The sequence below is a fragment of the Hevea brasiliensis genome, chromosome 17 (assembly GCF_030052815.1).
Source record: "Hevea brasiliensis isolate MT/VB/25A 57/8 chromosome 17, ASM3005281v1, whole genome shotgun sequence".
Classification (NCBI taxonomy): domain Eukaryota; kingdom Viridiplantae; phylum Streptophyta; class Magnoliopsida; order Malpighiales; family Euphorbiaceae; genus Hevea; species Hevea brasiliensis.
Window position 1 is genome coordinate 47,302,044 of NC_079509.1, and position 72,089 is coordinate 47,374,132.

Sequence of the window (72,089 nt, forward strand, 5' to 3'; positions counted from 1 at the left end):
TTGACTCGACTCTTCGGGTTCTGTCCCGGTATTCTTTTCCACTGAAACACGAAATTTTCCAATGTTTCAGTACTAAAACTTAAAATAATTCCAAAATAAACTTAACTTCACATTTACCTAGCTCTAATGTGTTAAATTTGACGTTCTCGAAATTTTGTATTTCGAGTTACTATTCACTGCACTATTCAAGTCAAATTATTGACTTTCTAAGGCTTAATAGTTATGGGAACTCCAACTTCACCCACATACCACATTTTGGTCACCAAACTTGTTGGTTTTGGTCATTTGTTTAAAACTTAGGTCATTTTGGCAAAATTGCCAATTTTCGATTTTGGTTCTCTGAAGTTGCACTATTCCATTGGTCGATCTACTGTTGGAATTTGACAAAACTTCCTTCATAGAAATTGTTCCTTATTGTCTTAAGTGTATTCTCATTTTTGGATCACCTCAATCGGAGTTTTGTAGCTCAAGTTATGGCCAAAATAAAATTACTGTTCACGCAATCGCTCATGCTGCAATTTTGATGCTGGCAGATTTTTTATCCAACTTTGCTCAGTAATTTGATCAAGTTAAGTCCATAATTTGGTCTAACTTTCTTCATATAAAATGTTCTACTATGTCTTATGTTTCCATCGGTTCAAGAATCGCCTAAATCCGAGTTTTCTAGAGGGAGTTATAGCCATCCAAACATTGCTGCTCAATGAAAATTCTGCAGAGTTGCAGGTTTGGTAACCTAACTTTGCTCAATAATCTGAATGGGTTAATGGCATAATTTGGGGTGATGTTCTTCATGAAAGTTTTAGATCTATATGCCCTCTAACCTCTAGCCAAATTTCAGGTCAATTTGACCTGTCTAACTCGAGTTATGACCAAATGAACATTTACTGTTCATTTGGTCAGTTTAGTGCAGTGGCAGCCTGCTATCATTTCACTTTAGTCAATTGTTTCACCAAGTTTTGGTCAGTTTTTGGCCATGGTTCCTTAATGAAAATTGTGTTCTTTTATGTCTATTTTCATCTCCAATTAGTGGCATATCCATTAGGCTTGTAAAATTTGAGTTTTGGTCCTTCAAAGTAGGTTTGGTCATGCTGCCAGCAGCATGACCATTGACCTACGAATTTGGTTTAATTTCCTACCATTCCCACACAATCCATTTGGTCATAATTGACCATTATTTCACTTCACAATAGGTCAAACATGCCATTTATGCATTTCTCCAAATTTTGGTTCATAAACCCTAGCATTGAAACCCTAACTCACTCATTCAATCACAATTGGTGCATTTCCATCTTAACACCATACTAATGTAAGTTTATTAACATCTTTAATTCCCTTTAAACACATCAAACCATACCAATCATACTCCCATCAACCAGGCCAAAATTTCAGTTCAGTCCTTCTCCCATGATTTTATTTCATTTCATAATTTCTAAGCTCATTTCAATTATCACACATGCATTTAAATGAAAGAATAAGGAGTTTAACATACTAACCTCAACTTAAAGCTTCAAACCTCTCTCTTAGCCCTTCTTTCTTCTTGTAGTCTTCTTCCCAAGTTACAATATCAAGCTCTAATGAAATTTTTATGAGGTTTATTAAGGTTGGGTAAGGAGAAATTAAGCTTAGTGTAAGCTTAAGGGAAAAACTTTCATGGAGAATTTATGGAGGAAGGTGGGGTGGCACTTGATGGAAGAAGAAGAAGACAATTCTAATTTTTTTCCTTTTGTTTTCCTTTACACGTTTTTTTTGCTTATGGAAGACCCCTAAATCCAAATTAATTAATTCAATTTATTTATTTAGTTATGACATCATGCATGATGTCATAACTTTTGACTTTTTTTCATTTTCATCTCTTTTTTTTTTCTATTAGTTCTTTAATTTAATTCTCGATTCCGAAATTTTCTTTTCTCTGATTTTATTTGACAGTTAGGTCAGGAGTCAGCTCTCGGGGTCAATTGACCAAATTGCCCCTGCCGGTTCATCCCGGTTTGTAAATAATCCAATATTTCTTCTGGCTCCCTGACCTAATTATTTGACTGGCTTAACAGTTCTTTTTCATGATTTTCTCTTTTCCACTGTGTCCATAAGGGTCCTAAGGACCGCAGCGTCACTTTTTACGGTTCGAAATTTGAGTTTAAAACGACTTTGCAGTCGTTCCCGAGGAGGTCACTCATCGCTGTGACTCTCGGCTCGTTTAACCTCTTTTGTTCTGTTTTTCTTATTTATAGTTAGCTAATTAAACATTACTAATTATTTGTTTTTATGGCTTCTCAAGTTGTCTTAGGTGTGGCCCTAATCCCAATAATTGTCCGGACCGACACCGGTCACTGGAACAGTGAAATCTACCAGGCTATGCAACGGGGGTGTTACATGGTACCCATGGTGAGTGATGGTTTTTGATGACTATGATGTATATAAAGTGATTTAATGATGTTGGTTAATGCATTTATAAGTATTAGAAGTTGATTTACATTGAGATTTTATGAGGTTAAAATTATGAGTTAGTGTTTGGCCTAACTTTGGTATTTTTGTATTATACCATGCAATTGGGATAGTTGAGATGTGTTGATGATATTTAGAAGTGCCTTGAATGTCAAATTGAAGTAAGGAAGTTGGAAGAGAAATGAATTATTGGAAGTGCTATTTTCTGCAGGTTGTGTTTGTTGAGGGCAGTATACATTTTATGCCATAAATGAAATTGTGTGAACCCAATTGGTATGAGGCCAATTGGAGGTCAAACTAGACCCAAAATAGCCCATATTCTATGAAGAAATCATGCTCAAATTCTGTCCAAAACTTGACCTAAATACTGCCTAAATTTGGATTACCCTGCAACCCAACCCAGAAAATGATCAAATGAAAAGTATATGTTCATTTGGTCATAACTCTCTCTGTACTGGTCCAAATGACCTAAAATTTCACCAATGGAAAGTTTAGACATAGGGCTACACTTTTCATAAAGACCACTTAACCCAGTTTTGCATTTAACCAATTCAAATTGTTATCACAAATTGGGTCACTGAAACTGCCAACCCAGAAAATGACCAAATGAACAGTACGTGTTCATTTGGTCATAATCCAAATGACCTAAAATTTCAACAATGGAAATTCTAGACATAGGGCTATACTTTTCATGATGACCACTTAACCCAGTTTTGCCTTTAACCAATTCAAATTGTTAGCACAAATTGGGTCACTGAAACTGCCAACCCAGAAAATGACCAAATGAACAGTAAGGTTCATTTGGTCATAACTCTCTCTATACTGGTCCAAATGATCTAAAATTTCACCAATGGAAAGTATAGACATAGGGATACACTTTTCATGAAGACCACTTAACCCAGTTTTTCCATTAACCAATTCAAATTGTTAGCACAAGTTGGGTCACTGAAACTACCAACCCAGAAAATGACCAAATGAACAGTACGTGTTCATTTCGTCATAACTCTCTCTATACTTGTCCAAATGACCTAAAATTTCACCAATGGAAATTTTAGACATAGGGATACACTTTTCATGAAGACCACTTAACCCAGTTTTGCCTTTAACCAATTCAAATTGTTAGCACAAATTGGGTCACTGAAACTGCCAACCCAGAAAATGACCAAATGAACAGTACGGTTCATTTGGTCATAACTCTCTCTATACTGGTCCAAATGATCTAAAATTTCACTAATGGAAAGTATAGACATAGGGCTACACTTTTCATGAAGACCACTTAACCCAGTTTTTCCATAACCAATTCAAATTGTTAGCACAAGTTGGGTCACTGAAACTGCCAACCCAGAAAATGACCAAATGAACAGTACGTGTTCATTTGGTCATAACTCTCTCTATACTTGTCCAAATGACTTAAAATTTCACCAATAGAAATTTTAGACATAGGGCTACACTTTTCATGAAGACCACTTAACCCAGTTTTGCCTTTAACCAGCTCAAATTGTTAGCACAAGTTGGGTCACTGAAACTGCCAACCCAGAAAATGACCAAATGAACAGCATTTGGTCATAACTCTCTCTATACTGGTCCAAATGACCTAAAATTTCACCAATGGAAAGTTTAGACATAGGGATACACTTTTCATGAAGACCACTTAACCCAGTTTTGCCTTTAACTAATTCAAATTATTAGCACAAGTTGGGTCACTGAAACTGCCAACCCAGAAAATGACCAAATGAACAGTACGTGTTCATTTAGTCATAACTCTCTCTATACTGGTCCAAATGACCTAAAATTTCACCAATGGAAATTTTAGACATAGGGATACACTTTTCATGAAGACCACTTAACCCAGTTTTTCCTCTAATCAATTCAAATTGTTAGCACAAGTTGAGTCACTGAAATTGCCAACCCAGAAAATGACCAACTGAATAGTACGTGTTCATTTGGTCATAACTCTCTCTATACTGGTCCAAATGATCTAAAATTTCACCAATGGAAAGTTTACACATAGGGCTACACTTTTCATGAAGATCACTTAACCCAGTTTTCCTTTTAACCAAATCATATTATTAGCACAAATTTAGTCACTAAAACTGCCAACCCAGAAATTGTCCCAAAATATTATTCCTTGGTATTTTGACCATAACTTGAGTTCTATAACCCCAAATTCAGTTATTCAAAAATTGAAATTCAAGTTTAAACATAGAAGAGTAATTGTTATGAAGGAAGTGTGACTAAATAAACATCCTAACCTAGTCAAATTCCTAGATAAAGATAACACGCTAACATGAACCTAAAGAAAGGTTCATGAGAAAAAATGCTATATAGGATAATTAAAATACTCATAAGGAAAATTTGATATTAAAAATGATATGAATATGTAAATTAGGACTAATGTCCTATTAATATGAAATTAATGGTACTAATGAACAGTACTAGAAAATAGTAACAGTGAATAGTGCTAAATTAATTAAAAATATTTAATTGCCCATAGTATACCTAGACTTATTTATTTAGTTGGATAAATTGATATACCAATTAGGGACTACAGATAGCAGTACTGCCTACCGAGAAAATCATGAACTGACAATATATGTCTGGTATGATTGATCTACAGGCTATATGCCTACTTAATGGCCATTGTGCCTACTTTATTTCTAGCTTTACAAGCCTGACAGCGGGTCTCGTGCCCGACAGCTGGCCTCGTGCCTGACAGACATACACTGGATAGACATATGGTTGTCTAACTAGTATACACCCGTACATCCAGCTTTTATAATTTGTTATAGGTTTCTTGGGCACTGATAAAAAAATTAATTAAGACTTAAAATACAATAAGTAACATAAAAGATCCCGATAATGTTAATTATTTTCAAAGAGCAATAAAAATGTAAAAGACCCAGAAATTATGAGTTGCATATATTGTTTCAAATTATTAAATTATTGTTATTATAAATTATGCACCACTAAGCGTTATGCTTAGCGCGTTGGTTTTCCATCGCGTAGGTACTGGAGATCAGCCGCAGCGGCACCGATGAGTGCAATCGACAGAGCTCTGATCAGATCTGCCATTGTCCAGAGTCACCTCACCGGTCTTTTGTATTTAGGTAGGGCCCATGTATAGACTAGTATTTTGGTTTATTATATTTAGTCATGATGTAGTTACTAGTTTATGATGTATTTCATTTTGGACTTGAAATGAGAACTTATAATTTATTATCTATGAATTTCCATATGAATACAATAGATGACACTTCATTTTGAGATCTCATAAATAGTTGTGAATGATATGATACATGAGAATATGATATGAAAATGTGTGAAATGAATATGGACATGTTAACAGGTGATTAGTGGAACTCGCCAGATGCTAATAAAATAAGGGAGGCTCTGTCCGGGTCTCCACCGAAATATGATAAATAAAAAAAAAAAATTCTTCACATAGAATACATGTTTTAAATGACATCAAAAGTTTACATTAGATATGATAAAACAAGATAGGGTGCTCCAGCACTGAATGTGGCACTTCTTGCTCGGCTATACGGTAGACGGGTAAGGGGCGTCACATAAGGAATTCCTAAAATTTGCCCAATGGTCAGATGTTTGAATTGTGTTGATGAACTCAACTTCATCATTGATACTTCCTTCCTCTTCATCTTCATCACTAAGAATTTCCTCTTCCATATCTGTTGGTATGTATCTCCTTATCAAATTATGTAATAAACAACATGCCATAATAATACATCCTTGAGTTTGTATTGGATAGAATGAAGGACTCCTAAGGATTGACCATCGTCCTTTAAGTAAACCAAAACATCTATCTATGACATTTTTAGCTTTGAAGTGTTTCATGTTGAAATACTCATCTGCTGTTTGTGGTTGCCTTTCAGCCTTTCACTCATTAAGATGATAATGTTGCCCTTTATAAGGGGTGAGAAATCCCTCATAATTAGTGTAGCCTGCATCAGCCAAGTAATAACAACCTTAAAATGTGTAAAATGATGTCAAATTATTTTTAAAGAAACTATGTATTTTATTATCAATTTTATTTACCTTGGCATATCTTTAAACCATTTGGCCTAGAAATAGCATCTTGAAGGACATGACCATCATGTGCTGAACCCTCCCGTCCAGGTAACACGTAAATAAATTGCATGTCAGGTGAACAAACTCCTAAAACATTCATTGTAAGGTTGCCCTTTCTTGTTCTATATTTTGGTCTTTCATCATATTTTATAGACACACTAATATATGTCCCATCTAATGCTCCTAAGCAATTCTACAAAAAAAAAAAAGATTAAATTGAAAAAAAAAATCATTAAGCTGATCAAGGACTTGTGATGATCATTCAATGACTTAAGACATATATATGTACCTTGAAACATCTCCACCTATCATCTGTGCAGTTATCCGTTATAGGTGTAGGCCTCTTCAACAACTTAGAATGCAATTTCAAAACAACTTGAAAATAGATTGAATTATCTACTCACAGTTTCTCTACTCCTAATAAAATAATTAGCATTTATTCTATTCTTTTTATGGTAAGCTAATTTGTATAAAAACATTGTAACTATCTCCTCCAGCTCCATGTTTCGAGTTCATTTCAATCCTCTAATATCTCTTAGCATCTCACAAAGAACATAAAAGGTATACCTATTCATGCAGATTTCATTCTTACATGCAACATCACTCTCTCTAATTATGGCATTTAAATTACCTAATCTATTCATTTTTTTTAATCATTTTTCTATTTTTCTAGTCGAGGTCTATGTACACACATAAAATACCACTCCACATAAGCAATAATAATAATGTAAATCATAATAATCATGAAATGGAGTTGTTGCAGTTGTCTCTTCCTTTGTAGTGACATACCAAAACGAGCCATTTCTGTGCATATTTCACAAAATAAGCAATCAACTTTAAGTAAAATTAAAAAGTCATCAAAAAACAAATAAATCTAACAACTAAGCAAGCTATATGGATTTATATAGTAATTAATATGGATTTATATAATAATTAATAATTCCATTTATATAACCCATGGCATTTAAACTTTGGCAAATGGGCCATTTCCTATTACTTAAGTCATTGCAATTATATAGAGTTAGTGGATTTATATAAAATTAACTTTAAAGAATATGTAATATACATTAATTTAATACAGGAATTAACTCTGAGAGTTTCAATATGCCCATGTTCTTCTCTTGAATGACATTAATTTAATCAAGGAATAGATCCAAAGTTTGAACGCCCCAAATGCCAATAAAAAAGGGAATACCAAAAAAAGGAAGATAAAGATAATGCCAAAAATTAGAAATGTGAAAGAAGGTAACAAAAGCAAATAACATACAATGAGGGTATTTGATTAAGGAACAAAAGATACATAATTTTACTTGGAAAAATTAATATTCTCATAAATTTAATATACTGTGGTGTTGTAAAAAAAATAAAGAAAGAAATAAATTGCTATCACTTTATGTTAAAAAGAACTTTTATTTTTCAATGCCTAATTAATTATTTAGCTACACAAAGTAATTTTATTTTTTTGAATAGTATACAGTGGGAGTATTTGGCCAAGCCAATATAAGCTCTAACCTTTCGAATGAACTAATGCAACTAAGGAACAAAATCTATAGCAACTTTTATACATGACTTGAGATTCCTAATCTACTTCTTAACATTTGATTAACAATAACAAAGAAGCACATGGTAGCAAAATAGCAAATTGAAATAATCAGTTCTAAATTTTTTTAATAAAAAGTGTAGATATGATTTAAAGATATAACTTTAAGACCTTAGCAACTCCTAATGCTATTTCCATTGCTAAGAACCAATCTAATGGCCTTTTCTTTGGGGGAAGTTCTACTAGATGGTATTCAAAAGATCCAAAAGCAATGGTTAAGCAATTAGAATAACAAGATTTGAAGATTATGATGGTGCAAGAGACTCAAACTCAAGCCTCTACCATAGATTCTCTGTTTCAGCAATATGCTCAAACTAAACTAGAAAAATGAATGCTATGGATGAAAAACAAGTTAGCATCAAGGTTGTACCCAGCAAAAAATAATATTGCAGTAGGAAAATCATATATTGGCAGCCAAATAGCAGTTCAATTTCTTCAGTTATTATCAAACTAATCAAATTAATAATTATCCAATATAAAAAATTCACCACCCAAAAAACCCACAAAATTTTTGGATCCAAAGACTTAATATGTCATACCTAGATCATGATTCTACTATGATTCTCCAAAACTAGAGGTACCCATATAGGCACAAGCCATAAACAAGTACTAGCATGCATCAATAAGGGAATTAGGGGGAAGGAGGCTTGAGTTTCATAGACAATGATATCTGGGTTAGAAAATAGAAGCAATAGAAGTAGATGAAGGGAGAAAGAAGTTACTAGAAAGTGATTGTGAATAGTGATGATGACCGAAAGTGATGAGAATGGTGGATTTAATCTGAGTAGAGAGGGGTGGCATTTATGGGAGCAAATGGGTTTCTCTCATTTCCAACTTTTGATTCCTTGGTTAAATTTGGGAATGTCGATTCCCTTATTTGTGGGAATGCATTCCCTAACCTATGAAAATAGGAATGAGAAAAAGGTCTTACTAAACACCAACAAAGGGAATTCTCATTCCCATTCCCATTCCTGGGTCAAAAATCTTCTAACCAAACAGGGCCTTAAGATAAATAAGCTATCATCAGTTACCAGCTATCAACTATCATCAGCTACTAGCTATCAGCTATCAACTAACAATTATCAGTTGCATCCAATAGTTAAACCAAACGGGCCCTTACTGAATTTAAGATAATTCTGATGGATTATAGTTTGCAAAAAAAGTAAAAAAAAAAAAAGGGAAAGAGGAAATGAAAATTTCAAACGGATGTAAAAGAGAAAATATATTATGAATCGATTATTGATATATTAATTATAGAGTAATAAATAAGTTGTTTTGGATTTCACTAAATTTAGTTTTGTTTGTATTAAAATAATTTTTAAAAATATAATTACCTTTTTATATTAATGGGGTTTTTTGTACACGGATAATAAGGGATAATTATTACACTTATAACTTTTAATATTTATTAATGTTGTTTGGATACTTAAAAAAGAATATGTTGACTTTTCACCTCACTAAAGTTAAATGTTAACCTTGGGGGGCTTAAGTTAATAATTACTCTCTTCAAATGTTAAAATTAAAAGAATAACATTTAATTCTTGATTTTTTTAACTTTCTACCAAATACACTCTTAATTGTGTTTTCATAATTAATTTGTCATTTTATATCAAATGTTGATGTACTATATAATTTCTCGATATAAAAAGAGACAGAAGAGATTTTTTTTTTATAATTTTTCACATTTTTAATTAGTCTATTTTAGTTACCCAATCAATATATATATATAATAAAAACCTTAAAATATTATTATTTGTAACGTGTTATGGTTTGTGAGCCACTTATTGCTTGGTAATGTAGACACCATATCTTGATCGATCCTCAAATGCGTAACTTGTGTAATTAATATACAATTTTCTCTTAAAGTTGTGATTTAATTTCAAATACTTTCCACCTTAATGTTTTATCTGATCTTAATTAATTACCTGACCACAGGTCATTTTTTTTTTCCTGAGCTGGTAATAATCTAAGTCATCTCCTAGATAAATAACAAATTCTAAGTTTATTCGACCTCATGTACGCTCAAGTCAAATGGCTTTCTGATCTCCCCGTCTCTACCCAACCTATTCAGATCGATGCCCGATCTTTGAACTATCCGATCTTACATTCGGTTGTCTTCTGATCTCGGTGTGTTCAAATAATTCAAAATTCCAAATTGCAGTTAGTTTTGCAATCAGGCATCTCTCAAAAATTGTTCAAGCATTTCTTAACCAACTTGATGTTTTATCCGATATCTAAATTGTTGTCCCGATCCTAATAAGTTATTTCCACTAGGACTCGATCTCAAGTTATTTTTTGCAAATCTTTACAATTTTACAATTCATTATTCAAATGTTTTAAAGTTTCAATTGATATTCGGTCACAAGGTCTTCCGATTTCATGTTCACGAGTAATGTTCTTCCGATCTCTTTAAGTGGCCTTATGATGATTAATAACCGATCTCAAGTTTTATGTTCGACTTTATTTAATCGATTAAGAGTTAATTCAGTACTCATGCCATCTTGATTTGATATTTTCTGATCTTATCAAAAATCAATCACAAAAAGCTTCATTCATTTTAGAAGATAAAATACAAGGTCATTCAGCAGGAGATCTTCCCTAACCTGTTCTTCAGGTACATTTTCAACATTCTCTCCCTCCTCTCTTTCCTGTTCCTCTTCACTCTCGGCCTCAGTGCCCGGGGTGAGCTTCTCCAACCGAGTGAAGTCTTCTTCAGGGTAGCGCTTCACCAGCTCAGCTAGGAGATCGTTGTGGGCATTCACATAAGCACCGGCTTCCTTCATTAGAGCTTCATCCTCCTTGGCCTTTATCTTTCTAGAGAATTGGCCCAGATTAGTAGCTCGACAGGCCCGAGACTCTTCAAGTTCCCTCTCTAGCTGAGCCGTTCTCTCCTCATAAGATCTCATCTAGCCCTCTAAGTCGATGATCCAATCATTAGCAGCCGAAAGTTAGGTCTTCGCAACTTTTGCATCCTGGACCGCCTTGAGGATCTCCCTCCTTAAGAGATGAGCTTTTTCCCTGATCATCTGTTGGTTCTCCACTGCCTCCAACCCTAAGCTCATCGTCTGGGTTAAAAGATCTTCGATACTCTCCTGGGCCATACAAGTTTGATCTTTGGGAAAACAGATCGAAGTGCCCAAGACTTTCGCCAAATCAGAATTTCCCCAAACCAAACGGTTCCTCTCCAATGATGGAAGTAGAACCTGAGCACCTCAGGAAAGCATTCGAGCGGCTAGGACGGCTGGCCTAGATGAGCTGCCCTCTACACCCAAAGAGACTGGAGGTGGAAGAGGTTTGGCAGGTTGAATGGGAGGCTCCGAGGTGATGACCTCTACTTTCGAGGCCAGTTGTTCTTGAGGTTGGAATAAAGAGCTCGACACTTCCATCAAAGCCCGCCTCTGTGCTTAGGCAGCGGCATCGGCTTCCTTCATTTTTAACACCTTTCGGGCGAGCTCCCTCTTTCGTTTGCGACTTTCCTTTGCGGTTTCGCCCCCCGTCATACCTGCACATAAAACAAGTTAGCGAGTTCGCTAAGACTAAAAGACCTAAGGTTCAAGTTTTACCGGTCCCAGGGCCAAGGTTAGAGAGTTGCAATTCATATTTTTCATGGGTGATCACTCTCATCATCCACCATTTCAGTTCAGCCATAATCACGTCCGAACACGAATATCTATGAGTAATCGCCTGGTTTTCAATTCCTTCACCATGGCATCCTCGACCGCATTCAGGGTGATCTTTTTCTCTGGTTTGGGGACCAAATAATTCCAACTATGTAGAACACTCGCGAAACCATTAGGATATTTAATCTTAATTATAAAAAACTAATCTTTCCAATTATTTAGCGAGGAAGGGAGATCGGTGAAGAGCCCACAATTTGACTTTGCTTGGAAAAACCAATATTTATCATCTTTTTGTCGAGCAAGCCATTGTAATTCGGTAAAAACCTTTATTGTGGGCTCAAGCCCCTTAGCTCAACAAAGACTTCTGAAGGCCACCAGAGTCCGCCAATAGTTCGGATGCACTTGAGCTATGCTGACTCGGTGATATTTTAGAACTTCTCTATAAAATTCATCCAAAGGGAACCATAGCTCGGCTTTCATATGTTCTTCATACACCATGATCAGGTCGGTTTCGTCAAAGAAGTGATTGGTTCAAAGATCTCCACAGCATCTAATAAGCTCGAAAGAGTCTATCGAGAGATTGTATTCTTGGCTAATGGATTGAAGATCGGCATCCTCGAGGATCGATGGTAGTTTGTCCACAAGTAAATTCTCTTTCCTTGTGGTTAGAGCTTGTACTTACCTTAATCTGGCTGGCTAACTAGAGATTGAAATGATAGTCATAGTAGGTTCAGTTCACCCACTTGGCCTAATTGCATCGCCTTCTTCTGAGGTCCATGAAAAGTGAACAGAAGGGGGGCTTGCAACTTTTTGACCTTCGGTACTGCTCATTTTCAAAAATAAAATTAAATTTGATTGAAAAAAGATTAAAACCCTTACCAGAGTGCAAATCGATGCCAAAAGATTTAGAAATCAAGAGAGAACATCAGGTTACTTAGAGAAATTGAGAATAGCATAAGTGTGCGAGTGGCTAACACCCCCCCCCCCCTTCCTATTTATACTCGTCCAAGCATTAAATGCTCAAGAGGCCCTACGTGACTCATCGGTTAGCAGGAAATCCAGTCATTTCAATTTTGCGTCATGAGAAAATTTTAGAAGCATGGGGAGGAGATCGGATAAGTGAGGTCAATTGCAAAAATTGACCATAGAGAGGATAGCAATGGCGTTCGTACAGAAGAAGATAGGTTGAATAAGGGTTCGATTGGGAATAAGATTGAACAAAGTCAAAAGAGATTAGAAAGACGATCAATGCAATGAGAACAACAAAAGTAAATTAAAATAAAAACAGAATAAGTAAATAAAGTCAACCTTAAATAAAAATCCATTTCATTTCCAATAGATCATATTATATCATTTGGGCGATCTCTCAAAATCAGTAATTACAAATATCCCTTACTCTACCCTACATTCTACCTATCTCGCTCCCATAGTTCGAACTCCTCCTGATCTCAAGATGCCGTTTAAGAGATACGTGGAGATTGGGAAGGTAGCTCTCTTCAACTATGGCAAAGACTACGCAAAGCTCGGTGTCATCATCGATGTCATCGACCAGAACTGAGCTACAATTAGGACCCCTGACATGGTTAGGAGCCAAATGAACTTCAAGAGGCGATCACCAACATCAAGATTGAAATTAGCAATCTAAGCCGATTAGAGATCGACATGGTAGTCATTTTAGACCCTAATCGGCCAATTAGTCTGGTTCCCTCGCCATCATCGAATGACGTTTTCATAATTCTCTGATCGATGGAATCATCTATTTTCAGGTGATTGGCAAAGAAATCTACCGAAAAAAGATCTAGATGGTTGTCATAATGAGAATCTATGCTAGAAAAATAAGGACTAGAAAGAGAGTACATCGAAAATTTATCAGAGGAGGACAGGCAGGAATGTGAGAATGACAGGATTCCCTCCTGCATATATATAGGCTTCAGCATTTAATGCTTGCAAAACTCGAAGTGGCTCATCGGTAATTGAAGAATTTAATGCTTCACCATTATTCGAGGTTCGCTGATACAGGCCAGACACGGAGAAGAGATAGGAAAGAGATCATGAAGCGAGAAGAGATCGGACACATAAAGGGTCGGATTAAGAGGTCTTAGATTTACCAACCATAATGAGAGATTGGGTGGACCAAGAAATGACCAATAGAGATCGGAAGGCTTGGGGAATCAAGTCACTTTTAATCATGACCCTTAATCCATAAGATTAATTCCCCCCCACTGTCAGATCTGAGTTGGTTAAAGCATTTGGGTACGATCTAATCCCCACCATCCATCCCATTTGTAAGGATGAACCCGAACCATCGAATCTTAAGCGATTAAAGCATCCTAGTATGCCTCAATTCACACCGTTGATTTCACTTGTAAGGATGAGTTTGGGACTGTCAGATTAAAAGTAAATAACTGATTCAACACTTTTCATTCCTAGCCTTTAGATCCGTTCTATAACGTAAAATTCCTACCCATTGGATTAAAGAAGAAAGGACAAAAATTTTGAATTAAATCCTAGCCCTCGATTTTGATTCTCTTTAATTCCAAGACGTCGGATTATGTCCTTTTTGATCCAGACGCTTCATTTTCTTTCAACTCAAATCCTGACCCTTCATTTTAAGCCCCTGATCCCTATAAATACCTGAATGCTTCACTATAGAAGGGGTCTTTTATCTGAGTTTTGAGATTTCGAGTATTAGTCCTTGGCTTTTGCTCTTTAAATCTTAGTCTTGTGGTTTCCTTGGCACTTTGATCTTCTATATCAAGTTTTAATCTCTGTTTTTCGTCCATCTCCTAGAATATAAAGTTATTGGTGTGAAAGGGGCTTTAGAAATATATTTTCTAAAGAACCTCCTCCAGAAGTCCCAATATTCCGGTCCCATTCTTTAGTAGATTTGCTCAGAAGCTCAGTGGTCTGGCTTTGGTTCGTCATTAAAAATCTTGTTCCCGTCACCTTCATAATCTCAAAAGGTGCTCATGGACAGCTCGGCCTTAGCAACCCATCTTGACGTGAAACATTAGTGTTGGCTCTCCCCTCACCTTGGTAACTCATTATAGGTAAACGTCTTAATAGTCCCTCTTTTGATTGAATGCAACTAGGCTGTTTTTGTTACGTAAGAACTTTTAGGACATCAAATTATACTGAACTTTTAGAATAGATTAGTGTTAGACTTGACTTATCTCACAAATGTTACCTTTTGCCTGCTATAGTAATGCGTATGTCATTTTAAAAGATTTTTATTTTTGTTAGTGTAAGAATAAAAGCTCAAATGATATAAATGTTACTGAGGCTCCAAAAGAGTAGTAAGGAGAACGAATGGGAGTAAGGTAAATACGAGGGTGAAGATATGGAGAGTTCGAACTCTAATAATGAGGGGGGGATAATAGGGAGAATTGCTGTCGCAATGGGATTTTGCGGTCGCCTGAACGATCACTCACCGAAGTGGGAAAGAGTGAGGAGTCGCCACCTTAGTTTTGAGGGAAACTAAAGAAAACCATTTGGGGAAATAAATTAAAAATGAAACCACTTCAAGACAGAGATTCTTGGTTCGGGGTCCGTAAACGGGTGGGGAAGGTGTTAGGCACCTCACCTCGTCCCTTAACAAGGGTAAGTAGATTTAACTTTACACTTTCAAATTTGATAGTTAGGAAGGCTCGAATGAATATGTTACCCTTCTGATATAGGGGAATATTTGCTTTCTCACCATTTGGATTACCCAGATACATAAGTAAATGAGACAACCTTAGTGAGTTGAAGTTGAGTAATGTCTTTTGTTTGCGAGATTATTCTGCATATTTATTAAAATTTGATTTGGAGATCGGATAAGAACTCTCCTCCGATCTCTTTTGAATATTTATTGGAGTTTTGAATTGGAGACCGGATAAGAACTCTCCTCCGATCCCTTTAAATATGTATTAAAATTTTGGATCGGAGATCGGATAAGAACTCTCCTCCGATCTCCTTTAATGGTTCATTAAAATTTTGGATTGGAAACCGGATAAGAACCCTCCTCCGATCTCCTTTAAGAGTATTGAGATTTTTGGATTGGAGACCGGATAAGAACTCTCCTCCGATCTTCTTTTATTGGGATTTCGGGTTGGAGACCAGATAAGAACTCTCCTCTGATCTCCTTTAACTGTTGATTTAAAACTCTTAGGCAAGGATAGGATAAGGACTCTTCCGACCTCTTCCATTTTGACGGGACTCGGACAAAGACTTTTCCGACCTTTAAAAATTTAACCACAGCTACGGGTCCTAAGAACCTAAAACTAAGAATTCTGGCATTCAAAAATGCTGGGGATAAGGTTTCTGTATACCCTGTGGCTGAACGGGGAACACTAGACTTGATTCACTGACCTTTTCATGTAGTCATTTTACCAATATCTATTAACATCCGATCTATTCTGTTTTGTTTACTTTGGTTCTATTTCGCTTTATGACATCTTGCCGAATTGCTGTTTACGTCAGCCTAATAGTTTGGCTATCTTCCTGACGTGTTATTCATGTTTTTTCTTTTAAAAGAGACCTCTAAGTTGCAGTTACCTACGTTTACCCAACCATTTACATACTACTAGGAGTTAGAAAACTTGCTTTCAGAAATGATAAAGATTAATAAAAATGAACTGATCACTAAAGAGATGATTTGGGAGTGTCATTCTTTAGGGATCGTTTGTACAAAAGTAATCTTGAAGAAAGTCACAGATGTAAGAAGAACAAAGGAAATGCGGAAAGTAAATATAGGCACTTAATAAAACTGAGCTCTTACTGTATGAGCCAATTTATTGAAATAACTATGGGGTGTCGAATGGTGATAAGGCAACGGATTGATTGGCCTGAGCGTGGTGTTCTTCGTGAACTGGAGGGTACTTAGCTAAAATGCGATCAGATCAAGATAGAAAGAACCGAGTGATATGAAGTTGAGCTTGGACAGTGAAACAGAGATGATAAAAGGCAGAAAGTGAGAGTATGACCAGATAATGAACAAACTGGAAATGTAGAGTTCCAGTATTCAGAATCTCTTCAAGAAAACACTTCAGAAAACTAGTTTCAAAAGTCTTTTTAATCGACACTTCTAAGTAGCAGAGTAACAAACTAAATGAACTTTCAGAGTTCCTCTGCTATAATAACAGCCTCTTGTCTATTTTTCCGTCCGTCCCTTGAACAGTTTTTATGCAGGTATTTATAGGAATCGGGTGCTCTTCGTGAAGGGTCAGGATTTATTTTGAGGGAGATGGAGGGTCAAGATTTCGAAGGACATGATCGGAGGTTCAGGAATTAAAGAGAATCAAAATGAATGGTTGAGATCACTCTTCATAATATTTGTCCTTTTCTTCTTTCCATCTGACGGTCCAAATTTCCTTGTCCGGAACGATCTGAGGGCTAAGAGCGAAAGACGCTGGTATTGTCGTCTTCTCTCTTGATCTAAGGGTTCCGGGTTTGTCCTTACAAGTGGGATCAACGGTGGAGATTGGAATGTACAGGACTGTCATGACATACCCTGGCACCTGTCAGCATTGCGGGCGATTCTTAGGCGTGCGGTGGAGATCTCGTTTGCAACGCCTTAACTACCTCGGCTCTGATTTTGACGTCGGTATTGGGATTTGTCTTATTCTTTTGCCTACCGATCCTCCTCTTCTCGATCTCTTTCACATGTTCTTTCCGACCTTTCATGCTGGTCTCCCACCTTCCGATCTACTATTCCGATCTTTTCCCTTCTTCAGGTCCGGTCTGGTCAAAGCATTAATTGTCCCTCGATTCCCGAAGCGTCCGCTTCGTTTTCTGCTTAGCAATAAATGCTCGTTTTCCCCCTATATATACCCCTGACAACAGAGACATTTCCTTCATCTGATTCTCCTCTCTTCCTTCTTACTTGTTTTAACTGTTCCGGCAGTAATTCCGGCTAAGACTGTGGCTTTTGATCCCTTTCCGATGGACCTTTTTACTCACCGACTGAAAATTTACGATCCCGGTGATCGAATAACCTTGTCTGATGACGGTGAGAGAACTGGATCAATTGACCGATCTGGATTGCGGAGCTTGATCGTGCCGGTCTCGAGTCGCTCATCTGAGTTTATTTGGCTTCTTATCACATTGGGTGTTCCGACAGCGTCTTTCCTCCACATTGGGTGTTCCGACAGTGGGTCGGTTTCGAGTGGTAACATCGGTGACGATGTCTCTCATCTTCATGGGAGTCATAGTCACCCCATCTGAGTTGTACATCTATCCGATGTCAATAGCCGGTCTCCTGATCAAACACCTCTTTTGATTCAGCCACGAGACTAGGCTTTGACATAGGTCCTTTAGATAGGATGTTCCACCGGTCTCTAGAGATCGCCCAAATGATGTAATCCTTCAATGTAATCAGATCTCTAGAGATCGCCCAAATGATGTAATTAGACCTTTATCATAATCCGATCCCTAGAGATCGCCCAAATGATGTAATCCGATCTTTTGAAAATAAAGACTTTATTTTGTCGGTTATCATCTTATTATTTTTGCATTGATTATTTTCCGATCTCTAATGTGATTATCCGATCTGGTTCTTTACCTGAATGACACTTAACTGATCCTTTATTCAAAATATTTAACTTATTATGCCGATCTCCAATTAACCGATCTCAAAACATTCGGATATTTGATAGAAGTGTCGAACAAATTGTCGAGTCCCACCAATCGATGCTTGCTTAGAACCTCGCGAGCATTAAATGCTCGGACTAGTATAAATAGGGGTGGGAGGGTTAGCCAGTTGTTCTCTCATTCCATTTTCAATCCCCTGCTCACAACTTCGAAGTTCTCTCGTTTTCTCAAGTTCTTCCGACGCCGATCAGACTCCGGTAAGGGCTTTGATCCTCTTTTTAGTTTAAATTCTTTGTTTCTTTTGAAAATGAGCTGCAGAAGGTCGAGAGCGAGCCCTCCTTCCATTCAGTTCTCGTGGTCATCGTCTGATGAAGAAGAGGCAGTCGGGCCAAGCGTTCAACAAGAACCTCCCAGGGCCTCCGCTCCAACTCGGGGGCGGGTCATACCATCAAGGCTCGCACCTTCTTCAGGGAGAGAGACTCTCCCTATAGACGAGCTACCGTCGGTTCTTCGAGAATACGATCTGCAATCGTTTAGCCAAGAATATAACATTCGGCCTGATTCGTACGAGCTAATCAAGTGCCACGGCGATCTTCGTGTCGATCACTCCTTTGAAGAGAATGACATGGTTATGGTGTACGAGGAACAGTTAAAGGCCGGTCTGAGGTTCCCTCTAGACGATTTCTATAAGGAGGTCCTAAAACTTCACCGAGCATGCATTGTTCAAATTCACCCCAACTCGTGGCGGATCTTGGTAGCCTTCCGAGGTCTATGCCGAGCTAAGGGAATCAGACCTACGGCTAAGGTGTTCGCCGAGCTGCACAGACTAACTCGCCGAAAGGATGACGAACACTGGTTCTTTCAGGCGAAGCCTCATTGCGGGCTCTTTTCCGACCGCCTCATCCCTTAAGTATGGGAAGAACCGTGTCTTCATTCTGAGGAGCAAAGATCCGAGCTGCTTTGAGGACTTCCAGTGTTTGGTGGTACCAGGGCCCTTGCTTCGAAGCACATTACCCCGAGTCGAGGAAAGTTTAATAGTGATGGATCTAAAGAGTCAGGCCGCCACTCAAAAGTATTCTTGTTTGGATGCGGTGACTGCCGAGCTGCACCATTGGACTATTCAATTGCTCACCGGCCAAGACCGCGAACTTCCGCTCTCTGACCTCGGCATTGGTATTTTCTATATCTCAGTTCTCACGACCTTAGCGATCTCACTAACCTTTTCTTTGTGCAGGTATGGCGGGTGGTGAGGGTTCTAGGAAGCGGAAGAAGGAAAGAGAGATCTCCCGGAAAGTAAAGGAGATGAAGCGTTCGGAAATGCTTCGAACACCCGGTCATGAGCCTGGGGAGATACAAAGAGACCCGCCTCAACCTTCGGGTCCGCCGACCTCAGAAGCTGTCCGATCTCCTCCTAGAACGGAAGAGCAGCCTCCACCTCTCCCAATTGTTCCAAGCACAGAAAGGGGGCCTACTCAAGCTTCTGGGAGGACCTCTTCTCGTGGCGCTCAAATACTGATCGACTCCTTGAAGAATAACCGGACTGTTAGAGAGAACCCCGATTTTGCCAAAGTCCTGGGGTCTACCATCTTCTTTCAGGAGGATCGGGACAGGCTATCCCGGAATGGTCTCGATGATATCTTGACTCGATCCATGAGCCTGAACGTGGAGTGTCCGTGAACTGGACCATGGTTGAGGAAAAGATTCGTGCCCGGTAAGGAGATCGGGAAGAAGAATGAGGAAGTGGCTTCCCTCTGATCCCAACTCTCATCCGCTCGGGATTATATATCTCAAGTCGAGGGACGGGCAAAGTTCCATGAAGACAGGCTGGCCGAACAGAATCATATTTTGGCTGAGAGGGACCGTGCTCTTGGGGAAGTCCAGGCGCTTCACGCCAACGAAGCCGCTCAGGTCGCTCAACTTATAGAGGAACTCAAGGCGAAGGATGAGGAGCTTAAGGAGAAAGACGAGGAGCTGAAGGAGAGAGACGAAGAGATGGTGGCGGGAATAGCCGGAGCCTATGTGAATGCTCACAAGGACCTCTTGGCTGAACTCCAGAAGCGCTACCCTGAAGAGGACTTCTCCTGGATGGCCGACCTGGCTCCTGAGGGCGACGATGAGGACAGTGAGGAGGAAGCCGAGGGTGAGAGAGAGAGTGAGCAAAATGTAAATCAGGCTGGGGGTGATCCCCCAGCCGAATAGCTTGTACAAAAAAAAATGAAATGAAATGGAATGTCTCTTTTGTTCAATGAATGGATGTGATCGGAAAATCTCTGAATTGCCTAAGTATCTAAATGCAATTATTAATCTAAGTATAAGAGATCGGAAAGCACAATAAGCATGAGATCGGTGGGGAAGAAATGCTGAACGGGACTTGATTAAAATTGAAAATTTAACTTGAAAACTTAAGATCGGAACCCTCGTTAAACCGAACCAAAACCTTAGCTCTTAATCTTCCGAAAAGGAGATCGGCAATAAAACTGGTAAGAAAAGATCTAATGCTAGTTCACTTCATTTATCAACAGAGATCAGGGATATACCCGACGGGTCCGGAAATTCGACAGCGGGTTTGAGAGATCGGTAAATGATTTGAGAGATCGGCAGGGCTTTAACGAATGTTAGGACTTAGCATTGATTCAATTCCTTTTAAGGAGAGTTCGGAAATATGGTCATCTGGTAAAGAAAAATAAAGAGAAATCGGAAATGTCATTGGCTGGCCCAGGGAGACCTAGTGCTGGGGATCGATTTCAAAGTCTTGTTGATTTTGGGGATCGGCCAAAATATGGTGTCAACAATTGCTATAGTTCAGGGAGATGTAGAAGGTTCGGATAATTAACAAGAGGGTCAAAAGTCAAGAATAAAAAAGAAGAGCTCGGACAATAAGATGCGAAATCAGAAGTCAAAAGAAAGAGCTCAGATAACAATAAGTTATGAGATCGGAAACCAAGAATAGCTCAGATAGTAATAAAGAGATTTGGGAATGATGCGTGTAATCACATTCTGTATGTTATTTGGTCTTCTGGAAGGAGATCAGGAAAGAGTTCTACTCAACATTCGCGATTTTTATACCTTTATTAAAACTCACTTTTCAAAATAGGGGAGATCGGGAGAGAATCATTTCCTTGAATTCCTATAATTTTACATTTTATAAAATATTCGATACTAAATTAGGGAGATCGGGAGAGAGTCCTTTCCTTGAATTCCTGTAGTTTCATAAAGTTATAATTAGGGGGATCAAGAGAGGTTCCTTCACTTGGATTCCCATAGCTATACATTTTATAAAGTTATTCGGTGTAAAATAGAGGGATCGAGAGAGAGTCCTTTCCTGGAATTCCCATAGTTTTATATTTTATAAAATTGTTTGATATTAAATTGGGAAAATCAGGAGAGAATCCTTTCCTTGAATTCCCAGAGTCTGGAATTTTATGAACCTGCTCGGCATAAAATTAGGAACATCGAGAGAGTCCATTCTTATATCACACATTTCAGTAATCGATTCGTGGGAGAGTCCTTCCAAGAACCCCAAATTTTATATTGGGACCCGATGGAGAGTCTTCCTCGAAGTCCTCATACTTATATTATTAAGGGAGAGTCCTTCCTTCAGCTCAGCTTAATCAAACAAATACTGTAGTTCCAAAACATTAAATCGTTTAAGATGAAATGATATGGGTAAAGGTTTTACCAGTAATTATGTCGATGATAAGACCTTCCTTCATTAACTGAGAGTCCTCATTAATGAAAGGAATTTTCTAGGTTTTAATTAACTCACCCCTTTTGAATTAGAGTTATAATTAAAAGGAATGAAAATTTGTACCCATATCGGTTCTTGTATATCCATTACGCACATCGCACCCTCAGTTATTTGAATGCCAATGATAAGGTACATGATGGGTGAGCCGAGAGTTCCTCACTCGTTATGAATTTTTAGGGACCGAATAACACCTCTTCGGAATTAGAGTCCTAATTCGAGGAGGGAGGAACTTAACAAATACATAACAAATTAAACAAACACAACATCAATTCACTGTAGGGTCATCCCATATACTCGCGTTCTTGGGTAACCCAAAATGGTGAAATATAAAATGTTCCTTTTATCAATGACAGGCACCAACGTCATAATTCTAATCCCAAAATTATCAATCTTAAATTATAAAGAGCCCATCATTAAATATGCTTGCCCTCATTAAGGAAAAAAGGTGGGGTGCCTAACACCTTCCTCAATGAAAGGAATTTTCTAGGTTTTAATTAACTCACCCCTTTTGAATTAGAGTTCTAATTAAAAGGAATGAAAATTTGTACCCATATCGGTTCTTGTATATCCATTACACACATCGCACCCTCAGTTATTTGAATGCCAATGATAAGGTACATGATGGGTGAGCCGAGAGTCCTCCTCACTCGTTATGAATTTTTAGGGACCGAATAACACCTCTTCAGAATTAGAGTCCTAATTCGAGGAGGGAGGAACTTAACAAATACATAACAAATTAAACAAACACAACATCAATTCACTGTAGGGTCATCCCATATACTCGTGTTCATGGGTAACCCAAAATGGTGAAATATAAAATGTTCCTTTTATCAATGACAGGCACCAACATAATAATTCTCATCCCAAAATTATCAATCTTAAATTATAAAGAGCCCATCTTTAAATCTACTTGCCCTCATTAAAGGAAAGAGGTGGGGTGCCTAACACCTTCCTCACGCGTACACAGACCCTGAGCCTAGAATTTCTATTTTAGAAGTGGTTTCATAAATTTTTATTTTTATAAATGGTTTCCTTTAATTTCCCTTAAAATTAAAGTGGCGACTCCTCACTTTTTTCTCTTTGGTGAGAATCGTCCGACGACTACAAAAACCCTTGTGACAGCTTGGCAACTCCACTGAGGATGTAATGTCCCAGACTTTCAGGCTATGAATAGTTCCATCCATGGTCAGTGAATAGTGCTATTCAAGCACGGTTTAAGGACTAAAATAATATGAAAATAAAATGAAAAAGGCATGAAAATAAAATTAAATAGACAATATAAAAATTGCCAGACCCTTGAGTCAAGGATAAAATCAATAATACCGAAAAAGTTAGATTTTGACTAAAAAGTCAATTAAATTGAGTGAACATAAAATTTAAAAATCCATTAAAATTATAAAGAAAAATGAAAAGTAAAAAAAAATTAAAAATTTCAAAGTTAAAAGTAATAGTAAAATTGATAAAGGTAAAAAGGTAAATAAGATTCTAATTAACTAATTAATTATTATAATATATATATATATAATATTCGTAAATCAAGAGATAAGTGGACAGCAAAGTCCACTTTCTTCTCCAAATTTTATTCTTGCCGTAACCTAAGAGAGAGAAAGTGAGAGAATGAAACTCCATTGATGGACCTTGGACAAGCTTCCATTCCCCATGCAAATTAACACCAATTCCACAAGTAGCTTTATTAAAGTTTATCCTCACATCAAGAACAATCCTTGGGCAGCCATTAGGAGAGGAAATAGTGGAGTTGTTAAGGGCAGCAAGGGTCACGCATAAGAGGTAAGTGCAAAGAACCCCCACCTTTCCTTCTTTAAAGTTGATGAGCTTCATTAGGTGAGTTGATTTCTCTTGAAATTTAAGAGAAATGGTAAGTCTACACTCCTTCTAATTTCTGGTAGCCTTAAGGAGAGCTAGGTTTAGATGGTTTTTGAATGATTAAACTTGCTTAATGATGCTTGAGAGTGAATATAGACATGTATATAGGTTGAATTGTATGTATAATTGAAATTGAAAAATTGTTAGGGCTTTATTGTTAATTTAGGGCTGTTGAATTATGATGAAATTTTGACAATGAATTGTTAAAATTGAGACTATTTAATGAGTATTAGAAGTGTCATGTATGCTTATTTGGAGTTTGGAAGAAGGAGGAGATTGAAATTTGGAGTGCTTATTGCTTGCAGGTTGAGTTGTTGTTGAATCCAGTAGATTGTTATTGCCATATCTCCCTCTGTGTTGTCCCAATTGGTATGAGGCCAATTGGAGGTGTTTTGGGACATCCAAACCTTCATTTTTCAAGTTGAAATCCTGTAACACCCCTATTTGCATAGCCTGGTATATTTAACTGTTCCGGCGACCGGTGTCGGTTTGGACAATTAAGGGGATTAGAACCACACTTAAGACAACTAGAGAATCCATAAACACAAATAATTAGTAATGTCCAATTAGTTAAGTATAAACAAGAAAAATAGAACATAAGAAGTTAAACGAGCCGAGAGTCACAGCGATGGGTGACCTTCTCGGGAATGACTACGAAGTCATTTTAAACTCAAATTTCGAACCATAAAATGTGACGCTGCGGTCCTTAGGATCATTACGAACACAGTGTAAAAGAGAAAATCACGAAAAAGAACTGTTAAGTCAGCCAAATAATTAGGTCAGGGAGCTGAAAGAAATATAGAATTAATTGCAAACCGGGATGAACTGACAAGGGGCAATTTGGTTAATTGACCCCGAGAGCTGACTCCTGACCTAACTGTCAAATAAAATCGGAGAAAAGAAAATTTTGGAATCGAGAAATAAATTAAAGAACTAATAAAAAATAAAAAAAATAAAAAAAGAAGAGAATGAAAAAGTTAAAAGGTGATGACATCATGCATGACCTCATGCATGATGCCACAAAGAATATAATTTATTTATTTAGATTTTTGGTCTTCCTAAAGAGATAAAAGACAAAAGAAAAGAAAAGAAAAAAAAAAAAAGTAAAAAGCCTCATCTTCCTCACCATTTACGTTTCTCTCTCCCTCACCATTGTAAACCTCCATTAAAGCTGGCTTCAAGCTTTGAAACCACCATTAAACCCCAAATCCTCCCATACTTGCTTCACAAAAACTTGATTTAATCACTTGAGAGGAAGATTGGTCATCAAAGAATTGAAGAAAATTGAGAGGAAGTGAAAGTTCAAAGACACCTAACAAGGTAAGTAATGCAAACTTCAAGTTTTTAGTTTAATTAGTGTATGTATAGCATCAAGAGCATAGAAATAAACTTAAAATAAAAAAAAATATGTGTGAGGGACTAAACTGAAATTCGTCCAGCAGGAAGGGGAGAGTGATTTGCATGAGTTTGATTGAGTTAAACATGTTAAGATGCTTGAATGAGTTGAAAGATTGTGTTTATATGCTTTGAATTAGTTAATTGCAATGGATTAGAGTGGTTAGGGTTTGAGACCTAGGGTTTTGAGGCAAAAATTTGGAGAAATTTGTAAATGGTGTCTTTGACCTAATGTGAAGTGAAAAATGGTCATTTGTGACCAAATGAGATGTGTTAAAAGTGTTGAAATTAAAAGCCAATTCAGATTGGATAAGGTCATGTGCTGGCAGCATGACCAAAAATCCCTTTGAGGGACCAAAAATGAAATTTTATAAGTCCAATGGATATAGGACCAATTGGGGATGAAAATAGGCACTAAATGACACAATTTTCATTTAGGAAGCATGCCCAAAAAGTGACCAAAACCTAGTGAACAAATTGATCAAAGTTAAAAAATTGCAGGCTGCCTCTGCACAACCTGACCAAATGAACAGTATTTGTTCATTTGGTCATAACTCGAGCTAGGCAGGTCAAAATGACCTGAAATTTTACCAGTGGTTAGATGAGATATAGATCTAAAAATTTTATAAAGAATACAAACCCAAATTATGCCATTAACCAAATCAAATTACTGAGCAAATTTGGGTCACTGAATCTATGATCGCAGATTTGCCATTTGAAACGATAAAAGTTTCAATGGCTATAACTCTCTCTAGAAAACTCCGATTTAGGTGATTCTTGAACCGATGGAAACCTAAGACATAGTAGAACATTTTTTATGAAGAAAATTAGACCAAATTATGGACTTAACTTAATCATATTGCTGAACAAATTTGGAGCAACAAATCTACAGAACCAAATTTTGCAGCATGAACAGTAAACGTAATTTGCTTATAACTTTAGCGAAAAAACTCCAATTGGGGTGATTCAAAAAGGAAAATAAACTTAAGGCAATAGGGAACATTTTCTATGAAGAAAGTTTTGTCAAATTCTAACAGTAAACTGGCCAATGAAACAGTACAACTAGGGACACCAAAACTGAAAATTTGGCAATTTTGCCTAAAAGACCAAAGTTTTGAGAAAATGACCAAAACCAACAAGTTTGGTGATCAAAATATGGTATGTGGGTGAAGTTGGAATTCCCATACCTATTAAGCCTTAGAAAGTCAACAATTTGACTTGAATAGTGTAGTGAATAGTAACTCGAAGCACAAAATTTCAAGAACGTCGAGTTTAGCACGTTAAAGCTAGGTAAAAATGAGGCTAAATTTATTTTGGATTTATATTAAGTTCTAGTACTGAAACATTATAAAATTTTGTGTTTCAGTTGAAAAGAACACCTGGAACCGAGTCGAGGCCAAGAGGTGACTCTCTTGAGGTTTGTGCACAACGTATACTTTTTATAATAATCTTTTGCATACTGTTTTGAATAATGTGAAATATTGGATTATGACATTCTTATGATGTTTGATCTAAATTGTTGAAAGTTATTATGTATATTTGAAATGACAATGTTTAGTAAATTGTTAAGATAAGGTTTTAAACCACAGTATCATGACCATATATTTGAACACCTCACTAGCATGACTAGTGGAGGTAATTAGTTTCGAATTTTGATTCCTTCCCTGGAGAAGTGTTGAGGTGTGCCAGTAGAAGAGGATGTGAATGGATATCCATATATTTGAGCTAGCTAGCCTTGTGATGTGATTTCTCTTTAGCCTCTGGCTATTGAGATTCTATTTGTTTCGAATGGCATGATCTAACTGTGGGTTTTATGAAATGTGTTTTGTTACTTCGAAATGAACTTGGTTTGCATTAAAATTTCATAATTCATGTTTTGTGTTTAATGCTCATGTTTAGTCAAATTTTTTGAATAAATGTGATTTAAGTTTTGCATAAAGATTATTTTAGTATGTTGTGCACCACTGAGTCCTAGTACTCAGCGATAGCTTCTATTGCTGTCACAGATACAGAGACTAGAGGAGCAAAGATTCTTGAGGTGTGAAGAGCTATCAGCTTAAAGTTATCGGGTATAATTTATACCCTAATTGTAAATATTTCTTTTGATGTATGTATTGCATATAAAAGTATGGACATGTAAATGGGTCTTGAGTAGCTTGTACAAAGTTTGTATGAAGTTTGTAATAAAAAAATTTAGTTTGAATTTCCTTTGATGTAAATTTTGTAATGATATATATATATATAAATTGTTTTGTCTCTAATGAAATATGAGTGGAACTATTTTATTTAATTTGAATGAAATTTATTGTTAGTATTTTGAGGATTATTGAATTTTGAACTTGAGAAATTGATTGAAATGGTTGTGGAGTTATTGAAATGGATTGAGTTTGATTGTGAAATTGAAGTGGTTGTTGAGAAAACATTTTTAGAAGTGCTTTTTACAGGTATTTGAAGAACTGGTTTCTCAAAATACAAATAAAACTCTGTCAAAATTTTTATAAAATTTACGGAAAAATAAAATGGACAAAAAATATTAACTAGTTTTAATTTTAACTAAATGTTTTAAATACTTATTAGAAAATGCTCACCACTTATCAAAAATAAGAAAATTGTTTTAAAATCCCTTGTAGGGTACTTAATGAGTTATCGGTAGGTGAAGTTCGATAGTTCATTAGGTATTCTATGGGATCATGTTATGTCTTACAGGAGGGTAAGGTGTGACATGTTTTAGTGGTATCAGAGCAAAATTTTTGAAGTATATTTTAACTTGAGAATTTGTGTCTTTCTTGTTAAGTACAACTGCTCAAAGTCCATATTTGTTACATACAGTGCATTACATCATAAATATGAACTAACGGAGGGAAATCTCCATGTGTTACTTGTTTAGGAGATACCCTAACTTCAGCCTGAAATGGAAGAAGGGGATCGCTCAGTTGAGCAGTCTGTTGAAGCTGAGGCACAAGGGGAAGCCCCAGCTTTATCGAATGTCAGTGAGTCAATAGCACCACCATAAATGCCATGATTTCCTACACGATTCGCCTGTGAGATGGCTGCAATGTTTTAACAAATGGTGGGGTATGCTGCTCAAGCTCCACCTCGCACACTGGCACAACCACGCCTCGGCCAGACAGTATGATAAGTTATTGAAGTATGGGGCTACAGAATTTAACGGTACAGTGGACCCTTTAGAGGTAGAGCAATGGCTTGAAAGAATGGACAGAGTATTTAAGAAGTTACACTGCCAAGATGAACTGAAGTTTGAGTATTCTGTGTCGCTACTGCAAGGGGATACGTATGATTGGTGGAAGACCATCCCCCACAGCTTAGCTAAACTACCAGTGCTGACCTGGGATGACTTCATCAGAGAGTTCAGACAGAAATACATCCCAGATGCATATGTTGATCAGAAGTTATAAGAATTTTTGAGTTTGAAACAAGGGAACCAATCAGTGGCGGAGTATGAGAGGGAGTTCTCCCACTTAAGTCATTATGCTGGGAGTCTCCTTACTACCAGCAAGGCAAGGTGTAAGAGATTTGAAACGGGTTTGAAGCCCAGCATAAGGATGCAAGTTGTGGGATTTCGACACAACAACTTCTCAGAGCTTGTGTCTCAAGCACTTGAACTGGAGAGAATTGAATCAGAAGCAACCCCAGTGAAAGAAAAATCAGAAAAAGCTGAGAAATCAGAAAAAGACAAGGGGGAAAAGTCAGTAGAGCCGAGTTCTGGTGGTACCTCTGGAAAGAAAAAGAAATTTAGTGGACCCAGCAGGGGTCGAGATGGAAGATTTGGTAGAGGCAGATTTTCTGGACAGAGACCCCCTAGGTCTGCCCGCCCTTGTGAGACTTGTGACAAGATTCATGGGAGGGAATGTTATTGGGCCACTGGAGCCTGCTTTAACTGCAGAGGCAAGGGTCATTTAGCAAGAGACTGCACTAGTGCTCTGTCTTCGAGATATGGTCCAGCTCCTACTACTGCCGAGGGATCTATTCAAAGTCCTGCTCCCAGAGGCTCACAGTCTATTGGCAGAGGAAGAGGCAGAGGTAGAGGCATTGCTTGAGCGATCGAGGCACGATTGGTCGATCGGCACAAGGAAGTGCTTCAGTCAGGGTTTATTCAATGAGACAGTGAGAAGAGCCTGAGACTTCTGATGTGGTAGCTGGTACTTTCTCTATCTCTGATCAAGAAGTATTTGTGTTGTTTGATCCGGGTTCAACCCATTCATATGTTAGTGCTAGCATAGTCAGTTCACTTGCTGTTCCATGTGTGCGGTTTTAAAGTGCTAGTAATTAGTCCGTTAGGACAAGAGGTCCGGGTCAACAGAATTTATAGAGACTGTCCTTTGGTGATCCAAGGACATGTTTTCCTATCAGACTTGATTGAAATGCCCTTCAGAGAGTATGATATCATCTTGGGCATGGATTGGTTAGCCAGGCATCACGCCATGATTGACTATAGACTGAAGACAGTGACTTTTGGTCTCCCTTTGTATGGTGATGTGGTAATACATAGGGAGAGGCATCTACTGCCATTAAACATCATTTCGGTTGCACTAGCCAGAAGGATGATCAGAAAGGGGTGTGAAGCATAATTGGCACATGTGATAGACACCCAAGTGGGGAGTCCAACACTAAGAGACATCCCTACTGTATGTGATTTTCTGGATGTGTTTCCTGATGAATTACCAGGATTACCTCCAGAAAGAGAGGTGCAGTTTGAGATTGATGTTATGCCTGGTGTGGACCCAATCTCCATAACACCATATAGAATGGCACCTACAGAATTGAAAGAGTTGAAAGTGCAGTTCCAAGAATTGCTTGACAAGGGCTTTATCCGCCCTAGTGTGTCACCTTGGGGAGCGCCAGTGTTGTTTGTTAGGAAGAAAGATGGCACTCTTCGCTTGTGTATTGATTATTGGTAGTTGAATAAGGTGACAATAAAGAATAGATATCCATTGCCCCGCATTGATGACTTGTTTGATCAGTTGAGGGGTTCAGCTGTGTTCTCCAAAATTGACCTGAGATCAGGTTATTATCAGCTGAAAGGACAAGAGCAGAGTATTCCTAAAACTGCCTTCAGAACCGCTATGGCCATTATGAGTTTTTGGTTATGCCATTCGAGTTAACTAATGCTCTGGCTGCTTTTATGGATCTGATGAACACTATCTTCAGACCATACCTCGACCAGTTTGTTGTGGTATTCACAGATGATATATTGGTCTATTCGAGGAATGCAAAAGAGCATGATAGACATCTGCGGATTGTACTGCAGACTTTGAGAGAGAAATAGCTATATGCCAAATTGTCGAAGTGTGAATTTTGGCTGAAGGAGATATCCTTTTTGGGCATGTAGTATCAGAAGAGGGCATTAAGGTAGATCCAACTAAGATCGAAGCTGTCCTTAATTGGAGGCCACCCAGAAATGTCACAGAGATTCGCAGTTTTCTGGGTTTAGCTAGATACTACCATCGATTTGTGAAGGGATTCTCCATGTTGGCATCTCCATTGACCAAGCTGCTTAGAAAAGATGTGAAATTTCAGTGGATGGATAAATGCCAACAGAGTTTTGATGAATTCAAGAAATGTTTGACTGAAGCTCCAGTCCTGACTTTACCTACTCCGGGTAAAGAATGCACAGTTTATAGTGATGCTTCTCACAAGGGGTTAGGCTGTGTATTGATGCAAGATCAAAATGTCATTGCTTATGCATCACGCCAACTAAAATCGCATGAGAGGAATTATCCAACACATGACTTGGAGCTTGCAGCCATTGTGTTTGCTCTTAAGATCTAGAGACATTATTTGTATGAAGAGAAGTGTTACATCTACACAGATCATAAGAGTTTGAAGTATTTGGGCACTCAGAAGGAGTTGAATTTGAGACAGAGGAGATGGTTAGAGTTGATAAAAGACTATGATTGTCTGATAGACTATCAGCCAGGGAAAGCTAATGTTGTGGCTGATGCCTTAAGTCGCAAGACTATGGCAAGTCTACGGGTTACTCCTTTGTCTTTGGTACATGAGTTAAGATCATTGCATGCTAGCTTAGAGATTAATGATGATGGGCAGATAGCAGTTGCATGGCATGTATAGCCAGTGTTGATTGATCAGATTAGAATGGCTGCTCAGAATGATCAGAGGTATCAGAAGTTGTTGGAAGAAGTTAGGCAGGGCAATAAACCTGAGTTCTCAGTTAGAGATGATGGCCTACTGCTACAGCAGGGCAGAATGTGTGTTCCTAATGATGTTGAATTGAGGAAGATCATTTTGAAGGAAGCACATGAGTCTCCTTTTGCCATGTACCCTGGTGGCACAAAAATGTATAGGGGGCTAAAGGAGCATTAGTGGTGGATGGGTATGAAAAGAGATGTGGCAGAGTTTGTTTCCAAATGCCTAACTTATCAGCAAGTGAAGGCAGAGCATCAAGTACCCGCCGGGTTATTACATCCACTACCAATACCAGAATGGAAATAGGAGAGAATAACAATGGATTTTGTGATGGGACTTCCAAGGACATAAAAGAGTCATGATACAGTATGGGTCATTATTGACAGACTAACTAAGTCTGCTCATTTTCTACCAGTCCGGATGGACTACAATTTAAAAAGATGGGCCAAGTTATACATTGATGAGATTGTGAAACTGCATGGAGTGCCAATATCCATCGTATCAGACAGAGATCTAGATTGAACTTCAGTACGATATTCCACCCACAGACAGATGGCCAGTCTGAGAGGGTAATTCAGATCTTGGAGGATATGCTACGGGCTTGTGTGATTGAATTTGAGGGCAGTTGGGATACACACTTGCCTTTGATTGAGTTTGCTTACAACAACAGCTACCAATCAAGCATTGGGATCCCTCCATATGAAGCTTTGTATGGCAGAAAATGTAGAACCCCGTTGTGTTGGGATGACATGGGTGAAAGAAAGATGATTGGACCCGAAATTGTTCAGCAGACTGAGGAGAAGATCAGGGTGATCAGAGATCTACTTAAGACTGCATCAGACCGTCAGAAGTCCTACATTGATCTGAAGAGAAGGGATATTGAGTATGCAGTGGGTGAAAAAGTTTTCCTCAAAGTTTCTCCTTGGAAGAGAATTATGAGATTCGACAGAAAGGGGAAACTGAGTCCTCGTTTTATCGGGCCATATGAGGTTCTGGAAAGAGTGGGTCCTTTGGCATATCGTTTGGCACTACCTCCAGAGTTAGAGAAGATACATAATGTCTTCCATGTGTCTATGTTGAGGAGGTATCGATCAAACCCATCTCATGTACTACCAGTAGAGGAAATTAAAGTGAATCCAGACCTCACATATGAAGAAGAACCCATAGAGATTCTGGCTTATGAGGTAAAGCAGCTACGAAAGAAACAGATACCATTGGTAAAAGTGCTGTGGAACCATCATTCAGGCCAGGAGGCTACTTGGGAACGAGAGAAAGACATGAGGAGACAGCACCCACAGCTGTTGAGAGATTAATACCAGGTAAATTTTCGAAATGAAATTTATTTAAGGGGGGGAGAATTGTAACACTCCCATTTGCATAGCCTAGTATATTTCACTGTTCCGGTGACCGGTGACCGGTGTCGATCTGGACAATTAAGGGGATTAGAACCACACTTAAGACAACTAGAGAAGCCATAAACACAAATAATTAGTAATGTCCAATTAGTTAAGTATAAACAAGAAAAATAGAACATAAGAAGTTAAACGAGCCGAGAGTCACAGTGATGGGTGACCTTCTCAGGAATGACTGCGAAGTTGTTTTAAACTCAAATTTCAAACAGTAAAATGTGACGCTGCGGTCCTTAGGACCATTACGAACACAGTGGAAAAGAGAAAATCACGAAAAAGAACTATTAAGCCAGTCAAATAATTAGGTTAGGGAGCCAGAAGAAATATGAAATTAATTGCAAACCGGGATGAACCGGCGAGGGGCAATTTGGTCAATTGACCCCGAGAGCTGACTCTTTACCTAACTGTCAAATAAAATCGGAGAAAAGAAAGTTTCAGAATCGAGAATTAAATTAAAGAACTAATAGAAAAATAAAAAAAAATAATAAAAAAGAAGAGAATGGAAAAGTTAAAAGGTGATGACATCATGCATGACCTCATGCATGATGCCATAAAGAATATAATTAATTTATTTAGATTTTTGGTCTTCCTAAAGAGATAAAAGACAAAAGAAAAGAAAAGAAAAGAAAAAAGTAAAAAGCCTCATCTTCCTCACCATTTACATTTCTCTCTCCCTCACCATTGTAAACCTCCATTAAAGCTTGATTCAAGCTTTGAAACCACCATTAAACCCCAAATCCTCCCATACTTGCTTCACAAAAACTTGATTTAATCACTTGAGAGGAAGATTGGTCATCAAAGAATTGAAGAAAATTGAGAGGAAGTGAAAGTTCAAAGACACCTAACAAGGTAAGTAATGCAAACATCAAGTTTTTAGTTTAATTAGTGTATGTATAGCATCAAGAGCATAGAAATAAACTTAAAAAAAAAAAATATGTGTGAGGGACTAAACTGAAATTCGTCCAGCAGGGAGGGGAGAGTGATTTGCATGAGTTTGATTGAGTTAAACATGTTAAGATGCTTGAATGAGTTGAAAGACTGTGTTTATATGCTTTGAATTAGTTAATTGCAATGGATTAGAGTGGTTAGGGTTTGAGACCTAGGGTTTTGAGGGAAAAATTTGGAAAAATTTGTAAATGGTGTCTTTGACCTAATGTGAAGTGAAAAATGGTCATTTGTGACCAAATGAGGTGTGTTAGAAGTGTTGGAATTAAAAGTCAATTTGGATTGGATAAGGTCATGTGCTGGCAGCATGACCAAAATTCCCTTTGAGGGACCAAAAATGAAATTTTACAAGTCCAATGGATATGGGACCAATTGGGGATGAAAATAGGCACTAAATGACATAATTTTCATTTAGGAAGCATGCCCAAAAAGTGACCAAAACCTAGTGAACAAATTGATCAAAGTTAAAAAATTATAGGCTGCCTCTGCACAACCTGACCAAATGAACAGTATTTGTTTATTTGGTCATAACTAGAGATAGGCAGGTCAAAATGACCTGAAATTTTACCAGTGGTTATATCTAAAACTTTCATGAAGAACACAAACCCAAATTATGCCATTAACCAAATCAAATTACTGAGCAAAGTTGGGTCACTGAATCTACAGACTGCAAATTTGACACTTGAACAGTAAAGTTTCAATGGCTATAAATCTCTCTAGAAAACTCTGATTTAGGTGATTCTTGAACCGATGGAAACCTAAGACATAGTAGAACATTTCATATGAAGAAAATTAGACCAAATTATGGACTTAACTTGATCATATTGCTGAACAAATTTGGAGCAACAAATCTGCAGAACCAAATTCTGCAGCATGAACAGTAAATGTAATTTGCTTATAAGTTGAGCTAAAAAACTCCAATTGGGGTGATTCAAAAAGGAAAATAAACTTAAGACAATAGGGAACATTTTCTATGAAGAAAGTTTTGCCAAATTTCAACAGTAAACTGACCAATGAAACAGTATAACTAGGGACACCAAAACTGAAAATTTGGCAATTTTGCCTAAAAGACTAAAGTTTTGAGAAATTGACCAAAACCAACAAGTTTGGTGATCAAAATGTGGTATGTGGGTGAAGTTCGAATTCCCATACCTATTAAGCCTTAGAAAGTCAACAATTGGACTTAAATAGTGTAGTGAATAGTAACCCGAAACGCAAAATTTCAAGAACGTCGAGTTTAGCATGTTAGAGCTAGGTAAAAATAAGGCTAAATTTATTTTGGATTTATGTTAAGTTCTAGTACTGAAATATTATAAAATTTTGTGTTTCAGTTGAAAAGAATACCGGGAAGGAACCCGAGGAACCGAGTCGAGGCCAAGAGGCGACTCGCTTGAGGTTTGTGCACAACGTATACTTTTTATAATCATCTTTTGCATACTGTTTTGAATAATGTGAAATATTGGATTATGGCATTCTTATGATGTTTGATCTAAATTGTTGAAAGTTATTATATATATTTGAAATGACAATGTTTAGCAAATTGTTAAGATAAGTTTTGAAACCACAGTATCATGACCATATATTTGAACACCTCACTAGCATGACTAGTGAAGGTAATTAGTTTCAAATTTTGATTCCTTCTCTGGAGAAGTGTTGAGGTGTGCCAGTAAAAGAGGATGTGAATGGATATCCATATATTTGAGCTAGCTAGCCTTGTGATGTGATTTCTCTTTAGCCTCTGGCTATTGAGATTCTATTTGTTTCAAATGACATGATCTAACTGTGGGTTTTATGAAATGTGTTTTGATACTTCGAAATGAACTTGGTTTGCATTAAAATTTCATAATTCATGTTTTGTGTTTAATGCTCATGTTTAGTCAAATTTTTTTGAATAAATGTGATTTAAGTTTTGCATAAAGATTATTTTAGTATGTTGTGCACCACTGAGTCCTAGTACTCGTGATAGCTATTCTTTGTCGCGCAGATCTGAGAGACTAGAGGAGCAACAGACTGAGCTGCTGAGGTGTGAGGAGCTATCAGCTTAAAGTCATCGGGTATAATTTATACCCTAATGGTAAATATTTCTTTTGATGTATGTATTGCATATAAAACTATGGACATGTAAATGGGTCTTGAGCAGCTTGTACAAAGTTTGTATGAAGTTTGTAATAAAAAAATTTAGTTTGAATTTCCTTTGATGTAAATTTTGTAATGATATATATATATAAATTGTTTTGTCTCTAATGAAATATGAGTGGAACTTTTTTATTTAATTTGAATGAAATTTATTGTTAGTATTTTGAGGATTATTGAATTTTGAACTTGAGAAATTGATTGAAATGATTGTGGAGTTGTTGAAATGGATTGAGTTTGATTGTGAAATTGAAGTGGTTGTTGAGAAAACATTTTTAGAAGTGCTTTTTACAGGTATTTGAAGAACTAGTTTCTCAAAATACAAACAGAACTCTTTCAAGATTTTTATAAAATTTATGAAAAAATAAAATGGACAAAAAATATTAACTAGTTTTAATTTTAACTAAATGTTTTAAATACTTATTAGAAAATGCTCACCACTTATCAAAAATAAGAAAATTGTTTTAAAATCCCTTGTAGGGTACTTAATGAGTTATCGGTAGGTGAAGTTCGATAGTTCATTAGGTATTCTATGGGATCATGTTATACCTTATAGGGGGGTAAGGTGTGACAAATCCTGCTCAAATTTCGTTCATAGGTTGGTAAAATTTTGGCCTGAATACGGGTAGCTTACTGGATTAGACTCAGAATTGACTATATGAACATTATGTGTTCATATGGCCATAACTTGCCCTAAGAAGGTCAGAATGACCTGAATTTGGAACCATTGAAAATATTAGACATAGGGGAACACTTTTCATGAAGACCACTTGACCCAGTTTTTCCTTTAACTAAGTCAAACTATTAGCACAAGTTGGGTCACCAAAACTGCCAACCCAGAAATTGACCAAAACACTTTTCCTTTGGTATGCTTGACCAGATTTGGCAAAAATGCCATAATTTGGTTCCCAAAGTTGCAAATTGAGTGAAACTAGTGCCAAAAGTTTTATAAGACATAGCACAACAATTTTTATGTTTTGACCAAGCTCCATAAACCATTGCATCCTAGGGAAAACATTAGCCAAAGTTAGGAATTGAAATATGGAAATGTTAAGTTGAATCCAGAATGCCATTTGATACCCATGTGTTCATTTGGCCATAAGTCTCACTAGGAAATTCCATTTGAGATGTGCCAATATGATTTGGAAACACAATATTTAGGGCTATAACATTGATGCAGACGCTTTTATCAAATTCTAAGTGTAAAGACCCTAAAAGAGGGTCAAACATACTGCCCTAAAGTTTGATTATTGCCTTTATAGAATTAAGAGTCCAGGTCAATACATTAACCATAACTCACTATACCAAGCTTGAAAAATCATGCAATTGTACCTAGGGGTCCCTAAGACATAGAGGAACAAATCTTATGAAGGAACCTAAGTCTAAAAATGACCATAAAATGATCAAATGACTAGTCAAAATTTATTGAATAGGAATTGCCAATTCTGGACAGCTTAGAGGCAAATGGACTAGTTATGGTATTTTGACCATAACTTGAGTTCTATAATCCCAAATTGAGTGATTCAAAAACTGAAATTCAAGTTTAAATATAGAGGAGCAATTGTTATGAAGGAAGTGTGATTAGATAGACATCCTAACCTTGCCAAATTCCTTGATAAAGTTAATACATCAAAATGAACCTAAAGAAAGGTTAACGGAAAAATGCTATACATGATAATTAAAATACTCATAAGGATGATTAAATATTAAAAATGATATGAATATGTAAATTGGGACTAATGTCCTATTAATATGAAATTAATGGTACCACTGAACAGTACTAGAAAATAGTGACAGTGAATAGTGCTAAAATAATTAAAATATTTAATTGCCCATAGTATACCTAGACTTATTTATTTTGTTTAGATAAATTGGTATACCAATTAGGGACCACAGATAGCAGTACTGTCTACCGAGAAAATCATAAACTGACAATATATGTCTGGTATGATTATTCTACAGGCTATATGCCTACTTACTGGCCATTGTGCCTACTTTATTTTTGGCTTTATAAGCCTAATAGAGAGTCTTGTGCTCGACAGCTGGCCTCGTGCCTGACAGATGTATACAGGGTAGACATATGGTTGTCTAACCCGTATACTCCCATGTATCTAGCTCTTATAGTTTGTTATAGGTTTCTTGGGCATTGATAATGATTAATTAATACTGAATATACAATAAATAAACAGAAAAGATCCCAATAATTTTTATTGTTTCCAAAGTGCAATAAAAATGTAAAAGACCCAGAAATTATGAATTGTAATTATTATTTCAATTGTTAAATTATTATTATTATAAAATATGCACCACTAAGTGTTATGCTTAGCGCGTTGATTTTTCAACGCGTAGGTACTAGAGATCAGTCCCAGCAACAGCAGCAGCAGCAGTAGTAGTGCTCACACAGAGACCGATTAGATCTGCCAGTGTTTACTAGTCATCTCTACAGTTGTATTTCTTTTTGTTAGGGTCCAGGTATGTTTAGATTTTGTACTTTTTGTTTATTATACATAAACACATGATGTATTCCATTTTTAGATTGTAATGTAAACTTGTAATTTATTATCTATGAATTTATATATGAATGCAATAGATGATATTTTTGAGATCTCATAAATAAATGTGAATGAAATGATAAAAGAGAATATGTTATGGAAATATGTGAAATGGATATGAACATGTAAACAAGTGATCAGTGGAACCCGCCAGATGCTAATAAAACAGGGGAGGCTCTGTCCGGGTCTCCACAAAAATAAGTTATATAAAAAAGAAAAAATTTATACACATGGATTACTACTTTTAAATGATATTAAAAGTTTACAATAGATATGATAAAATAAGATAGGGTGCCCCGGCACCGAAGGTGGCATGCCTTGCTCGGTTACACTGTAGACCGGGTAAGGGGTGTCACAAGGGAACTTGAATTAACCCCGGTTTAGAGGTCCAAAAGCAAAATTAACCTTGTGCTCTTATAAATTAAAATCGATAATTATAGGGTTAACTTACAAAATCGAAGGCCTTAACATTTAGATTATCACTATTCTTTTTGACTTTTGATTGTTTTAATTATTTGACTTGTTATGTGTTGCAGCGAGCATTGTTTAAATTCCCCTGAATAAGGAAGAGGTGGATATGTCCCTTCATACACTGGACACTTACACAATGGCCTCACACACTTTAGCCCTATACCCAAGCTTCCTTATCCTTTAGGAAGTAGGAGGGAATCATGTATTGGTACCTGTGGGTTCTACATCGTTAGTATCCGTGAAAGCTTCTGCTCAGATTGGAACTTATTTCACTTATTGTGATACCCGTGAATTTTTTCCGTTAGTATCATAATAACGGAATGAGACTCTACTGTTTACAATGGGGAAAATTTTGGGACCTTTGACTTTAGAAAACTAGACCTCGAGCTAAACCTTCACATTAGTCAAAAGCTATAATAAGCCATCCTTTAGAGTAGAACCATCCAATTAGATAGGACCTACCCGGTGTTAAGGCTTCCCTATTTTAGGATAAAAGGGACGTACTTTCTTTCATCTTACTCTGTCTATATCTTTTGGTTTTTTCATTCATAATACGAAGGTAATTTTGAATCATGCCATTAGGATAGTCTATACTTTGACAGGTGTATAGACGTTATTGCTCCTAGCAGTATAATTCAAAATTACCTAAATTATGCATCTATCTGTTTTCTCCCAGGTGCCATAAATCGGGTGTTTGCTGAGGGTAAACAAGGGAAACTTTGAATGGCATCTTCAAGTGAGTCGGCTGAAGAAATTTCAAAACAAGAACAGAACACTCAACAGTGGTCTAGATTGATTCATGACTCAGAAGCTTTACAGACGAAGAAGCAGATGTAGATGTAGAGGTCCACCGATTACTCCCATTTGATCCTGATAAAATTGGAATCAGAATGGTCAGTTTCGATGGTCTGTTGAATAATTGGAAATCGTTGCCCATCCATGCCCCAACAAAGTTTGAGAAAAAGTATGAAAAAATTGCCACCTTAAAGTTCCTGCACTGAAAGCCATATTGTCTACTTGGAACCCTAGTTATAGGGTCTTTTCCTTTAACGATATTGATACAACACCAACAATAGAGGAGTATCAGGCACTATTGAAGATCCCTTATATGGCTCTAAACTGCATTTATCTTCATCTTGATTACAGGCAGACATGGAAGCAGTTTGCGCATATAATAGGAGTCCCGACAGAAGAGGCAAGAGCAAAAGAAACTGTTAAAGGCAATTCACATAGGTGGCCTTGGGCTTACATTAAGAATGATCTGGACCAACATATCCAGAATGAAAAATGGGAGATGGTTTTGCCAACATTAGCTTTGAGTATTTATGGGTTGATCCTGTTTCCTAGACCTGTGGAAGTTGTAACCCAAAGTGTAGTAGAGTTATTTTGGGCAGTAGAAAAGCAGAATATCAATCCAATACCGACCGTCCTCATCAAAAACTTTTTGACTCTAAAATATTATCAATGACAGGGTAAAGGGATCATTAAATGCTGCATTTAATTGTTGTATCTTTGGATCCTAAGCCCTGTTTGCCTGCTAGAGACCAAAGGTTCAACCTTGTATTCAGATCAGCCAATCATTGAGAAAATGTTGAGGTTAGCAATAAGCGAGAGAAATAAACGATAATGGCAAGAGCAAATTTTGAATTTTAATAGCCATAACTGTTGTCGGAGAAAGTTATGGACTACTGGCCAATCTATCTTATTCAGTACAGGGGATTATCATTTTGTACCTCTGGTTGGACTAACTGGATGTATGAGCTATCACCCATCTATGATAATAAGGTAATTTGGTTTGACTCAGTTTGTTCCCAGTATTGGAGAATTTCACCAAGCTCATTTCTATTATGAATCTGGTAAGTAGGACGAACTGAAGGCTCTACGCAATTCTTGGGAAAAGGTAATCCTAATGAAGAGGTCGCCCAAAGGGTCGAGCATGACAGAGGGGTATCCCATATGGAGAGACAAGGGGTACAAAGTCTCCAAACTAACGGGACTAGAGGATAGAATGTCTCACAAAGGGGTCTGCCTAGAAGAAGCTCATGCCAGGTCAACTATTCCTTTCCAAGGTTTGGTCTCAGAGAATCAGCAATTGAAGGAATACATAAAGCAGTTGGAAGATCAGTTAGCCCATAATGAGCAGCAAATTTGAATAGGGAAGTAAAAAGGTTCAGAGAGGATATGATGGCAATTGAGGCAGAGTATAAGGAATAGAAAGCCCAGTGGGAAAGAGAGAAAGCCTTGCTATAGAGCACAATAAAAGAGGCCAGGATACAAAATAGCAAACTACGAGAAGAGCTGGAATACCACGAGGTACTAGTGGCTGAATACAAATAGGAGAACAAGAAGAAGAGGGTTGAACTTAAGGAGCAAGCGCAGTTGATCAATAATATTCTGAGGGAATGTGCTAGGGAAAGGAAGGAAAGGAGCGATAAGCCACCCTCCATCAAGAACTACAAGAAAATGTCGACCGATTAGAAGGGATGGTAGCGTGAGGAAAACAGGAGCTGATACTAGAATCTGAATATGCCTTACAAACATTTAATCTTGCAAGACAAGAAGAGAGACTCTATAAATACCTCAAGAAATGTCACTGTATCTTAAAAAGTCTCCCTGAGTCCAAACAATAGAAAATACTGTATATGTTTGACGAGTTAATGAATAATTAACAGATTCATCAAATTATGTGAATTATGAATGAATAGCATAACTCTCGTGGGATTTTATCCTTGTTAGGGCTATGTGAAAAGATGTATATGCTCTATGAACAAGTATCATGGATACGCATAGGCTCCCATCATTCACAGTTGGACTATCGAACGATGCCATCATAGAGTTGACGTGATTTACCCTCGATATACACTGTTTCGATAATTATTTGCCACTGTCTCCTTTAATTGGTTAGGATATTAATTATTATCTTGAACAAATTAAACTAATTTCATAACTCATTATAGAAAATCAATATTGCTCTCCACAAAGCAGACTCGAGTGAGCAAGCTGCTGCACCGAAAAGGGTTTACTTAACAAGGTCCCAAACAAAAAAGAGAATGGAAGAACAAGAGCAAGTCCAGAGCTTACAAGGACAAGTGGTTTATTTGAAGGAGCAAGTCTTCGAATTGATGCAAATGATGAGAGAATTAGCCCGAGCAAAAGAAACTGCAATTCCGTGAACCCTACCAATAACTACACCACCAATAATGACTGAGGATTCAAACCCTCAACAAAGCCAAACCTCATTATCTTTCATCTTTCACCACCCAAACCCTGAGCTTAAAACACTGATCATCCTGCCACTACTTTCTAAGGGAATGAGCCTGTCTACCCGACTCAGTAGCTTTACAACCAAACCTTGCCTGTGCTAAATATTACCCGTCAGTCCTTAATGTGTATGGGGTGGGAAGAGAAAAGGAGAAGATAGAAAATGAAAAGCTAACAACACTAGAGGAGCGTTTAAGGGCAATTAAAGGATTAAATATGTATGGGCCTCTCGATGTGTCCGCTTTGAGGTTGGTCCCAGACACAGTGGTACCTCTGAAGTTCAACGTACCTGAATTTGAAAAGTACAGTGGTACCTCTGACCCATGCATACACCTGGCCACCTATATTGCAAAGATGTCAGCGCTATCAGAAGATGATAAGTTATTGATCCACTTTTTCCATGAGAGTCTCTCTAGTCTGGCTTTACAATGGTATATTTAGTTGGATAGAAGTAAGCTACACTCTTAGATAGATTTAGCAGATGCATTCTTGAAGTAGTATAAGTTCAACTGTGATGTAGCCCCCATTAGACGGGACCTCCAGAACCTGACACAGAAAGAATGGGAGAGCTTCAAGGAATACGCCCAAAGATGGAGGGAAAAAGCAGCTGAGGTTTATCCTCCAGTGACAGATAATGAACTCTGCTCTTTATTCATCAAGACATTAAAGGCCCCATATTTCAATTAGATGATCGGTAATACGTCTAATAGTTTTTCTGATATCATCCAGACAGGAGAAAAGATTGAGGCAAACCTCAAATTAGGGAGGTTGCAAGAAGTGGCAGGGGAAGGCTCCTTAAAGAAGACCACTAATGTTGGGAAAAGAAGAGAAGGTGATATACATGCCATTTCCAAACAAGCTCACTCATCCTGTCCTCCCCAAGACAATTTCCGCCCACATTTTCCTGCCCAAAGTCTAGTAGTGGTGAATGTCCCACAACCTTTTCCAAATTATGCTCATCCCCGTCCACAGTATCCACCCTAAACTACCTATCATCAGAAACCACCTACCCAACCTGCTCCATTTGTTAAACCACCTGCTCCCCAACCTGGCCCAAGACCACCAAGAAATCCTGACTTACCCCTCTCTCTCCCACTTAGTGAGATTTACCGTTACTTGTTGGGTATCAATCAAATCGTGCCCATTGCACTAGACCCCTTGTAGCCACCATATCCAAGGTGGTGTGATGCAAATGCCAAATGTGAACATCATAGTTACGCTGTTGGACACTCAACTTATAATTGTGGGGCACTCCGAGGAAGGGTATAGTCCTTGATAAGGAACGGGTGATTAAAGATTAAAGGAAGTGGTTCTGCACCTAACGTGACCACAAGCCCATTACCTAGTCATGATGCAGGAAGGGGAAAATGGTGTAAATATGGCAGAATTTTAGAATGGGGAGTTGGTTGTAGAAATGAATCAGTTAACCCCATACTTCAATGAAATTTTCATAATGGCAATACAAGAAGGGTATATAAGTCCACAGGAATCTAACTTTGAAGATGGCCAATCTAGCTCGGGATGTCCCTATCATGAAGGTATGAGCAATCATGAACTGAAGGAATGCAGTGAATTTAAAGAAGAAGTTCTAAGAATGTTATCGTTCAGGATTTTGAGATGTCAACGAAAGTCAAAAGAAGAGAAGGAAGTGAATACAACCAGGTATGGCGGAGACATCTCAAGCTCTACTCCAAGAATGATTTTCACTGTTCATACCGTATTGACACCACTGGTACCTCCCAAGAACGGTTATCAAAACACCACCTCAGCTTCTGGTCACCAACACCCATGTCGTTCCTTGGAACTATAACTTTCAAGTTTTTACACAAAGTGCATTTAGCAATACCTCCACTCCCACTCTCAACCCATCATTGCCCCCAAACTATGTTTCACCCCCATGCCCATTTTGAAATGACCTTTATGGGACCCTTTCACCCCTCCAATGGCACTGCTCCTCGGCCAGCATTAAAATCAGACTCAATTGATAGCCCACCTCCACTTGACCAAGAAATAGAATATATCACTAAGAGTGGGAGGTACTATGGTACGGATGAAATAGAAAAGAAGAAAGGAAAAGCACAATTGGTGAAGTCATCAGAAAACATAGGGGAAGATGCCACTAGAGTTGAAAAAGGGGAAGCCAATGAAAAGAAAGAAGAGGATGAACTGTTATTGCAAATCATGAAGTACAGTGAATATAACGTGATCGAACAGTTAAGAAAGATACCTGCTAGAATCTCCTTGCTGTCACTGATAATAAGCTCGAAGGTGCATTATCATGCCTTACATAGGGTTCTAAATCAAGCCTTTGTGACCCCCGATATCACGCCAAGACAATTTAAGAAAATAGTGGGACAAATCTAGGCATCTAATTTCATCACTTTTTTAAAAGATGAAATAAACCCGGCAGGCTTGAAGCATACCAAGGCTCTCCATGTGACAGTCAAGTGTAAAAGATGTATGGTTGTTAAAGTTTTCATTGATAATGGCTCAGCGCTCAATGTTCTGCCAAATATGACCTTGGCAAGACTCCTAATCGACTTATCTGCTGTACGCCAGAGTAATATGATAGTAAGGGCATTTGATGGTGCAAAGAGGGATGTATTGGAAGACATCGAGCTGCCACTTTAAATCGGGGCATGTATTCTTAATGTCACTTTCTAAGTAACGAAAATTGAGCCAGCATACACTATGCTGTTAGGAAGGCCTTGGATTCATTCAGCTAACGCAGTGCCCTTAACTCTACATTAAAGGATTAAGTATGTCAGGGATGGTAAAATCATCACAGTGAGAGGACAGGAAGCTATGCTGGTCACTAAGCCCCAATCAATTCCTTACGTAGAGGCAACTGAGCGGTCCTTGGAGAGTTCATTTCAAGCATTGGAGTTGCAAGGAACCGCTTTGAATGATGGGGGAGCCACCGCTATGGTTGCGAAAGTGATGCTGAAAAGTGGATATAAAGAAGGCAAGGGATTAAGCGTCATGCTACAAGGGATTGTTGAACCTATAGTGGCTACTCAGAGGAATGGCCATTCCGGGTTAGGATATGTGGAGGATGCTGGATGGAAGGTTCTGGATGAGAAACATGTTCCGGGATCAGAGATTTGATAGATCACTCGGGAAGATGAAGAGAGTCCCTAAAATTGAAGACGTTTTCACTAGGCCAATCATTGAAAATATTGAGGAAGAAGATTAAGAATCTCCCTCAGAGCTATCTATTAATGTCCTGCAGTAAAATCTTATACCCGAGATGCTAATTTAATCGATCACAGAAGGCCGAGAGCTAGATAATTGGAAAGCCGAGGATATCCCTGTGCTATCTTTCGAGTAAAGTATATTTTGTTACCAGCACTTGATCACTCCGTCCGTAGTGATAAGTGTGATTCTGTAAATGGACATTTTTCTTATGATAGAACATTAATAAATTAATGGCACATTTTCCAAATTTTGTGTCCAATATATTCTTTTAAAAGCCCGTTGTTAAATTCCATCCTTTAATATACTCCATTTTCATTTCTTCAGGACTATTGATCAATCAAGACATAATAATTCAATTAACTCTGAAATTCCCTATGTTAACTTTGAAAGTCCCATAGTTGCTACGGACACAAGCGATTCTGAGGAAGATCCTGTGCACTTGAAGAAGCAAATGGAAATAAAACAACCTACTTTAGTGCCTTGTGGAAAGGAGGTGAGCACCTTTAATGTATTGACTGAAGAGAATAAAAAGTAGCTTAAAATTGTAAATAATGACGAGTTAGAAGACATGATCCAACTACTGAAGGAATGCATTGACATATTCTCATGAAGCTATGATGATATGCCAGGACTGGATCCCCAAATAGTGATAGCTTAAAATTGTAAATAATGACAAGTTAGAAGACATGATCCAACTACAGAAGGAATTCATTGACATATTCTCATGAAGCTATGATGATATGCCATGACTGGATCCCCAAATAGTGACACATAAATCCCCCTAATTCCTGGAGCAGTCCAAGTAAAGCAAAAACTGAGAAGAATGAACCCTAATAAGCTGCTCAAGGTTAGGAATGAAGTCAAAAAATAGTATGATGCGAGATTCCTAGAGGTGGTGAAGTATCCCGAATGGATAGCTAATGTCATCCCTGTAATGAAGAAAGATAGTAGGGTAAGAGTATGCATCAATTATAGGGACCTCAATAAGGAAAATTTGAAAGATGATTTTCCTCTCCCACATATAGATGTGCTAGTGGATAACGCAGCAGGATTGGGGAGATGCTCATGTATTGATAGAGCCTCAAGATATAATTAGATCTTGATGGATGAAGACGATAAGGAAAAGACTCCTTCATCACCCAGTGGGGAGTATTTTGCTACCAATTAATGCCCTTTGGATTAAAGAATGCTGGAGCTACTTGTTAACACACCATGGTCACATTATTCCATGACATGATGCATAAAGAAGTAGAAGTTTATGTGGATGATATGATCATTAAGTCCAGAGGAATTGAAAGCCACGTACAGGTGTTGAGAAGGGTATTCGAGAGGCTAAGGAAATATCGCCTAAAACTGAACCCGGTAAAATGTGTGTTTGGTGTAAGATCAGGGAAATTGCTGGGATTTATAGTCAATGAGAAAGGAATAGAAGTACACTCGGAAAAAATTTGAGCCATTCAAGAAATGTCGTCCCCGAAGATGGAAAGGGATGTGTACAGTTTTTTGGGAAAATTGAATTATATTTCAAGATTTATCTCTAATCTCACTACTAAGGCTGAGCCCATTTTCAAATTGCTCAAGAAGAATAATACCGCAAAGTGGGATATAGCTTGTTAAGAAGCCTTCGAAAAGATTAAGTGGTATTTGTCAAGCTCACCTATATTAGTTCCTCTGGTGATGAGCAGGCCATTAATTTTATATATGGCAGTTTAGCAAAGCTCAATGGGTTGTGTTCTGGGGGCAACATGATGAAACCGGGAGAAAAGAAAGAGCCATTTATTATTTAAGCAAGAAATTCAATGAATGCGAGTCGAGGTACTCATTCCTATAAAAGACCTATTGTGCATTAGCACTGACAGCGAATCGACTTCAGCACTATATGTTGAATCACAAAACATGGCTCATCTCCAGGATGGATCTACTCAAGTATGTGTTTGAAAGCACATTCATACCTGGAAGAATAGCAAAGTGGAAAGTCATACTTTTACCAGATGACATTCTCTATATGACAAGAAAGGAGATAAAAGGAAGAGTGATAGCAGATCTCTTGGCAGAAAATCCAATTGACAATTATAAGGCTTTGCACTTCGAGTTCCCGGATGAACATATTAATGCAGTAAGCAGCGATGTTGAGGGGCAAGATGATGTGTGGGCGATGTATTTCAACGGGACGGTTAATCTATCTGGTAATGGGATTGGGGCAGTACTAGTATCCCCAGAAGGGAAACACTTCCCGGTAGCCGTCAAGCTAAAATTTGACTGTACTAACAACGTGGCAGAGTATGAAGCCTGCGTGAGTGGTTTACAAGCCGCCATTGAAATGAAGGTAAAGAAATTAAAAGTATATGGGGATTTAGCTCTGATCATTTATCAAGTCAAAGGAGAATGGCAAACTAGAGACCCAAAACTAATCTCGTACTAGAAATATCTCCTTGAGGTGATTAAAGAATTTGAAGAAATCTCCTTAACTCACCTGAGCCGTGATAAGAATCAATTCGCTGATGCCTTAGCTACTTTAGCTATGATGACTCAAATGGAGGAGGGCCAGATAATGCAGTTATTACAAATTAAGGCAAGAAGCAAAGCAGCATTCTGCTTTATAATTGAAGAAGAAATAAATGGTAAGCCTTGGTATCATGACATTTGAATGTACATCAAAGCTGGGAAATATCCCTTTGGGGTAAGTAGAAATGAAAAAGGATGATCAGAAGATTAGTGCTAGGATACTTCCCCAGTGATGAAATCCCATACAAGAGAAGCTTTAATGGTGAATTATGAGGTGCATGGATGCGAAAGGGACAAGGAGGATTCTTTTTGAAACCCATGAAGGAAACTATGCTACTCATAGTAATGGACACATGATAGCCAAGCAAATCTTAAGGCGAGGCTACTTTTAGACTACTTTGGAAAGGGATTGCATTGAGTATTTTCGAAAATGCCACAAGTGCCAAATCTATGCTGATTGAATGAACGTCCCGCCTCATTAACTCTATAACCTCGTCGCTCCGTGGCCATTTGCAATGTGGGGCCTTGATGTTATTGGTCCTATCAATCCAAAGGCATCCAATGGACACAGGTTCATTTTGGTGGCTATTGACTATTTTACTAAATGGGTTGAAGCTACCTCATATGCTCACATCACTCTAAATACATTTCTGAAGTTTCTTAAGAATAAAATCATCTGCAGATATGGCCTTCCCAATGAGGTTGTCACCAACAATGCTAAAAATTGAAATGGCCCAAATGTTCAAAAGTTGTGTGATTAGTATAAGATACGTCATCTCAACTCATTACCTTAACGACCCTAGATGAATAGAGCTGTGGAAGCTACCAAGAAGAATCTCAAATGAATAATTGAAAAGATGACCGTACTTATAAAGATTAGCATGATATGCTTCCATTTGCCCTTCATGCCTATCGAACTATAGTGAAAACGTCAACTGGGGCAACCCCATACTCACTAATCTACGAAATGGAAGTTGTCTTACCTATAGAGGTGGAGATTCCCTCTTTGAGAATTCTAAAGGAGGTAGGGTTAGACAAGACTGAATGGGTTCAATCAAGGATAGATCAGTTGAATTTGATTAATAAGAAAAGATTAGCAGCAATATGTCACGGGCACCTATATTAAAGAAGGGGATAGCTAAAGCATTTGACAAGAACGTACTCCCGCATGAATTCCAACAAGCAGATTTAGTTTTGAAGAAGATGCTCCCAAATCAAAGTGATTCCGAGGGCAAATGGTCACTAACTTATGAAGGGCCTTCTATGGTTAAGAAGGCATTTTCCTATGGTGCCTGATCTTGACTCACATGGACGAGGAAGAATTACCAAAGACAGTAAATGTAGATGCTGTGAAAAGATATTATGCATAAAATATATAAAAAAAAAATGTAGAAGTGAAAACCAGAAAGGGCACTCCTAGCAAAACATGAGATAGAAGGCGAAAACTTGCAAGGGCGCTTTCTTCAAAATGAGCGAAGGGTGAAAAACCAGAAGAGCACCCTGAAACAGAGAGTAAAAAAAAAATAAAAATACAAGAAAAATCTAAGAGTAAAAACCTGAAAGGGCGCTCCTAGTCAGAGATAATGGAGAAATAAAGGAGCTCAAAGTCAAGGGACAATAAGTTAACATAGCACAAAGACTCTTTGGAAGGTTATTTGAAACGCTGGCAATTATGGGACTTCAAAGTTAACTAAGAGGAATTCGTGAGATTCATCCTTATACCCTTTCCTTTTGAAATTGTATCTTTATTCCTTTGTTCATTAAATCATGGTACAAATATCTCCCTATTCCATACACAATTCATTTCTAGTCCGTTTACTTTGGTTTATGTGCTATTAATTTGTCAAAGCTTTATTATAAGATAAAGATTTAAACACTGATAACTTTATATACTTTGCTATGAGATTTGCAGGGGGTAAATAATTAGTAGGCGATCAACGCACCTACATCCAAGGATCTGACACAAAAAAAAAAATTATCAAGGAGCAAAAACTAAAAGGGCACTTCAGAGAAGTTACTCGAGGCTTCTGAATATGGAGATCAGAACAGCTAATAAGCCATTTCTTTGGATTCATTCTTGCTTCTTTCATCAATCATTTAGTTTAGGGATCACGTTAAGTAAACTTTGAGTGGATGAGCGTCTTACATTGGGTCTGCTTTGTATTATGGGCATCAAAGGTACATTTATAAAACTGGTTCATAACAACCTCTGGATTCAAGATCTAAGTTGATTTTAATTCTCAGCAATTTAAATTTCAGTTATCAACCTCTGGATTCAAGATCCATGTTGATTTTAATTTTCAGCATTTAATTTCTTGTTATCAATCTCTGGATTCAAGATCTATGTTGATTTCAGCATTTAATTTCCTGTCATCAATCTCTGGATTCAAGATCCAAGTTGATTTTTAATTCTTAGCAATTTAAATTTCAGTTATCAACCTTTGGATTTAAGATCCATGTTGGTTTTAATTTTCAGTATTTAATTTCCTACCATCAACCTCTGGATTCAAGAGCCAAGTTGATTTTCAATTCTCAGCAATTTAAATTTTAGTTATTAACCTCTAAATTCAAGATCCATGTTGATTTTAATTTTTAGCATTTAATTTTCTATTATTAACCTCTGGATTCAAGATCCAAGTTAATTTTTAATTCTCAGCAATTTAAATTTCAGTTATCAACCTCTGGATTCAAGATCCATGTTGATTTTAATTTTCAGCAATTAATTTCCTGCCATTAATCTCTGGATTCAAGATCCAAGTTGATTTTTAATTCTTAGTAATTTAAATTTCAGTTATCAACCTTTGGATTCAAGATCTATGATGATTTTAATTTTCGACATTTAATTTCCTACCATTAATATCTGGATTCAAGATCTAAGTTGATTTTTAATTCTCCGCAATTTAAATTTTAGTTATTAACTTTTGGATTTAAAATCTATGTTGATTTTAATTTTCAGTACTTAATTTCCTGCTATCAACCTCTAGATTAAAGATCCAAGTTGATTTTTAATTCTTAGCAATTTAAATTTCAGTTATCAACCTCTGGATTCAAGATCATGTTGATTTTAACATTCAGCATTTAATTTCAGTCATCAACCTCCAGATTTAAGATCTAAGTTGATTTTAAATTTTTGCAATTTAAATTTCAGTAATCAACCTCTGAATTCAAGATCCATTTTGATTTTAATTTTCAGCATTTAATTTCCTGTCATCAACCTCTGGATTCAAGATCCAAGTTGATTTTTAATTCTCAGTGATTTTAATTTTAGTTATCAATCTCCAGATTCAAGATCCATGTTGATTTTAATTTTCAGCATTTAATTTTCAATTATCAACCTCTGGATCCAAGATCCAAGCTGATTTGAATTTCAACATTCCATTCGCCCAAAATATAGTTTTAAATCTTTACATGATTCCTATATAAGAGAATTTCATTCTCTTTAATAGAAAACATGTAAAGAGGGGCAGCCATAGATACCATATCTTGGTCGATCCATAAATGCGTAACTTGTGTAATTAATATACAAATTTCTCTTAAAGTTGTAATTTAATTTCAAATACTTTTCGCCTTAATGTTTTATCCGATCTCAATTAATTACCTGACCATATGTCATTTTTTTTGCTGAGCCGATAATAATCTAAGTCATCTCCCAGATAAATAATAAATTCCAAGTTTATTCGACCTCATGTACGCTCAAGTTAAATGGCTTTCCAATCTCTCCGTCTCTACCCAACCTGTTTAGATCGATGCCCGATCTTCGAACTATCCAATCTTACATTCGGTTGCCTTTCGATCTCGGTGTGCTCAAATAATTCAAAATTCCAAATTGTAGTCAGTTTTGCAATTAGGCATCTCACAAAAATTGTTCAAGCATTTCTTAACCAACTTAATGTTTTATCTGATCTCTAAATAGTTGTCCCGATCCTAAAAAGTTATTTCCACTAGGACACGATTTAAAGTCATTTTTTTCAAATCTTTACAATTTTACAATTCATTCTTCAAATGTTTCAAAGTTTTAATTGATATTCGATCACAAGGTCTTCCGATTTCATGTTCGCGAGTAATGTTCTTTCGATCTCTTTAAGTGGCCTTATGATGATTAATAACCGATCTCAAGATCTATGTTCGACTTTATTTAATCAATTAAGAGTTAATTCAGTACTCATGCAAACTTGATTTTATATTTTCAGATCTCATCAAGAATCAATCACAAAAAGCTTAATTCATTTCAGAAGATAAAATACAAGGTCATTTAGCAGGAGGATCTTCCCTAGCCTGCTATTTAGGTACATTTTCAACATTCTCTCCCTCCTCTCTCTCCTATTCCTCTTCACTCTCAGCCTTAGCGCCCGAGGTGAGCTTCTCCAACCAGGTGAAGTCTTCTTCAGGTTAGCGCTTCACCAGCTCAGCCAGGAGATGGCTGTGGGAATTCACATAAGCACCAGCTTCCTTCACCAGAGCTTCATCCTCCTTAGCCCTTATCTATCTAGTGAATTGGGCCAGATCAGTAGCTCAACATGCTTGAGCCTCTTCAAGTTCCCTCTCCAGCAGAGGCGTTCTCTCCTCATAAGATCTCATCCGGCTCTCTAAGTCGACAATCCGATCATTAGCAACCGAAAGTTGGCTCTTCGCAATTGCTGCATCTTGGACCACCTTGAGGATTTCCCTCCTTAAGAGATGAGCCTTTTCCCTGATCATCTATTGGTTTGCCACTGCCTCCAACCCCAAGCTCATCGTCTAGGTCAGAAGATCTTTAATGCTCTCCTGGGCCATCCAAGTTTGATCTTCGGGAAAACAGATCGAAGCGCCCAAGACTTTCTCCAGATTGGGATTTCCTTGAACTAAATGGTTCCTCTCCAATAATTTAAGCAGAATCTGAGCACCTTGAGAAAGCATTCAAGCGGTTAGGATGGCTAGCCTAGATGAACCGCCCTTTGCACTTGAACGGATCAGAGGTGGAGGAGGTTCGGTAGGTTGAATGGGAGGCTCCAAGGTGATGACCTCTACTTCTGAGGCCGGCTGTTCTTGAGGTCAGAATGGAGAGCTCCGCACTTCTGCCAAAGCTCGTCTGTATGCTTGGGCAGCGGCAACAGCTTCCTTCATTGCTAACACCTTTCGGGTGAGCTCCCTCTTCCACTTGCAACTTTCCTTCGCGATTTTGCCCCCTGCCATACTTGCACATAAAACAAGTTAGTGAGTTCGCTAAGACCAAAAGACTTAAGGTTCAGGTTTTACCGATCTCGGGGCCAAGGTAAGAGAGTTACAGTTCGTAGCTTTCATGGGTGATCACTTTCATCATCTACCATTTCAGTTCAACCATAATCACGTCCGAACACGAATATCTGTGAGTAATCGCCTGGTTTTATAATTTCTTCACCATGGCATCCTCGACCGTGTTCAGGGTGATCTTCTTCTCTGGTTTAGGGACCAAATAATTCCAACTGTATGGAATGCCAGCAAAACCATTAGGATCTTTACTCCTAAGTATAAGAAAAGGATCTTTCCAATTCTTTAGTGAGGAAGGGAGATCGGTGAAGAGCCCACAGTTCGGCTTTGCTTGGAAAAACCAATATTCATCATCTTTTCATCGAGCAAGTCGGTGTAGTTCAGCGAAAACCTTCACTGTGGGCTCAAACCCCCTAGCTCGGCAAAGACCTCTGAAGGCCACCAGAGTCCGCCAAGAGTTCGGGTGTATTTGAGCTATGCTGACTCAGTGATGTTTCAAAAGTTCTCTATAAAATTCATCTAAAGGGAACCGTAGCCCGGCTTTCAGTTATTCTTCATATACCATGATCAAGTTGGTTTCGTTAAAGAAGTAATCGGCTCGAAGATCTCCATGGCATCTAATAAGCTCCAAAGAGTCGATCGGGGGATTGTATTCTTGGCTAATGGATTGAAGATCGGCATCCCATAGGATCGATAGTCGTTTGTCCACAAGTAGATTCTCTTTCCTTGTGGTCGAAGCTTGTACTTACCTTGATCCAGCTAGCTGACTAGAGATCGGAATGATAGTCATAATAGGTTCAAATCGACCACTTGGCCCGGTTGCATCGCCTTCTTATGAGGTCCATAAAAAGTGAACGGAAGGGGGGCTTGCAACTCTCTGACCTTTGGTACCTCTCATTTTCGAAAATAAAAATAAACTTAACTGGAAAAAGATTAAAACCCTTATCAGAGTGCAAATCGACGCCGGAAGATTTAGAAATCGAGAGAGAATGTCGGGTTGCTTGGAGAAATTAAGAATAGCATAAGTGTGTGAATGGCTCCCCCCCCCCCTCCTAATTATACTTGTCCGAGCATTAAATGCCCGCGAGGCCCTATGTGATGCATCGGTTAATGGGAAATCCAGTCATTTCAATTTTGCGTTAAGAGAAAATTCCAAAAGCATGGGGAGGAGATCAAACAAGTGAGGTCGATTGCGAAAATTGACCATAGAGTGGATAGCAATGGGGTTCGGACAGAAGAAGATTAGTTGAATAAGGGTTCGATTGGGGATCAAATCGGACAAAGTTAAAAGAGATTAAAAGACAATCAATGCAATGCAAATAACAAAAGTAAATTAAAATAAAAACAGAATAAGTAAATAAAGTCAACCTTAAATTAAAATCCGATTACATCATTTGGGCGATCTCCATAAATTAATAATTATAAATATCCCTTACTCTGCCCTACATTCTACCTATCTCGCTCCTATAGTTTGGACTCCTCCCGATCTCAAGATGTCGTTTAAGAAATACATGGAGATCGAAAAGGTAGCTCTCGTCAATTATGGTAAAGACTATGGAAAGCTTGATGTCATCGATTAGAACCGAGCTATAATTGAGACTCCTGACATGGTTAGGAGCCAAATGAACTTCAAGAGGAGGTCACTGACATCAAGATTGAAATTAGCAGTCCCCTTGCCTGAGTTCGGTCTCCAGCTCGGACCGGTAAGCCGATTAGAGATCGATACAGTAGTCATTTTGGACCCTAATTGGCCAATTAGTCCAGTTCCCTCATCGTCATCGGATGACATTCTCATAATTCATTGATCGACAGAATCATCCATTTTCAAGTGATAAGCAAACAAGCTACTGGAAAAAGATCTAGACGATTATCATGATGAGAATCTGCACTGGAAAAATAAGGATCAAATAGAGAATACATCGAAAATTTACCGAAGGAGGATAGGTAGGAATGTGAGAATGACAGGATTCCCTCCCGCATATATACAAGCCTCAAAATTTAATGCTTGTAGAATTCAAAGCGGCTCATCAGTAATTGAAAAATTTAATGCTTCACCATTATTTGAGGTTCACCAATACAAACCAGACATGGAGAAGAGATAGGAAAGAGATCAAGAAGGGAGAAGAAATCGAACACAGAAAGGGTCAGATTAAGAGATCAGAATAAGAGGTCTCAGATCTGCCAACCATAATGAAAGATCAGGTGGAATGAGAAATAACCAATAGAGATCGAATGACTTGGGGAATCAAGTCTCTTTCAATCATGACCCTTAATCCATAAGATTAATTCCCCCCACCGTCAGATCTGAGTTGGTTAAAGCATTTGGGGTACGATCTAATCCCCACCATCCATCCCATTTGTAAGGACAAACCCGAACCATCAGATCTGAAGTGGTTAAAGCATCCCAGTAGGCCTCAATTCACACCATTGATTTCACTTGTAAGGATGAGTTTGGGACCGTCAGAATAAAAGTAAATAATTGATTCAGCACTTTTCATTCTCGGCCTTCAGATCCATTCTGTAAGGCAAAATTCCTACCCGTTGGATTAAAAAAGAAAGGACAAAAATTCTGAATTAAATCCCGGCCCTCGATTTTGATTCTCTTTAATTCCAAGACGTTGGATTATGTCCTTTTTTATCTAGAATCTTCATTTTCTTTCTACTCAAATCCTGACCCTTTATTTTAAGCCCCCGATCCCTATAAATACCTGAATGCTTCACTGTAGAAGGGGTCTTTTGTTTGAGTTTTGAGATTTTGGGTATTAGTCCTTGGCATTTGCTCTTGAAATCTTGGTCTTGTGGTTTCCTTAGCACTTTGATCTTCTGTCTCAAGTTTTAATATTTGTTTTTTGTCCATCTCCTGGAATATAAAGTTATTGGTGCAAAAGGGGCTTTAGAAATGTATTTTCTAAAGAACCTCCTCCATAAGACCCAATATTCCGGTCCCATTCTTCAGTAGTTTTGCTCAGAAGCTCGGTGGTCCAGCTTTGGTTCGTCATCAGAAATCTTATTCCCGTCACCTTCATCATCTCAAAAGGTGCTCCTGGTCAGCTCGGCCTTAGCGACCCATCTTGACATGAAACATTAGTGTTAGCTCTCCGATCACCTTGGTAACTCATTACAAGTAAACATCTTAATAGTCCCTCTACTGACTAAAGGGAGAGTCCTTCCTTCAGTTTGGCTTAATCAAACAAATACTGTAGTTCCAACACATTAAATTGTTTAAGATGAAATGATATGGGTAAAGGTTTTACCAGTAATTATACCGATGATAAGACCTTTCTGATGTGCCACATGATGACATGACACAGGAGGACCCATTGACTAGCTCCAAAAGCAAGCTCATTACTTTGCTTGCTTGTATTCGGAATTAAAGAAGTTGGACTAGACTTAGCAAATCGATGGGGCATGTGAGATGGATGCATAATAAAATGTTTGGGCTTAAGTTAAAATAAAGATAATGGGCTGATTATAAAGAAAACAAGCCCATATATATGTAAAAGGCCCCTATTTGTTGTTTGGAATAGACCAAGTCAAAGAAATCAGAAGGAGATTGAAATATCTTTCAATTAAGGAAGGAAATAAGGTTGAAAAGTCACCAAATCTCTTCAAATTCGTACATCACTCTATGGGCAGATTTTTGAAGTGTTTTTTTTTTCAAAAATTTAATATTATTTCCTATTTAGAAGACTATTCAAACTTCTTGTTTAGTAACCTTGCTATTTTCTTTTATAGTGCTTGTAATTAGCCTATATAAAGGCCAACTCTTGTAAGCTCAAAGCATTCTGAATTTTAATCAATAGTAAGTGTTGTTTCTTCTTTCTTATCAAACATTATTTGTTTGTGGCGAAGTCTTGATTTATCACAAGTTCCTTGTGTAGCGTCTTCATTGGGATTGTAATCTTTGTAGCGAGATTACTCTTATCAAAGTTTACGTTCCATAGTTATTTTCTTATTTTTGTCTTTTATTACTGTTGCATCTTAAATCATAAAATATCAAAAAGAAATCCTTTCTTTTTTTTTTTGTTAAAGTTGATTTTGGTGTTATATTGCTTAATTTTTGCTTATTCTTGTTCCTCGATTCATTCTATAAGAATTTCTTATCTTTCATAACTAATCAATTTCATTCTCTCCTTCACAAGGCACATCACTTCATTCATTAATGGAGAGTCCTCATTAATGAAGGGAATTCTCTAGGTTTTAATTAACTCATCCCTTTTGAATTAGAGTCCTAATTAAAAAAAATGAAAATCTGTATCCATATCGGTTCTTGTATATCCATTATATACACCGCACCCTTAGTTATTTAAATGCCAATGATGAGGTACATGATGAGTGAGCCGAGAGTCCTCCTCACTTGTTGTGAATCTTCAGGGACCAAATAACAGCTCTTTGGAATTAGAGTCCTAATTCGAGGAGGGAGGAACTTAACAAATACATAACAAATTAAACAAACACAATATCAATTCACTGTAGGGTCATCCCATATACTCGTGTTTTTGGGTAACCCAAAATGGTGAAATATCAAATGTTCCTTTTATTAATGATAGGAACCAACATCATAATTCTAACCCCAAAATTATCAATCTTAAATTATAAAGAGCCAATCGTTAAATCTGTTTGCCCTCATTGAGGGAAGAGGTGGGGTGCCTAACACCTTCCCCACTCGTACACAGACCCCGAGCCTAAAATCTCTGTTTTAGAAGTGGTTTCATAAATTTTTATTTTTATAAATAGTTTCCTTTAATTTCTCATAAAATTAAAGTGGCGACTCTTTCGGTTAAAATCGTCCGGCGACCGTAAAAACCCTTGCGACAGGTAATACAAGTAGAAAAACACAAACACAATCTCCATCTTGATATGCCACTTACAAAAGCTAATAACGATGAGTAATAGTATTAAAAACAAATGAAATATGAAATTTTTAAAACCAACCGTTATTATTATTTCTTGAATATTAATATAATATTTAAATTTTTATTTTTATATTTGCAATTATAAATAAATTATTTCTAATAATATATGGTATATGGTACTTTTTTAAATGTAATTATACTATAAAAATATTATATTTTATATTTTTATTATTGAATATTTATAGAAAAATAATAATTATTTAACAAATGAAAATTAATTTGATTTTGATAGACATAATTATTTAAAATTTTAACACAAATTTAAATTGTGTTTAATATAATTACTTAAAAAATTTATCATTATTTCAAAATTATAAAATATAAAAAATAATTATTAGATTGTGTTATTAAAACAAAAAATTAATAAGTCACTCAATGAATGAGGCCTTCTCTCAAAACTTGGGTGCAAAAAATGGGTACATTTGGTGAATTGGAATTTGGTTATGTAACACCCCTCACCTATCTACAATGTAGTTGAGTAAGGCGTGCTACATTCGGTATCGAAGCACGCTATCATGTCTTGTCGTGTACAATATTAATTTAATTATATTATCTTATGTGTAGAAATATTTTTTTTTATCACATCTTATTTTTGTGGAGACCCAAACAGAGTCTCCTCTGTTCTATTAGTGTTTGGCGGATGTAGACTATTTACCTGTTAAAACAATTTCATATCTATCTCATGTTTTTATATGTCATATCATAACATTTCTGCTCATACAATTTCAAGAAGATATAAGTTTCATTCATTCATTCATATAAAATTCATATACAATAATTTATACTTTATTTACAACTCAAAATGATTTACATCGTTTACTTATATACAATAACCAAAATGCAAAATCTAAATATAAATGAGCCCTACCAAAATGGACTGCTGAGGTGACAACCTACACAATAGCAGATCTGGTTAAAATCCTGTCTAAGCTTTACTGCTGCTGCTATTGCTGGTGGTGGTCTCCTGTACCTACGCGATGGAAAAATCAACGCGCTAAGCATAACGCTTAGTGGTGCATAAAATAAAGAAAAAATAACTAAACAATTGAAATAATTATTCTATGTGTAATTTTATAAATTTCTAAGTCATTTACATATTTTATGAAAATTTTGGGAGCAAGTAAATTATTAGGATCTTCTTTATTTATTTATGTCATTTTTAATCTTATTGTTCATATCTGTAATCTCTTCATGTAATTATTTAAATTTAAGACTTATTACTCTTATCTATGCCCAAGTAACCTATAACAAACTATAAAGACTGGATACACGAGAGTATACTAGTTAAACATTTGTATGTTTAACATATATACATCTGTCATATCAGGCACAAGGCTAGCGGATAGGCATAAAGCCAAAAATAAAATAATAGGCATAATGGCCAATGGGCAGGCATAAAACCTGTAGAACAATCATATTGGACATATATTGTCTATCAATGATTATTCCTGTGGGCAGTACTGTAATCTGTAATTCCTAATTAGTATACCAATCGATCCATGCTATATAAATAAGTTTAGATATACTTTGGGCAAAATAGTATTTTTAAGCACTTATAGTTTTAATATTTTATACTATGTACTATTAAGGGTTCATAACATGTTATTATTTCACTTCATGTACTATCTATACTTTATATCATTTTCTTATCATTAATAATGGGAACATAGGTCTCAAGTATATTTTCATATGACTTATATGTTTAGCAACTCATTTTGATTAACTTCATATCATATAACAAGTCATTTTATGAACCTTTCTCAAGGTTCAGATTTGATGTCTTAAATTCACCTAACAAATTGGTCAAGATGTGGCCACTATTTAGCCACACTTCCTTCATGAATGTTGTTCCTCTATGTCTTATCTTTGTTTTTCTTTTTGAATCATATCATTTGGAGTTTTAGAACTCAAGTTATGGTCAAATAACCAAAACTGGTTCCTTAACTCACTCTAATTCTAGAACCAGGCAGATTCTGGAGTCAATTTTTCCTAATTATTTGGATATGTTACAGCCACTTTTAAGCCTAATGTTCTTCATAGAAGTTGTTACCCTATGTCTTATGATCACTCAAAATTTTGAATTACAATTTATCAAGTTTTGTAGAATTAGTTATAGCTAATTAACTGCCTAGACTTAGGTACCCTGTGTCTTCAGGAATCCAAGTTCAGGTCAGTAATTTTGACTCAAATTTTATGGTTCTTACACTCAAACTTTGAGGCAAGTTTCTAAATCAAAGTTGGAGCCCTGTCTCTTAGGTTTCCAGAACAGTTTAGCTCATCCTATTTGGGATTTCCTAGTGAAAGTTATAGTATAAATACTATTCTGGGGTCAAGTGGTGGTTGAGGCAAATTTCAGGATTTGGTGTACTAATATTTTCTAACAATTTGACTTAGTTCCCTTGGGTTCTGGGTTCTTGTCAAAACACCAATATTGTAGATCTATGTCTTATAAAAATTTTGGCACTAGTTTCATTGCATTTTCAATTTTGTGGACCTTATGGCCTTTTTGCCAAAATTGGTCAGGTATGCCAAAGTCCAAAATTTCTGGGCAGTTTGGTTCTGGACAGTTTTATGACCTAACTTCTGCTAGTAATGTAGTTTGGTTAGAGGCATTTCTGAGTTCTGTGTTCTTCATAAAAGTTTTAGTCTTATGTCTAAGCTTTCCAATGGTATAAAAATTAGATTATTTGGACCTTTCTAGAGGGAGTTATGACCAAATAAATGTATATTGTTCATTTGGTCATTTTTCTGGGTTCAGTGTATGGTCATTCGGATTGGAATAGTAATTAGGTCAATTTGTGGATAGAATTTGGGCTTGGTTTCTCCATAAAAAAATGGGGCATTATGACCCTAGTTTCATCTTCAATTGGCCTCACACCAATTAGAGTAACAAAATTCACGTTATGGCTCAAAACACAGACTGGACTTATAAAGTCTTACAACCTGCACAAAGAGTACACTCCCAATTCATTTCCTCCAATCCCCCAAACTATAATTTGGCATACATGGCACTTCTAAATAGCAACAATCAATCTCAATAATTCCAATTTCAAGCAATTTCACAAAAGCCGCAATAGTTAGGTCAAACCCTAACTCAATTATCCCATTTTAAGCATACTCATACAATTTAACTTCCAATACATTTCAATTCATCAATTAACATCACTAATCAAGTTTAGGTGAATCAAAATCATCAAACTCCTAAAGTTCCCAAGGCTGCAAAAATTTAGGTTTCTCCTAGGTTTAAATTTTTCTTTTGGTTTTATGTCAATTCAACCTAATTTAACATGCTTTTCATACTTAGGAAAGAAAGAAAGTGTAGTTTAGTGCACTAACCTCTTGTAGCTCAATTTCAAGCCAACAAAACTTCAATCCTTTCTCTTCTTTTTACTGCAACTAACTTCTCCAAGATTTGGGAATGATTTTTAGTGAAGTGAGTTTAGGGTTTTATGGGGAGGAAGCTTAGGAAAATCAAGCTTTAGAAAGAGAAAATGGAAAGAGCTTCTTGGCTATGGTGGACGGCAAGTAAGGAAAAAGAAGAAGAAAGAAATTGCTTTTTGGTCAAACTTGTCTTATGCAAGTATATTTATCCATAAATTTATGTGTTAATTTTAATTAATATAAACTTTAATGATATCATCCTTATGTCATGCTTATATAATAATTTAATTTCTTTTTATTTTCCTTCTTTTCTCCTTTCCCTACCATAATTCATAATTTTAATTTATTTTATAAATTTTAATCTCTTCTATTTTAATTGACATTTAGGTCAAAATTCAACTCTGGGGTTGAAATGACCAAAATGCCACTCGTTATGCTTATCGGGTTATATTCGTCTGTACCGATTAACTAAATTTTCTTGAGTTTTCTTTGACATTTTTAATGTCATTTATACCTTAGTAAACCTTCAATTAAGTCTAAAAAATTATTTCCTAGGGTTCCTGTCTGGGGTCAGCAACTGTCTTCACAGTCACTTCCCAGTACGGTTACCTATCGCCGTGACTTTCGGCTCATTTAATTGAGTTGTACTTCACTTATTTTACTTCTCTTTAATTTTACTTAGTCTTTATTCAGTCAATTTATGTTTCCTCACTCTAGTTTGAATGTAGTTCCAGATATCCTGGCTATCTGAATAGGCATTAGTAGTTGGAACAGTGGGTAAATTTCAATAACTATCCTTGAACTTATATGGTTATATCACTACAGTCCTTAAACTTTAAAATGTAACATAAAACCCCCCTAAACTTACAAATTTTTCACAGTAAAATCCCTCTAACTTTCAATTACTAATTTTTCAATTAAAAACTGATGTGAACAGCTCTCGCATGGCTCCTAGTCAATATTTCTCTCTCCTCCCTTATTCAAATTGTAAAATTATTCTCTCTACACCTGAAAAATTATGTTTTTTACAGTGAGAAAAAGAATTGAATTTACACATAACTTGAGAGAAAAAAGAGAAATATTGACTAAGCTCCACGCTAGAACTGTTTAGGTCAGCGTCTAACTGAAAAACTGACAATTAGAGGTTAGAGGGATTTTACTGTGCAAAATTTAAAAGTTGTAAGGGGTTTTATGTTATATTTTTAAGTTGAGGGACTATAATATTATACTAGATAAGTTCAGGGACGGTTGTCAAAATTTATCCTTGAAACAGTAGAATGTACGAACTACCTAAAGTGAGAGCGTTACAGGTTACCCATCCAGTTGAGATGGAAGATTTGGGTTTCATTCTTGTTAGGCAATGAATGAGGCCTTTCTTGCAAAACTTGGGTGGCGTCTTCTGAATGATACGATAAGTTTATGGTCTTATTTAATTCGAGAAAAATATGTATGTGGTAATTGGGGGCTAGATGCTCTTGTGGAGAAGCACAATGCCTCTCTCATTTGGTGTGGTATAGTGAAGAGTGCTATTTATTGCGATGGGGTATTTTCACTTCAATTTGCAATGGTTTGATTACCAACTTTTAGGATGATTGTTGGGTTCTTCCTGAGCTTTTGCTTAATTATGCTGTTAACCCTGTTCTTTAGCATTTACGCCAATATTCTATTGCGCAAATATGGGGAGGGGATGCTTTGAATTAGGATCTCTTTATTTCTTATTTGTTGGAAGTTGTGTGCAAAAGGTTAGAATCCATATTATTGTGCTCTGATATTGCTACTATGGATCAGTTAGCATGGAATGGTTCTTCTTCTGGATAGTTTACTATTAAATATGCTCATTTTTATGCTTTTGGGGTAATGTCTTTTCAAGCTAATTTTTTGTGGCAGATGATATGGTGAGTTAAAGCGCCTCAGCATGTTTGGATGTTCATCTGGTTAATGGTACATGGGAAACTAATGACCAATGTTGAAAGGCAAAGTCTAGGCTTTACTAGAAATGCTAGTTGCTGTGAGTGTGGGACTTTAATTGAAATGATTATCCATATATGTCATGATTGTCAGGGTGCTAAAGTAATCTGGGGCAAAGTTTAGACTCGGGATTCTTTTCTTAAATTTATGGATATGGATGTTGTGAGCTGGTTTGCGAAGAGTAAGGAACTTGTTAGCAATTATTTTGGTGAATCCACTTCTCTCCAAACTCTGTGTATATCCCTTTAGTGGATGTGGTGCTGGAGAACTAACTGGGCTTTTCGAAATTAGTCCTTATCTATTGATTCAAAGTTTGTTTTGCTTTGAGGCCAGGTCTGCTCAAATGCCTAAACGTGGTCATTGGTTGGTAGCAACTCTCATCCTTTTTTCTAGTATTGTTTTTTTGGTGTCTTGGAATGTGCTTGATGAGGGCTGGATCAAGCTAAACAAGGATGGTGCTTCTAAGGGTAGTCCAAGCAATGCTGGTGGGGCTAGTGTGCGAAGAGATCATATGAGCATTTAAGAGTCTCATATACAAATTTTCGCCTTTTCCTTGTTAATAGAAGGTGAGACCTATAATTTTATGTATAGGGAGCATGTGCTCCAGGAGCACACAATAATTTCTCAATTTTTTTTGTTAGGTTGCGCACTTGTAGTTCAATACAAGCTGAGCTGCAAGCATTGGTTCAGGGATTATAGCTTGCTTGGGACTATGGGTATCATCGAGTTTATGTTGATCTTGACTTCGTGGTGTCTCTGGATTTGGTCTCAAGAAAGATTAAGAATAGTCTTTGCTTTGCCAATCCTGTATTACAATGCCAGTCGCTTTGGGCTCGTCTGTGGTAGGTCTCCCTTTAGCATTGCTTTTGTGAGTCCAACATGGTGGCACATAAACTTGCAAATCTAGCTATGGATTTGAATGTTGGCAAACATGTGTTGCAAGACCCTCTTGGAGAGGTTATTTGTTAACTTGGGATGGGTAGTGTATTGCTTGGCCTAGGATGGTTTCTCATCCTTAGTGCTTTGGTCTCTCTTAGGTTCTCCCCCTCTATTATATCAAAAAAAAAGAAAAAAAAAAGTGGCACAATGTGCAGGCAAAACAACTAGTTTAATTAAAACTTGAGCAAATAGTTTAATTGTGGTGATTCAATATATATATATATATATATATATATATATATATATATATATATATATATATATATATTCGCCTATTTTATTAGATATAAATGACTAAATATTTTCACTAATTGACAGTTATATCTAAATATTTTAATTTTGAATCATATATATCAACTTTTAACATTGAGAGCAATTATAGGTAAAGTTTAAAATCAATTTGGATAAATTTAAATTTTATTAACAAAAAGAAGCTAAAAAAACATGCATTTTGATTTGGATAACAAAATAAATCTAAATAATAGTTTAACACCCTAAATCTACATTTTACTGCTACAAGTTTTGAGATTTGGTTACCATTATTTTCAATTTTAAAAGTTATAATATGTGATTTAAAATTAAAAATATCTGAATATAATTATTCATTAGCGAAAAAATATGGCCTTTTTTAATGGCCTTTTCTATCTAATTGGGCTTTCATTAACATATTTTAATATTTTTTTTGCAATATGTTGACTTCCTTTCCCACAATTTTTATGGAAAATTAAATTATTCATGATTATTATATATTAAGTGATGTATTTAGTCTTTTATAAATTTTATGCTGGTACTTCAGTTTTGGTCCAAATTTTAGTTTTGAAAATATTTTTACACAATTATTTCATAAAAATTTATATATGAAATACTATTTAAGTTTTAAAATTATTGATAATGTATATATCATATAATATATATTTTAGTTATTTTTTAATTATATAATTTTTAATTTTCTGATATATATATATATATATATTAATTTTAATTGCATATAGGTATATAATTAAATTAAAAGATATATATATCTAAAAATTTTATAGAAAAATAAATATATAAAATTAGTTCTTGATTTAATTTGATTTGGTTTTATTCAATTTCTAATAAAAAATCAGAATCAAACTAAAACAATAAAATAAGTTTGATTCGATACAATTTTCAATTTGATTCAAGACCGCAAAAATCTTGCACACCACTAATAAATAGTGAAAAGTTATTTTAATTTCATCAATAGTCTCTTAACTTGGGTATTGTATCATAACCATTCCTTAAGATCAATTTGCGTCGTAAAAATTCTTAAACATTAATTTTAGTATTATTAAAATTCCTGTAGCCTACTATCACCAGTTTGTTGGTTAACTTATGATTAAATTTCATTTACATCCCTCGATATAAATGAATGTTTCAAATTCATACCATATATATCAGGAAAATTCATAAATAAAAAAATTTAACGTATTTTTTCTTTAAAATTTTTTATTAAAGTATTCATAATAAATCGTAAAATTATAAATTATGATTATGAAAATTTTCTTTTAAAATTTCAAAATTACTTTAACATTTTAATTTTTTATTTATTTGCAACTTATTTAAAATAAAATCAAACATTTAGAAATAATTTAATATTTTTATAAATATTTATAATTTATTTATTTATCTTATTAGAATTGTGTACTTATTATTATTATTATTATTATTTAAAAAAATTAACAATATTATTTTTATTTTTATTACTTTTAATTCGATTTTAGATTAATGTCTAAAGGAATTCATCTTCATTCTTTTGATCTTATTTTAATGTGAGAAAAAAATTAATAATATTATATTATTTTATTTTAATAACTCTAAAGTATGAATATTCGTTTATATAGGTTGACATCATATATAATTTTTGTCTTCCTTTTTTATATTAGTAAATAATATACTCAAGCTTAAAATTATTATTTAGCATATTTTATATTAAAATTGTTTATTTATTTATTAAATTTAAATTTAAAAATTTTTATAAGGTAAACAAAAGTTAAGGAATATCTACAATACATTATTTAAGGTAAAGATCGTAAGTGAAATTTATTCATAAGTCGACTTTTTAAAATAAGCAGTGTCGACACCATATTTTGGCCGATCCCCAGAATCAACAAACTTCGAAACCGATCCCTAGCACTAAGTCTCTCCTTGCCATCTAATCACAGTTCCGATCTCTCTTCACAGAGAGTTGAGTCAATGTTAAGCTCTCGTATCCGTTAAAGCCTTACCGGTCTCTCAAATCATTCACCGATCTCTCAAGCCAATTGTCAAATATCCTGACCAGTTAACTATATTCCCGATCTCTCTTGTCAGACAAGATTGAATTAACACTAGATCCTTGCTGCCAGTATTCATGGTCGACCTCCCTTTTAAAAGTTTAGGAATAATCGAGCTAAGCTTCTAATTCGGTTTAATGAAGATCCCGATCTTAGATGTTCAAGCCAAATTTTCAATTAAGTTCTGTTTAACGTTGGTTCTTTACCAATCTCATGCATATTATGTTTTCCGATCTCTCATACTTGGATAATAATCGCTTCCAGTTATTTCAATATACTCAGACAAACAAGGGTTTAGAAATTTTCCGATCACAACCATTCATCGAACAAAAGGGCATTCTATTTCATTTCATTGCAAAATTTGTACAAGTTATTCGGCTGGGGGATCACCCCCAGCCTGATCTACATTTTGCTCATCCTCTCCCTCCTCTTCACTATCCTCACCCTCGCCCCCGGGAGCCAGGTCGGCCATCCAAGAGAAGTCCTCTTCTGGGTAACGCTTCTGGAGTTCGGCCAAGAGGTCCTTGTGAGCATTCACATAGGCACCAGCTATCCCTGTCACCATTTCTTCGTCTTTCGCCTTAAGCTCCTCGATAAGTTGGGTGACCTGAGAAGCTTCGTTGGCCCGGAGCTCCTGGACTTCCCCGAGAGCACGATCCCTTTCAGCCAGAACATGATTCTGTTCGGCCACCCTGTCTTCATAGAACTTCACCCTCCCCTCAACTTGAGATATGTAATCCTGAGCGGATGCGAGTTGGGATCAGAGGGAAGCCATTTCCTGATTCTTCTTCTCGACCTCCTTGCCCAGGCGATGAGCCTTTTCCCGAACTATGGTCTGGTTCACCAGACACTCCACGTTCAGGCTCATGGAGCGAGTCAAGATATCGTCAAGGCTGTCCGGGGATAGCCTGTCCCGATCCTCCCGAAGGCAGATGGAAGACCCCAAGACTTTGGCAAAACCGGGGTTCTCCCGAACAGTCCGGTTATTCTTCAGGGACTCGATCAACGTTTGAGCACCACGAGAAGAGGCTCTCACAGAAGATTGAGAAGGACCCCTTTCTGTGCTTGGAGCAACTGGAGGAGGTGGAGCCGGCTCTTCCTGTTGAGGAGGAGATCAGACAGCTTCAGTGATCGGTGGCCCCAAAGGTCGGGACGGGCCCCCTTGCGTCTCCCCTGGTTCATGGCCGGGAGTTCGAAGCTTTTCCGAACGCTTCATCTCCTTTATTTTCCTGGAGATCTCTCTTTCTTTCTTTCGCTTCCTGGAACCCTCATCACCCGCCATACCTGCACAAAGAAGAGGTCGGTGAGATCGCTAAGGTCCTGAGATCTGAGATGTAGAAAATACCAGTGCCGAGGTCAGAGAGCGGAAGTTCGCGATCTTGGCCGGTGAGCAGCTGTATGGTCCAATGGTGCAGCTCGGCAGTCACCGCATCTAAACAGGAATACTTTTGAGTGGCAGCCTGATTCTTCAAATCCATCACTATTAAGCTTTCCTCCTGGCTCAGGGTAATGCTCTTCGGAAGCAAAGGCCCCTGGTGCCACCAGCTACGGGGGAAGTCCTCAAAGCAGGTCGGATTTTTGCTCTTCAGAATAAAGAAGCGGTTCTTCCAATTTTTAAGGGAGGAGGGCAGATCGGTGAAGAGCCCGCAATGAGGCTTCGCCTGAAAGAACCAGTGCTCGTCCTCCTTTCGGCGAGTTAGCCTGTGCAGTTTGGCGAACACCTTAGCCGTAGGTCTGATTCCCTTAGCTCGGCATAGGCCCCGGAAGGCTACTAAGATCCGCCACGAGTTAGGGTGAACTTGAGCAATGCACACCCGGTGAAGTTTTAGGACCTCCTTGAAGAAGTCGTCCAAAGGGAATCGAAGACCTGCCTTTAACTGTTCCTCGTATACCATAACCATGTCATTCTCTTCAAAGGAGTGATCGGCTCTGTGATCGCCGTGACACCGGATAAGTTCGTACGAATCAGGGCGAATATTGTACTCCTGGCTAAACGATTGCAGATCGGATTCTTGCAAGATCGATGGCAGCTCGTCCATAGGGAGATTCTCCCTACCTGAAGAAGGTACGTGCCTTGATGGTCCGATCCGCCCCCGAGCTGGAACGGAGACCCTAGGAGGTTCTGGTTGCGCGCTTGGCCCGACCACCTCTTCTTCGTCAGACGACCATGAGAACTGAATGGAAGGAGGGCTCGCCTCTCTCTGACCCTCGGCACTGCTCATTTTCAAAGGAAATAAAGAACTTAAACTAAAAAGAAGATCAAAGCCCTTACCGGAGTCTGATCGGCGTCGGAAGAACTTGAGCAAACGAGAGAACTTTGAGGTTGTGAGCGAAAGATTGAAAATGACATACAGGAGCAAATGGCTAACCCCTCACCCCTATTTATACTTGTCCGAGCATTTAATGCTCACGAGGTTCTAGGCAACGCATCAATTGGTGGGACTCGCTAGCTGTTCTGACACTTCTCTCAAATATTCCAAAATTCCATAAAGAGATCGGCTAACTAGAGATCGGCATTATCAAGATAAATATTTCGAATTGCGGATCAGTTAAGGGTTATTCAGTTAGGAACCAAATCCGATAAGCACATCAAAACTCGAAAAGTAATCAATGCAATAAAATGATAATTGACGAAATAAAATTTTTATTTCCAAAAGATCGGATTACATCATTTGGGCGATCTCTAGGGATCGGATTACAATAAAGGTCTAACTACATCATTTGGGCGATCTTTAGGGATCGGATTACAATAAAGGTCTAACTACATCATTTGGGCGATCTCTAGAGATCTGATTACATTGAAGGATTACATCATTTGGGCAATCTCTAGAGACCGGTGGAACATCCTATCTAAAAGTCCTATGTCAAAGCCTAGTCTCATGGCTGAATCAAAAGATGTGTTTGACCAGGAGACCGGCTGTTGACATCGGATAGATGTACAGCTCAGATGGGGTGACTATGACTCCCATGAAGATGAGAGACATCGTCATCGATGTTACCGCTCGAAACCGAGCCGCTGTCGGAACACCCAATGTGGAGGAAAGACGCTGTCGGAACACCCAATGTGGTGAGAAGCCGAATAAGCTCGGAAGAGCGATCGCCAGGGATCGGCCGAACACTAGCAATCAGCTCACCCGAAATCGGTTCGCTGATTATTCCAGTTAAGCGACTCGAGATCGGCACGATCGAAGTCCGCAACCCAAATCGGTCAATCGATTTAGTTCTCTCACCATCATCAGTTGAGGTTTTCACGATTATTCGACCACCGGGATCGTAAATTTTCAGTCGGTGAGTAAAAAAGTCCATCGGAAAGAGATCAAAAGCCACGGCCGTAGCCGGAATTACTGCCGGAACAGTTAAAACAAGTAAGAAGGAAGAGAGGAAAATCAGATGAAGGAAATGTCTCTGTCATCAGGGGTATATATAGGGGGAAAACGGGCATTTATTGCTAAGCAGAAAACGAAGCGGACGCTTCGGGAATCGAGGGGAAATTAATGCTTTGACCGGACCGAACCTGAGAAAGGGAAAGATCGGAATAAGAGATCGGAGGATGGGAGATTAGCATGAGAGATCGGAATAGGAGCGTGTCAAGAAGAGGGATCGGAAGACAAAAGGAATAAGACAAATCCCAAATAACCGTCGTCAGAATCAGAGCCGAGGTAGTTAAAGCGTGGCAGACGAGATCTCCACCGCACGCCTAAGAATCGCCCGCAATGCTGACAGGCGCCAGGGTATGTCATGACAGTCCTGTACATCCCAATCTCCATCGTTGATCTCACTTGTAAGGACAAACCCGGAACCCTTGGATCAAGAGAGAAGACGACAAGACCAGCGTCTTTCGCTCTTAGCCCTCAGATCGTTCCGGACAAGAAAATTTGGGACCGTCAGATTGAAAGAAGAAAAGGACGAATATTCTGAAGAATGATCTCGACCATTCGTCTTAATTCTCTTTAATTCCTGAGCCTCAGATCATGTCCTTTGAAATCCTGACCCTCCATCTCCCTCAAAATAAATCCTGACCCTTCATGGGGAGCACCCGATTCCTATAAATACCTGCATGAAAAACTGTTCAGGACGGGCAAAAAAGGAGAGGTAGTTATTATAGCGGAAGAACTCTGAAACTTGATTTAGTTTGTTACTCTGCTACTTTGAAGTTTTGATTAGAAAGACTTTTGAAACTAGTTTTCTGAAGTGTTTTCTTGAAAAGGATTCTGAATACTGGAACTCTACATTTTCAGTTTATTCATTATCTGGTCACACTCTCACTTTCAGCCCTTTATCATCTTCGTCTTCATTCCCATTATCCAAGCTCAACTTCATTTCACTCGGTTTTTTATCTTAATCTGATTGCATTTTAGCTAAGCACCCTTCATTTCACAATGAACATCAGCCCTCAAGCTAATCAGTCCGCTGTCTTATTACTATTTGTCACCCCATAGTTATTTCAATAGATTTGGCTCCTTACAGGTAAGAGCTCATATCGCCGTTTTATTAAGTGTTTACGTTTACTTTCCGCATTTTCTTTGTTCTTTTTTATGTATGTGATTTTCTTCAAGTTTATTTAGTGCCAAAGAATCTTAAAGAATGTTACTCTCGAGTTTATTTCTTTAGTGATCAGTCCATCATTTTATTAACCTTCATCATTTCTGAATGCAAGTTTTCTATCTCCTAGTAGCGTGTAAGTGGTTGGGTAAAACGTAGGTAACTGCAACTTAAGGGTCTCTTTTAAGAGAGAGAGCCTGAATAACACGTCAGGAAAATAGCCAAACTATTAGGCTGACGTAAACAGCAATTCGGCAAGATGCCATAAAGTGGAATAAAACCAGAGTAAACGAAACAGAATAGATCGGACATTAATAGGTACTGGTAAAGTGACCTTAGGGGAAGTCAGCAAAATTCAGTCCAGCTTCTCTTATTTAGTCACCAAATATCAATTAGAGCCTTACCCCCAGCACCTTAGAACGTCAGAATCCTTAGCTTTAGGACCTTATGACATGTAGCTGAAATTAAAATTTGGGAGATCGGAAGGATCCCATTAAGGTTCCTGTTAATTTTTAATAGAGATCATAGGAGAGTTCTTATCCGGTCTCAACTCAAAATTTTAATAAACGTTAAATAGAGATCGGAGGAGAGTTCTTATCCGGTCTCAACTCAAAATTTTAATAAACATTAAATAGAGATCGGAGGAGAGTTCTTATCCGGTCTCAACTCAAAATTTTAATAAACATTAAATAGAGATCGGAGGAGAGTTCTTATCCGGTCTCAACTTAAAATTTTTAATGGTTTAAAAGAGATCGGAGGAGAGTTCTTATCCGGTCTTCACTCAAAATTTTAATAAATAACTTAAAAGAGATCGGAGGAGAGTTCTTATCCGATTC